Source organism: Sesamum indicum, linkage group LG5, assembly GCF_026168435.1.
Source record: "Sesamum indicum cultivar Baizhima isolate 11 linkage group LG5, ASM2616843v1, whole genome shotgun sequence".
NCBI classification, from domain to species: domain Eukaryota; kingdom Viridiplantae; phylum Streptophyta; class Magnoliopsida; order Lamiales; family Pedaliaceae; genus Sesamum; species Sesamum indicum.
Genome location: NC_142661.1, coordinates 17564256 through 17636344, shown reverse-complemented (window position 1 = coordinate 17636344; position 72089 = coordinate 17564256). Strand labels below are relative to the sequence as shown.

At 36.5% G+C, this 72089-nt stretch overlaps 4 protein-coding genes and 1 long non-coding RNA gene across 6 annotated transcripts in view; 4 read left to right on the top strand and 1 right to left on the bottom strand.

Moving 5' to 3' along the window:
- Positions 1-6681, top strand: part of LOC105161628 (L-arabinokinase) — a 12474-nt gene extending 5793 nt beyond the window's left edge. Inside the window, exons 15-30 of the mRNA XM_011079367.3 lie at positions 310-366; positions 773-945; positions 1029-1191; positions 2246-2329; positions 2431-2556; positions 3094-3224; positions 3305-3386; positions 3764-3851; positions 4285-4328; positions 4426-4521; positions 4603-4679; positions 4868-5077; positions 5216-5378; positions 5668-5739; positions 6043-6237; positions 6352-6681. Of these exons, the coding sequence (XP_011077669.1) occupies positions 310-366; positions 773-945; positions 1029-1191; positions 2246-2329; positions 2431-2556; positions 3094-3224; positions 3305-3386; positions 3764-3851; positions 4285-4328; positions 4426-4521; positions 4603-4679; positions 4868-5077; positions 5216-5378; positions 5668-5739; positions 6043-6237; positions 6352-6468 (1878 nt within the window). The 3' untranslated portion in view covers positions 6469-6681. The remainder of the gene's footprint in view (positions 1-309; positions 367-772; positions 946-1028; positions 1192-2245; positions 2330-2430; positions 2557-3093; positions 3225-3304; positions 3387-3763; positions 3852-4284; positions 4329-4425; positions 4522-4602; positions 4680-4867; positions 5078-5215; positions 5379-5667; positions 5740-6042; positions 6238-6351) is intronic.
- A 16231-nt stretch (positions 6682-22912) lies between these two features.
- Positions 22913-30748, top strand: LOC105161627 (auxin response factor 19-like). The gene is made up of 14 exons (XM_088880465.1): positions 22913-23786; positions 24022-24134; positions 25218-25316; positions 25424-25480; positions 25604-25759; positions 25845-25929; positions 26037-26127; positions 26233-26397; positions 26522-26644; positions 26870-26945; positions 27063-27204; positions 27763-29588; positions 29704-29894; positions 30042-30748. Exons 1-14 carry the CDS (start codon positions 23729-23731, stop codon positions 30175-30177), a joined length of 3318 nt encoding a protein of 1105 aa, XP_088736591.1. The 5' UTR covers positions 22913-23728; the 3' UTR covers positions 30178-30748.
- Positions 30749-30946: 198 nt separating this feature from the next.
- LOC110011972 (uncharacterized) lies at positions 30947-32671 on the bottom strand. Its single transcript, XR_002287059.2, has 2 exons — positions 31779-32671; positions 30947-31474 (listed from the first exon to the last, which is right to left on the bottom strand). It is a non-coding gene; the product is annotated as an uncharacterized LOC110011972 (long non-coding RNA).
- Positions 32672-33322: 651 nt separating this feature from the next.
- LOC105161626 (proteasome subunit beta type-6) lies at positions 33323-37719 on the top strand. The gene is made up of 8 exons (XM_011079363.3): positions 33323-33525; positions 33640-33716; positions 34463-34518; positions 35180-35252; positions 35837-35948; positions 36707-36780; positions 37084-37158; positions 37453-37719. Exons 1-8 carry the CDS (start codon positions 33420-33422, stop codon positions 37582-37584), a joined length of 705 nt encoding a protein of 234 aa, XP_011077665.1. The 5' UTR covers positions 33323-33419; the 3' UTR covers positions 37585-37719.
- A 10584-nt stretch (positions 37720-48303) lies between these two features.
- Positions 48304-70070, top strand: LOC148788198 (proteasome subunit beta type-6-like). 2 transcript variants are annotated; one of them, XM_088880662.1, is made up of 5 exons: positions 48304-49562; positions 49976-50087; positions 50849-50922; positions 51224-51298; positions 51593-51761. In XM_088880662.1, exons 2-5 carry the CDS (start codon positions 49979-49981, stop codon positions 51722-51724), a joined length of 390 nt encoding a protein of 129 aa, XP_088736788.1. In that variant the 5' UTR covers positions 48304-49562; positions 49976-49978; the 3' UTR covers positions 51725-51761. The 2 variants fall into 2 exon arrangements, 1 of the variants encoding a protein (XP_088736788.1); XR_016065510.1 differs by lacking the exons at positions 50849-50922; positions 51224-51298; positions 51593-51761 and adding an exon at positions 69933-70070 and having other exon boundaries at positions 48535-49562.
- Positions 70071-72089: the final 2019 nt, after the last annotated feature.

Genomic DNA, 72089 nt, shown 5'->3' with positions numbered 1-72089 from the left:
TTCAGAAAGCATCTTACTATCTTCATGTCTCTTTAACTTCCATCCACTTGTTCAAAACAACATTATTATGTTTACTTTTTTGTGTTAGCTATAGTAAGTTATTTCACTTGAACTTCTCCCCTTGATTTTTTTGGATGAACTTTTAGATAGTTTGTTATTTGAGTTTGATGGTAAGCTTCATTACATATGTAAGGTGATCAAGTCTACATCCATATGCGGTTAATTATAACTCTTGATTTATATATTAGAACTCTCTGTTTTGCTTGGTTCCAAACTCTAAAGTATTTTCTTTTCTCATGAATCTTATAGGTGGTTGCTCAAATACTTCATGATATAGCTTTGGGAAAAGATCCCACTCCATCTAAGGTATAATTTCGTTTACATTTCTAGTAGTCTTTCTTTCCTCTTCTCTTATGCGTGTCCGATTGCTTGAAAAGTCATCCCCTCTAATCCTGTGTTAGGTAGATTCGGGGGTTGATTAATATACAACAGAGATTAATCTGAAGAATATGAAAGTTGCGGAAAACTAGAAATCCAGTATGTTAACATGCATTTTAACAAATGATGAGTCTAAAGGATGTGATTTATTTAGTAATAAATACATAATTAGTTGATTATTTAGGAGCAAAACTGAGACAGGGTATGAACTGAAAATATGAAGACGAAAGTTATGACTATTTATTATGTGGATTTACTTCTCGCCTCTGTTTGTTGTTTCTACATTCTTGGCAAGATATCTGCCTCATCTCCGGTGCAATCTTGTCCGATGTAGCTTAGAGGATCAAGAAGGTTGAAGGATGCCATTGTCCTTGGGTATCAGCTTCAGGGAGTTTCCGGGAAAGATATAGATGTTCCTCACTGGTATACACTTGCACAAACTGAACTCAGTTCACGTACGCCATTGCCAGATGAGAACAGTATCCAAAATACCACCTCTGCTATAGGGTAAATTTTTGCTATGTGTTCTCGTCATTCTGTTATCATTTGGCAGTATTAGGATGTTTTACTTTTTTGTCAATATTGTGTAGAACTGGAGATTTCGAAATTTTACATGGAGATCATCATGGTCTTTCGGATACAATAGGTTTCTTAAAGAGCTTGAAAGATCTACATGCCTTAAGCAACAATGCGAATAGTAGTAAGCATCAGTCAAGGGAGAGTCTTGCTGCGGCTGCAATGATTAACTGGGAGGTAATTTTGGTCTGCTTTGCTTTTGTGATGCATTTGAATAAGATGTGACCTTTTGAGTGTGAAGGTGATGCAAAATTTTTAGGGGAATCTTGAGTTTGAACTTTAACTGTGTGTTAAATAGTATTGTTATAAGGATCAATGGTCATGAGATTTTGCTTTAGGCCACATTCATCATTGCTCAGACTATATTAGATATTTTCATTTATTTAAATTATAACAAATATTGTCATTTCACATCTCTCGCTGACAAGGGCTACATCATCTTCCACCTTTTTGTCTTTTCGTTTGTTTTTGTGCAGAGTGCGGAAATGATATCATTCCATTGTATAAAACTTAGATACCTCGTCGAGAATATCATTTCTTCACCCAACAAGGTTCTCAGCAGTAAGGCAGATGAGAAAAAAAACAATAGGGAATCCCGACATCAATTTGAAATATCTTATGGTTAATCAGCAATTAGCCATCAGGAGATATTGTCGCCTAGTACAATAAGTGATTTAGGAATGTGTAATTACCATATCTCAAATAGACATTTGGAGAGTTGGCTAGTGGATGAATTTAACAGTACAAGGTAATTTGACTATGTAAATGAAATGGAACTGGCTATGGAGGAAGTTATTAGTTCTTCATTTTCATTTATGCAAATATTATATCATTTTACCAGTTTGGAGAATTTAATTATTATTTGTAAAACACTTTTAAGTTTCCTCAATTATCACATGATGAATTGTTCAAGATAGGCTGTACCATTCACTGATAATAGCACTCCATGCAAGGAAATTTTTCTTCCAATAATTGAATTTCTTGTGCTTAGCTGAAATTCTTTTTCTGTGAGAACTTAGCTGAAAATTTGAAGAGGAAACCACTTTATTATTCCCTGAGAAATGGTATGTAATCATTAAGAAATAACTGCTGACTTCTATGTGTTCCCTCTCTTACTCTTCTTTTGCATGAGCAATTTCTGATTGTTTCTCCTTGGATTCTCTTATATTTTAAGGTTTTTAAGCTGCAATATTCATGATCTCTTGTTCCTTTTCCATTTCTCATATTTCAGGAAGAAATTGTCGTAACTAGAGCTCCTGGGAGGTTAGATGTGATGGGCGGAATTGCAGATTATTCGGGAAGCTTAGTCCTGCAGGTGCTTTTGTTTCCACGGCATACTTCCTTCTTCCCAACCATGAGCACTTTTTTGTGCTTATCACTTACTTCTTAGTAATTTGTCATGATTTTTATCAATAGATGCCTGTTAGAGAAGCATGCCATGTTGCCATTCAGAGGTGTCGTCCAGAGAAACAGAAGTTATGGAAACATGCTCAGGCCAGGCAGCAAAAAAAAGGAGACGGCACTACCCCTGTACTCCAAATTGTATGTAGGCATGGATTTTTTCTAATAGTTGATTAAGTAAATACATAGAAGTTTTAGTTTTCTACAAATAGTTAGCATTATATAACGGGCTAGATCCATCTGTTTCTGCGCCCGTGAAATCCCTGATTGAACTTAGCTTATTAATGGCTAATATACTCATGGATAATCTCATCCTCCTCTTGCGACAATGTGGATGTACCTGTTCAGTCTACAATTTTCAGCTGGTGGGTTGGAAATGTGTCATTCAACTGTTCAATGGATCTCTTTTGTGTAAAAAAGGCAGGATTTTACTTGTTCGAAGCTTCTTCTGCTCAAACAGATTACTTTATGAGTGAATGCTGAATTTGATACTTCACTATGCCATTTACTCCAGTCCTGTGTAATTTATATATTCATGATTATGCTTGTTACTCTTTGTAGACATATATGTCGCGAATGTGTTATGAATTTGGTATTAATATTGAATGCACAAACATAGCTTCTTCTAGGAACTTAATTAGAGTTCCATTGATGTATAAATGTTGACATGTTATGCAGGTATCATTTGGTTCAGAACTGAGTAACCGAGCACCTACGTTTGATATGGACTTGTTTGATTTTCTGGAAGATGGAAAACCTATTTCATACGAGAAAGCACGCCTGTACTTTGCTCAAGACCCATCGCAGAAGTAAAATTCCTTTTCTACGTTTCTGTTGCTTAACTTTTATTATGAAAACTAGTTGGTTACTCTCCTGGGCTCCTTCCTAGGTGGGCTGCATATGTTGCTGGTACGATTCTAGTTTTGATGACTGAACTGGGCATTCAGTTTCAGGATGGTATTAGTATATTGGTAAGATATTCTCTTTCTAACAGTTGCCTTAATCTTTCAAGAATGCTGCATGTTTCAAACCTGCTAATTAATGGCTTTTGATAAACTTATCCTAGTCCACCTTTCCTTACATTTTACTAGAATTTACGGTAATTGAGCAATAGGATTACAATTTACATCAACTTATGCTTTTGAACTGTATCGGTTGTGAATGAAACATTCTTTAGACAAGCATAAAATTTACTGCATATAGTTGCTGGTGATGCACTGGTCTTCTCTTAGTTAACTGATCGTAAATTAGAAGAATAGACGATTGCTTTTAGTTTATTTTATTCATTTATTTATCCCCCATTAAATTGCACGATGATAATAATAGCTGAATCCATATGGTATTCTAGGTTTCTTCTGGTGTTCCAGAGGGCAAAGGCGTATCATCCTCGGCTGCAATAGAAGTTGCAACCATGTCTGCAGTGGCTGCTTCTCATGGTACAATCATATGCTATTATTTCTTCTGACCTTAGTGAAGAAAATATTCCTTCGAAACTTCTGCACTTATTATTACTGCATGTCAATCAAAATAGCAACCATTACTGGCTTTAGCATTAATTTATGTCAAGGCTCAGCTCATGCATCTGTCATGACAACGAGGGTGGTTTTTCAATATAGTATGCGACGATGAAAGTTTTATTTGACTTTGTAAAACCTTTTACACAATCAGAAAATTTTGTACTGAAACACGTGATACAAATCTATAAAAATTTCCATCGCTACAGAAAGAAACAAAGATGTGCAGTCCTGGATGAAATTTACTATTTTACCCTGCATGCAAACCAACGAGCTAATTACTTTTGATTCTCTGATTATAATTGCTGTTAGCCTTGTGAACAATATGCTTGATGGGCTTTCTTCAATTTTACAGGTCTAAACATTGCACCAAGAGATCTTGCTTTGCTTTGCCAAAAGGCATGCTGCCTTCTTCATCCTTTGCCTTTGTTTTCCTTTACACCTTAATATTTCCAATTTATTTCCTTTAATATTACTCGACCCTGACATGTAATAGGTTGAGAATCACATTGTTGGTGCTCCTTGTGGCGTGATGGATCAGATGGCTTCTGCATGTGGTGAAGAAAATAAACTCCTAGCCATGCTATGTCAGGTGAGAAACTAGTAAACCATGTCTACCAGAAAATGTGAGAAAATCAGCGTACGACTGAACTATTTGTCCTTGTCCCACTAGCCGGCTGAAGTATTAGGTCACGTGGAAATCCCTTCTCATATACGATTTTGGGGGATTGACTCAGGAATACGACACAGGTAGGTAACTTCAATTCATCTACTCTTCTCTTTCTTTCTTCCTAGTTGATATTTGGATCATTTGTTATTGTTAGAAATACCATTACTAACCATTGTCAGATCGCGTTTCGGTTTAGACATGCATGCATGTCGGCTACTAGTTGCATCACTTTAGCCTACTCCCCCTTATTAACTGGAGTATGCTGCAGTGTTGGTGGTGCAGATTATGGGTCAGTGAGGATCGGCACCTTTATGGGCCGGAAAATGATTAAGTCCATGGCGTCCAAGCAGTTGTCCTCACCAAATCACAATTCACCGAAAGTCGAAGGGATGAACAACGATGAAACAGATGAACATGGCAAGGATTTGCTTCAAGCTGAAGCTGCACTGGATTACCTATGCAACTTGTCCCCTCACCGGTTATATTTGATTTCTGTTTCTGATACCTATATTATTGTTTTTCTTTTGAAGATATTAACGTGATCGCCTTTATTCATTTCATCTTGTAATGTTTTTCTTCTGGAAATATTGATCTGCGGCCCTTCTTTCAATTTCAGCTATGAGTCTTATGTGCATAGGCTTCCGGAGTTTCTACCCGGAAATGAATTCATCGAGAATTACAACCATCATGATGATTCAATTACAATAATTGATAAAAAATGCAGCTATGCAGTAAGAGCACCAACACGGCATCCAATCTATGAGAACTTTCGAGTCAAGGTCAGCTTTTTTATATAACTTCTTTAAGCTTATGCAGGAAAGTGAAACAATATTTTCTTAGTGTCGTGGATTGCGCTCCATCTTCTGTACAATTTTTGCTTGCATTATAATCATATACCGTGATTTGACTTAATTCTACTAACATCCAGTTAAAGGGATACGCTATTGTTTTTCCATCTTATAAAACGACATGGTATATAAGGTTGTTCTCATTCTAAGATGATATCGAACATCCTGAATATTGTTATAACTTGCCGTGTATTTCTGATTTTATTTTATTGCTATCTAGGCCTTCAAAGCATTATTATCGGCTGCTCCTTCAGACGATCAACTCTCCACCCTCGGGGAACTCATGTATCAGGTATCTAGAACTACGTTACATACACTTGTGTGATTACACCGGTTTCCGTAATTTGACCCAACTCTAGGGGATGTTATTTAATTGTCCCATAAATAAATCCTCTCTTGAAACTGAAAGTAAACACACAAAAAGTATAAGGGATAATTAGATAGACACCTCGGAGTTTGAAAATATTGCAAAACAGATCCCCGTGTCATGGAAACCATAACTGCAGAAAGTGCAATCTAAATTTTTCAAGACCAATGATTTTATCGGAAAGTATAAAGACAACTTCTCCGGTTACTAACATACAAACTACTGTAGTGTCACTATAGCTACAGTGCTTGTGGACTCGGCTCAGATGGGACCGATAAGCTGGTAGAGTTAGTACAACAAAAGCAGCACAGCAAATCAACTGGTGGGACTTTATTCGGGGCAAAGATCACCGGTGGAGGTTCCGGTGGAACGGTTTGTGTCATTGGGAAAAACCTCTTCAGAAGCAGCGAACAAATTTTCAAGGTAATCTCCAAATTGTCATCTGTTATTGATTACAGCGCTAGCATGAAGAAAAACATTACTATACACTTCCTCTTCAAGGAGGTCGGAAGTGTTAAAAAGGTTTTGCATGTGCAGATTCAGCAGAAGTACAAAGCCATCACTGGCTTCCTGCCCTTTGTCTTCGAGGGTTCTTCGCCCGGTGCTGGCAAGTTCGGCTACCTGAAACTACGCATGAGATCACGTTCATCTTAAACGATCAAGTACTCCCATTTGAGTGAAAAACGGGCATATCAGAACCGTGCAGGTATCCGGACAAAATGTCAGTGGATTTTCAGTGTATTGGAATTTTATTATTGAGATTTTTATGAGTTGCATTTTAGGAAGTGATGAATATTTATCTGGCAAATTGTAATTTTTGTACTGTTATTTAAAAATGGCATTTATCATCGTTTCTTTTTTTTTTAACCCTACAGCTGCAAAGTCATTCAGGTTTCTTTTTTTTTTCTTTTAAAAATGAATTAAGTTCGTACTGTATTCAATGCTTCGTGTACTGGATGCATAAATGATTGTCACATACTCGTAATTTTTTAAAAAATGAAGAACATGGCAATCATTAACTAATCAATGTATAGTCATATTATTACACTTAAAATTTTTGTTTCCTAATAATAATTCATCCAAACACACACTTAGGTGGTGTTTGCAAGTCGTTAATAAACAGTTGCATACCAACTTCTGCAACCCATTGATAAAATTATAAATATTAACAAACCATTTCTTCGAGTACTCTAATTTTAACTTTTTTTTTTCATTTTTGTGTTCAACACTTATAATTTTTGTTTCTGCTTAACTTATAATTTTGTTTGTAATTTATTTCTTCCATTAAAATAGAAGTTATTGCAAACATTGAAAATTATTTATTTATTTATTTAATTTTAGAGGGAATATCCATTTAATAACAGCCCACAACACCATAAAAATGGAAGCCCATATCAAGAATTCCTGACAAGATGAGGTGTGAATTGACTCCACCACCAAACCTGCAATAGCCATTAAAATTAGTCAAAGTCATATCTGGTTAATTAATAATCGTCATGATTAATCAAATTAAAAAAAATATCAATACCTGTTGAGTTCTTTAAATTTTAATTTAGAATACAAGAGTCATACATATGATACAATGTACGATAATATGATTGATGTCCCGTAAAATTTATATGATATTAAAATAAATAATATTTCAAGCAACAGAACACATCGTAAATTTGCACAAACACATCTAAATATTTCAGACATGGTAAGTTTGCATGAATACTGTGAGAATATCACCTGCATTTGCTTCTTAGGTGCAAGAAATGTAGTTAGTATAAATGAGAAGGGTAGTGGAATTAAGTTGGATTTTAGGAGCTAAGTGAATGTTGCTTAGCATAAAGACAGAGTTGTCGTTTTCAGGGCATAATTGGAGTTTTGTCCTTATGAATGATGGACATAACCCCTCAACACCCCCTTAATCCTAAGATGCCCTACTTAGGGCTGGCTGTCCACCAATTATTGCTCTTTGTGGGATCCCATCTACCAAAAACAAACGCATTTGCATTTAATGACATTTGTCTCATCTCTTTGAAAATTTTGCATCACCATTCCAAACACTACTACAACCTTGAAAAAAAAACATGTATGAGTTTTTTTTTTTTATTTTTTTAGTTTATTAATATTATTAAAAATAAAAAATTAAAAATTATTTTTACAAGCAAGGCCAAAACATCAATACAACTAAAAATTATGATAAATATTTCAACCATAACTAAAATTATAATGAATATTGATTAACTGTAATTAAAATTTAAGTTTCATGACCAATTGTCATGATTTTAAAATTACAGTCATTTCTAGTGTACTTGAAATTATAACAAACTTTAGGAACCTACAAATTTTTCGACAACTCTATCATAAGTTTTATACAGTCGACGATTTGACTTACAAAATCCATTCGAGCCCCGATTTTCCTTTTTTCAAAAAAAAATAATTTTTAAATTCGCCCCGTGATTATCCCAACTAAAAGAATATATAAACAGTATTATATTTGTGTGTGGCTATCTTTGTCAGTCAAGTCAAGCATAAAATAAAAAAAAAATAAAATAAAGTGGAAGACAGAATTGCAGTAGATTAGACATGTAATGTTGAAACTCAAAGATTAGGGGATAAATTCAAAGTGATGATGGAATTTGATTTTTGGGTAGCCACTATTTTCTTAAAGCCTAAACACTTCCTCCTCCTCCTCCTTTGATGCCTAGTCTTCACAAAATTCGATGCTCTCCACTTCCCCCTCATAATTCACATAAATCTATGCCTATTATTTTTGGTGCATTCAAGACTCTTGAATTAAGCATATAAATGCTTAGAAGAAACCCTTATTCTATATAATTTTTTAGATTAATTATACTTAAATCTCTTCTATGAAAATGCAAAATTATATTTTTTTTTAAAAAAAAAATTAAAATTATACTTACACCCTGTCTAAAAATTTATTATTTATACCTACCCTCTATCATTAGGGTTTGGATGAAAAATGCAGACGTCAATAAAATTTCTTGTATAAATTTTTAATTTTACCCCTCATTTATCGTTCTAGTTACAAAAAATATAATATTAGTATATTGTTCCTCTTATATGTACAAAAATATATTTGGGAATGTTCTGATAAACTTGAAGCTTGACGCGAGACAAAAATTGTAGCATAATCAAGTTTGATCGTATCCGGTTAGTCACATTATGAAAACATTGCTGCACATGTTATATCATTTTCTTGAAATTGTATAGCACTTATATGATAAGTGTGATACACTCGTCATCATTTCAATCTGAGTTAGATTTTCCAAAAAAAAAAAAAAAAAACTTTAGTTTTGGTACATAATTGTCTTTCTGTAGAAATTCTATCATATAAAAAAATAAATTATTTCCTACATTATAAATTACTGCAACTTGAAAAATTATTGCAAATCAATACTATCTATCCACAATCACGCAAAACTAATGCGAGAATTGTTTTTATCATGGTTAATCAATATTTTTCATGATTTTTAGTTATAACTAATACTTTCACATCGCTTGTGGAAAAATCAATTAATAATAGTTACACAATTATTATTATTTAGTATTCATTATAATTTTTTTTTTAATCATGATAATTTATGTAGGCAAACGTTCCTGCAGACAAGGAATTTGAGCAGCCTATAAGCTCTGAGGCCTCCTTTTCTTAGCAAAACATCTTTTCAGAACAAAATCGTGAGTTTTATATAAAATCAAATTGTATATAAAGTCAGAGCGGGTCATACCACACACAATGGGATACCATTTAAGTCACAAACTACATCATTTGTCGTCATTTGTGGGATCAATATCATGTATCCGTTCCAAGTCCTTGTCTGGGGGGCTCATATAGTAGGCAAACGTCCTACATTAGTTACAGACAAAAAGTTTGAGCGGTTCATAAACCCCGACAAATTTTCTCTATGCCTATAATTTTTTTCAAAGTAGATAATATTTTGCATAATAAAATACCGATCGAATCGAGAGTGACGTGAGTAATTAATTATAGCCAAAAGGCGTATATCTTCTATAGGTAATGGAGAAATATTTTGTAGACAATGAGTAAACATGTTCTTGCATGCTATAACTTATACGTTGGGGCGAAAATCAGAAGCAAGCAGGTGGTGATTTGAAAAAAGCTGCTCTACTTCGTTTTCTGCTTTTGAATTGGGATTCAGAAAGAATCTCCGTGGGCTACCCCAAGATCGTGATGTCGGCCTGAATTTTGGACACGTGTCTTGCTAATTCTATTTTTAAACAATAAATTAATCTAACTTTTTATCTAATTAAATTTCATAAATATTGATATATGTTATTTTTGTACTATATTTATGCCCTGTGTATTTATTTAATTTAAAAAAATATACATAAAATTGTACGTAGCACGAGTTTTATGTTAATGAATTTGGAATTACGATTTCAAATTACTAGTAACAAATTATTGGATTTTATTTGGTTTTTATTCTAAATTCAAATGATTTAATACCTCGATTCTAGTTTTAAAATTTTTTTGAATATCAAGTCAATTTGAAATTTTTTATCTAAATCCATTAAACTAAATGTAGCAAAAATATACAATAATTTAATTAATAACTCTCGAAATTCACTAAAAAAATTATATTATTTAATAAATTAATTATACTCCCGATTTAAATGAGAAGCCCACATGATTGAACCATGTCATGTCATGTGTAACATCCTTTCATTAGGCATGCATGCATGCATGTGATTGTGTTTCTTTGTTTAGGCCTTATGATTTTGTATTGGGACAATTATATTTACAGTTTGATATATGATATATTTACACAAATTATTTATATTTTTTTATATAATTATAGAAATTATTTTGACAGCGAAAAGTATTGATAATTTGTATAATGTTATTGATATTTTTGAGGGTGTATATATAAATATTTAAAAAAAATATAAATAATTTATGTAATGATGTGGATATTCTGGTGAGTATATATATAATTTTTTGAAAATTATAGATAATTTATGTAAATAAATCATAAATATGATGATTATAGGTGATGTGATATGTTTTTTAATGAAATGCATTTGCAATTTTTTTTTTCGATCGAACGTGAGATAAACAAATTATTTTTTCGATTGAAATTATCATTAATTTGATCGAGACATATCTTACAAGTAAGCACAGGTGCAAATCTCGAATTGAATTTTCTATTGTAATTATTGTTATATTTTTTATTTTATTATATATATATATGAAGATGGTGTCATAAATTTTATTTAAAAAAGTATTTATATATATAACATACATAGGTTAATTGAATTAAAAAATAAAACAAAAATTACGATAGAAAATCCAATACTGCAAATTCTAACGTGAAAACCCCGCTCGAAACGCCATGCAAACTCGTGGTCGTGGTCAAGACGAAATTCCTATAAAGGAGGCATCCATATTCCCATCGCAATCACGAACGACACAGCACATGGACGTAACCCTACAGCTCCCCACGTGCCACATTCCTATAGGACAAAACCCCCACATGCACTTTTAGCACACATCTGGGGAGACACATAGACCCACTCTGGTGGAGACATGTCACTGAAAAACGGGACCACAGATGCTCTCAACACATCCACACACACACACCCGGGTACACTACACCTTACCCCGTGCAATCTTTTCCTTCCCCTCCATGATACATCAAGACAATTATATTTTAAAAATACATATCACAGTGTTTGGATTCATTTTTTATTGTGTTTTGTAGAGATAGAGAGATAAAAATAAGGATAAATAAATGTGTTGGAAATATATTTGGATTTATTTTTAAAGATAATTTAAAATAAGTATTGTATGTTTGATGTTGTGTTTCGGAAAACAAAAGTCATTATTTATTGTTAAATCATGTCTTTTTTATGTATACTTATATATAGAGTGTAAATATATATGTATGTATTTATGCCAAAGAGAGAAAAACACCAAGATATAGTATTTCTAAATGAGGAAATATTTGGTATATTTTGATCTATTTCGAAAATAAGTTGAAAGTGAATCCAAACAAAGCCATATTTATACTTTCGTCTCACCTCATTTTCACGACAAGATGCAATAAGTTTGTCTTAAATGAGTTTTTTTGTCTTTTTAATTACGTGATCAAATGTAAGATAAAAAATATAATAACAATAGTTAATATGATGTGTAAAAGGTATTACGTAAGAAAAAAAATATAATAATCGATATAAGTAACGTGACGCATTTTTTTCAAGAACAATTAAATGTGTTCGAGATAATGTTTTTGAATAAAAAAATTATTTGACAGCAAAACACCACTTCGGACTTGGTAAGAGGGAACGAGATGAGATTTAATTCACAAGTAAGCGCAACAGATGCTACTTAATTTTGTTGTGGATGGCTTCACAAACGGAAACATTCAAGCACAGTGTTGTTGTTCTGGGAAAACAATGTGGTAATGAAAGCAAATGCGAGTATATCCATTACAAAAACTAAAGACAAGTTGGAGTTTGGTCCCTATGAACTTCACTCCCATGTGGTCCTATTTAATCTAATTGTGCTAGTCAAGAATTAACTTTACGGGGCGAAAAGTACTTTTATGTTAAAGACACAACGCATACTTTTGAAAAATATGATTTAATTTTATTTTATATTTCTATCTCGTGTAAAAATAACAACAGATCGAATTCGAAACACGAATGAAATTTCATGACATAAACTGTCAATATTTTTATATAATAATATAAGATACATAATAAATATTAAAATATCATAATATTTGAATAAATTCGAATTTATCAAAAAAATATCATATGCAGTACACATATGAAAAATATCACACCACATTATTTTTAAATATACATATGCATTGCATGTGATGTTATGTGGCAGAAAACTCAACTGAAAAACCAGCCATATATGACAAAGTGCAAATCTAGCAAAATTGAGGTGGTATGTTGACATAAAAAAATATATATAAAAATGGGCATAATTTGAATGGAAAAATGTAATACACTCAAACAATTGAATAAATTCAGTATTCGATTCGTTTCATTAATCTGTAACCGAATCAAATATCGAATTTCAAAAATATTGTACTGTATACGTAATTGAAAAATTAATTTCTATATAATTCAATCAATTTATCAAACTGTATCCACACCTGACCGTAACATTTCACCAACATAATGTGTCCCCCCTTTTCAACTATAGACAACCATACATTTTAATAGATTTGTCTCTCATTGTACATATGATTGAAGCAAGAATCTAAACATCTGAAGAAAAACTATGGTCAGAATCAAAGTTCATGAATTTGGCATGATCACATGGGGTGGGAACAATTGTTTAAGACAAACCCATGTTTTTGTCATTAGATCTAAGGTCTAATTGGCTCCCACCACAGAATTGGCATCTCTTGCAATGTGTGGGCTAAATTTTGGACAATGCACATTCATCAACATTATTGTCATGAATGGATGATTAGAATGTGAGAAGACCTTCTCCAATGTTAGAAATGCAGAAAAGGCTATGTATGTTTGCATGTTTATATAGTTATCCTAGGAAGGAAGAAGATGACAACTAATGTAGAGTGTTTTGTCATATTTGACTTGAATGGTACATGAAAAATAAGGTGGATGTGATTTCACATAAATTACATTCTAATCGAAACATTCGTAAATAATTTTTGACATTGTTAATTGATAAACTGCATTGAATATTATCTCAAGACGACAAATGATAATTTGTAAAAGTAATTATTACAAAAGACAACGTACAATAACGTAAATTGTATTTTGCCCTAAAAAATTTTAATAGGTCATTTTTGTAGACCCGATCATTGCCATCCCTAAGTCCGGAGTTATATTCTCAACAAGAATCCTCTTTTCTTAACTCCAATTATTGATACCCAATAGTCAAATTTTTGTCCTAGTACAATAGTCAAAAAATTTAATTCATGATGTAAAAGAAGAACATTATGATAATTAGTTGTCCAATTAAGGAACCAAATTAATTCACCTGTTGCAATGCCATGCGACAAATTGACAACATCGGATTATCTAATTATCGGGTCTGCACAAATTTTGTAAATTATTTCTAACAATTATTTTATTTTATTTTTTTCTTTAGTCCCCTAATTTTAGTCTATTTTTATAGCAGTGTATTATTTGTTCGTTTACTTTGACTATGTTTGTTGATTTATAAATATCGAATATATTAAATTTAGTTTTGAATTTAAATGTATTGAATATGTAAGTACCTACGTTTATAAAACTTAAACTCACAACTTTTTAGTCGTGGGACCTCTCAATTTCACCGCTCGGACAAGAAATCATTGATAGATCTATTTAAAATTGATAATAATTATCAATTTAATAAGAAGTCATAAAACCTACTGAAAATGGCATAAGCGCACAAATCTATTTTCATAGTTAATTAGCAACAACCGAATATTAATGAGAAATAATGTATGTACATGTGTAGATTGATTGAGTAAAGTGAATAGGAATCATCCATGCCCCAAAAATGAATATATAAACATGCATCCTTGGCTGCTTTTGGGTTCGCAATTAATAGCAAATTTATAATTTCAAAACTCCAACTTGATTTATTTAACTATATATATATATATATGGAAAAATAAATTATAATATAATTATTTAATTTTGAGATTCCGAACGTGGTGACTAATAAACAAATACTTTTCCTTTCTATTTTTGCTTTTTATTTTAAAAAAATTTTCGTTGTTAGGGGTGGGTACGAGACGATGATTTTATGTAATTATTTTTGCAAATTAGTGCTATATTTGGTTTTATTTTTAATCTATTTATTCAAAAAATAAAAATCATAAATTTGTGTTCCTTAATATAATCATATAATTACTATTTATTTAAAAAAATAAAAATCAACACAAATATAATGTCAAAAAACACCTCCGCTCCTCATTCTGGCAATATAAACTAAATAATTGACAAATTATAATTGAGCTTAAATTCAGTCGAATTTAAATTAATCATAAATAGATATATATACACATCGAATAAATGAGAATTTTCATGTTATTAATATAAATTTAGAAAGGGGTCCTAATTTTTTTTTTAAAAGAATATTATAGGCCTTGACATGATTAATTAAATTAAATAATGTGGACAATAATAGTTGGGTAGGGTACAAGGCGACAACAACATACCGACCAGATACTTTGGATTCTGAAAGCCAGCTAAATTCAGTTATTAGCATAAGATCCCTATCATTTTTGGGGCACCCTCCTAATAATTAGGTAATTATAACTTCATATATACCCCTAACTCAACATTATTATTATTATTAATAGAAATTCAGGTCTTATATTATGATTAATTATTGATTAGCCAGCATGGTTATAATTATTTGTATTCTCATGCATTCTCAATTTTAATACATTTATAATTCAAGCTGATTGATTTATAATTATGGTTCATGTCGAAGTCGCACACACTTCCAGAATAGTCAAATTCCGAACAGGTGTTGGAATATGAGAAAATGAGCAAACTTTAGGTTTATCGGGGATTCTCAACTAATATTTTGCGATAGTTATGTTGGTTCGGGTGCAAGATTGAAGTAGAATTTAGATACATTCTCCAAATAATATGACGTGTCCTTACCCTAGGTAGTTTTAGAGTATTTATATGGGTCAGATGTTCGTACTTGTACCGATCCACGTGTTAGAATCTCCACCTACCAAGTGTTCTGGAATCGACAATAGAGGTGATGGATTTGTGCCTGGGTTCGATCCAACCTAATGAAGAAGTGCGCAAATCTTGATAATGTTTGGGAATTTAGGTCTGTTGTGTTTTCATTTTCAGTGAAAATATGTCTATAATTTTGTATAGATTTTCATGTGGAATGAGAATGTGTTTGGATTAGCTACTAAGATTGTGGTACATATTGTATTGTAGTGTTAAATCAATATATTTTCTATAAGAATACATATAAATGAACATGTTCTCACTTTAATTACTTACTTAATGTGATGTTGGGGTTATTTTTGTCTTTTAAACAGCTTTCTTATTTTACCCCCATCAAATTGAAACTACAGTATTCGAAGATGTCTTAGCCTAATTTTTAGAATTGAGGTTACAAAATTAAATTTAAGGTCATGGGTTGAGTCCAACCAAACGTGGAATTTAAGGCAAGTGAAGTGTACCAGAGTCTAGTAACACCATAACGATTGAAGAATTTTTAAGAAAATGCTAAAATCACCTAAGAACTAACCTGCAAAATAGAGATTAACACTCCAAAACTTGTAATAACGTAAGATAATGGTAAAATAATGTAAATTGAGTGTGTGAATATGGAAAAGAAGGCTAAAGTAAGCTTGTGGAGCGCACAAAATAAGCAAGAAACGGATACCCTTGTTGTTTGCCGAGAGTGGAAGTGTAGTGAGTGTGAATAACTTAAGACTGACTTACTGTAAATCAAATATATATATATATTAAGAGGATATATAAAAATTGGTATATATATATATATTTGACCACACTAGCCTTGCACATCGTTACACGCTAATGAATGTGAGGAGGTACATAATAAGGGTTGTTTGGTCAGAATAATTTTATTTGACATGCAATAAGTTAATAATAAATCAACCGATGATAAGTATAAAATCTTATTTGAATTTATTTTGTTAATATCGACAAATTCAGTGAATATTGATTAATAAGTGGATTTATTTATTAGACGAACATAAATATCAATAATATTAAATATAATTTTTTGAAATATATAAAATCTACATATAATTATACCAAATTTCAATAAAAGACTACATAATTTTCTTTTAACAAAATTTTACTCAAAAATAGAATCGAATAATTTCAAAGATTCGAATTAAAATTATACAAATATTTGCAATAGTCTCTCTCTCTCTCTCTCTCTTATATATATATATATATATCATTAAATTCGAAAAAATAATAATATATTAATGTTGATAATTGGTAATTGAGGTGGTTGCATGTGGTGGCTAGTTGAGCCTGAGCCCGGAGCCGCATTGACAGTAGAAACGGACAAAAGAGAAAAGTGAAGAAGTAGACGAAAAAGAAAAGCAACTCCATTAAACCAGCCGGGTTTTCGGCTGCAAAACACCACGCCTCCCTCACCAACTCCACCTTCGTACTTCCCTTTTCTCTACTCTTTTTTATTTTTTTTTAAATCATTAAAGTGTACATTTCTCTTTTTTTAAAAAAATAAATTATATTTTGTCATTCAAATTATAATATTTTTTTATTATATATGCAATAGGCAAATGCAGAAATTGATTTTTTTGGCCTTAAAAAATAAAATGCACCATGTATATAATCAATTTTCAATGAAAATTTTACCGAAAAATAATTTAAAATAACAAAATACAAATCTCGTGTATTTTTTATGACAAAGTGTAACAAAAAATAATTTGTATTAAAAAATATTTAAAAAAAATACTATAGTTCGAGAATGAAATATAATTTACTCTTTAAAAGAATATAGGAACTTTTTATTCCTATCATCATCGTTTGTCGGAATAAATTGTTTCAATACTATAAGTCACTTATAAAGTTTAAACGAAATATTCATTAATATGGTCTCTTATAGGACTAAATCATCCGTTCTTAATGATTGAGTCAATATGCGTCAACATGTATCTTATTTTTTAAAAAACTCAATATATATATATATATATATAATACATTGAGACTAAAAGATACAAGTTATTAAGTATTAAAATACTCGCTTTAAACCATCCTAAGGGCAATAATGTATATTTTTTTAATAATACATCGATTCAATCAATATTTAATGTACTACGAAACAGTAAATAACAAATTATAGTAATTTACGATTCGACCAATACATCAAGATATTTGTAAACAAATTATAATAACTTACATAAAGTGAGATACACAAACACTCATATAAAATGAAATAAATACTAATGCATTCGATAAAACTCGAACCTATAACTTCAAACTTATTCATAAAATTTAAATTTTAGCATCGAGCTTTCAAGTAAAATATCATTAATGATGGCAGTGACGTAATTGAGCACATAAAAAAGGCCGTACCATAAAATTATAATATGGATGGTACGTAGTCGATCTTTATCTCTGACTCGGGCGTCAATAGCCGATCCTGCACGCAAAGAGTCGCGCGCCGACCAGCCAGTGCCACCGCAACGCAACGGCTAGAGTTAAAAAGTCGTGAACCGCCGGCTGAAATTTTGACGGCCCTAGATTCGGTTTCTCTGCTAGGACGAACCGACAATCAGGGCCCTCTATTGGTCGGCGTAAGCAGAATTTCCCTACGCTGTAAAAGAGACGTCCACATTCGGTCAGATATCAGTGGGCCCTACCATGATGATTCCTGGAGACAGTGCATGTGGGCCTTTGATGTCTGGCCAATAGGAAATGAGATATCAGAATAAATGTGAAATTCTAAAGGGAATGATGTCAACCATGATACTCCCTCAACTCTACACGAAATATCACATTCAATACTTTGATGTAATTTAATTCAATTAAATGAAAAAAAGTCAAATTTTATTTATAATTTTATCTAAAATGGTGGTTGAAAGTTAATTATGATATTCAAGAGGACAAAAAATTAAAATCTTACTTTATATATAACAATTAAACATCAAAATTTTCATTACCTGATCAAGATATAATAAAAAATTAGTATTTTATGTGGTCAAAATATGATTAAAAATCAATATTCACTTAAAGTAAGATAGCAAATCCTAAACTTTGCATGTAGTGTTAGCACACTTCGCTCATGCATAATTTGACGTTCATTGGAGCCATAATTATGACATATATATTGTCGTTGTAAAGGACTAAATTTTTATTAGAGAATGAATCGATGTAGGAAATGAATGAAAAAAAATCACATAAACAAAAATGAGAGTTGTTGTTTGAAAAAACGGCTCGTACATAAGCCTAAATAAAGTAAAAGAGTTTAGGGCATATGAAACGTTGTAGTGGGAATAGATCATAAAGAAAATTGTAAGTCGATCAACAACGAAGATTATATGTTTGAAAATAAAGGTAAAAATATTATTGATATTTGATTGTTTTGGAGAAAAAAAAAAGGAATTTGATATTTACAATTTTACTATAAAGTTGTAGAAATGTATAGGATATTACTTACAATTTTTACTAGAATCAATTTAATTTTAAACAATTTACATAAAAATTGTAGATCAAAAATAATATTTTAAGTGTATTTAACCCCACAAATCTCCCTCTAAATAACCAGAATAAGGTAAAACTTGAAGATAAGTTTTGAATACACTAATTTCACAATTCCCATAGTTGGTTGGACATCTGCTGGTCTCTCAAGCATATCCCCCTAAAAATCGTACATGTGGCTCATGCCATTCGAGGTGGCCCAACCCGGCATTCATTCGCAAATCCTGTAGTGACATTGAGAATGCTCAATCTCAAAAGTTAATTCACGTGTAGGCTATGTTGTATGTTGTAACTATCTATCAATTGAAATTGCTTTATTGCATTTATTTATTTATTTATATATATATGTGCTCACTGACTTTGTTTCCCTAAGAATTTATACACTTCCCTTCACTCCAAAAGGCATTCTCGAATGGGAGAAAACCTTCCATTTCCGTCAAATGACCTACCCTCCCCTAGCTCTTCTACCATTCAGGCTCTCGCTATGCTCTCTCGATGCAAGTTTACTGTGCTTCGTGCCTAAGGCGTTTTCACTAGAAGGTCCCCGTTGTTTACATTGGGGGAATAGGGGGGAGGGGGGGCGTGTTATCCTTCATTGCTGCGTTCTATTATGTTATGAATTACAAGAATAAATATAATTGAATGAAAAAGCAGATAAATTATACATTCCTATGTGTTGAGATGTGAGGTGCAGATGGTGATAATCACCCTAACTCAGGGAATGCACTAACGCCCTTCACAAGCACTTTAAAAACCGCCAATGCTTGTGAAATTTCAACAATAAGACAATAACAACCCAATTTGTTGTTTGTTAAGAAAGTAAGGGTAGTAATAGTGCAGGATGACAAAATTTTGAGGTGAAAAATCAGATAACCGAAAGTACAGGGGCTAATCTGGAAATATATAAGTTTCGCAGAAAGGGAAATAAAATACATAATACGAAACGATACGTAAAGTAGAGCCGTCAACGTCCAGGGGCGAGCCGCCGGCGCGGTCTGCCACGTCACCAAGCAGGCATTAGTAGCCCGTGCATTTGAAGCAAAAGGTAATTAAGCTTACGTAACTCTCACTTTCACGACATCCACACGATTAGCGTTAATTAACCCTTGATTAATTCCAAAGGTTGATCCCTTTCCTGAAATGACGAGATTACCCTCACAAAGGTTTTGTTAGGTCAAGAACATCTGATGATTGAGTGATTGTCAGAAGAAAACATCATGAGTGGTTTGATAATTGGTTTTGTCCACATTTCTCCCAATTTTAAGGTTTAAATATTCTGCAAATATATATTTTTTTGCAATGCCATTAAATAAAAATAAGGACTTTAGTATATTACAAGAATATTTATATTTCGCTAAAAGAAAATTGATCATTCCATATTTATTATTATTTAAAAATTATTGTAAATCAATACTATTCATTGTAGTTAGACTAAGTAGATGAGAAAACTTAAGTTTTGACCATGGCGAATCGACATTCGCTATGTTTTACCTATGACAAAAATATTTTCACGATTTTTAGATGTAACAAATGCATTGATTTTGCTTGCAGAAACAAACAGTTAATAACCATTGTGCGACCGTTATTAATGTGTGGAAGTCAAACCAACATTCAACTTTACCACTCGAACAAGGCCTCACTGGCTTTTAATGCACATTTGAAACCAACCAATGACAAAAATATTTAAAAGCATTTATAAGATTTGACATAATTACGAATATCTCTTTTTTATTTAAAAAATTACATATACCCCCTGATATTTGATGAAATTATGTAATCCTTGTATGGCGAAATAAAATTATCAACTTTGCCCTTACTGTATTTTTTATTTTTTAAAAAAATTAAAATTTATTAAAAAATCAAACGGGATGAATGAGAAAATTTTAAATTATAAAAAAATTATCCACTTAGTACATAAAAAATAAAAAAAAATAAAAAAAAATAAAATTATATTTTTTTTATCCCCAATGACATATTGGTGAGTTCATAATAAAAAATAGATGGAAACCTAATGGATTGAGCTAATTACTAAACGACAGTTAAAATCAAAAGGGTGTTAATGATTTTTCAAACAACAAGTGGGTATTCGTAATTATATCAAATCTCAAAGGAGATTGTTGTAATTTACCCTAAATAAAAACGATCCAAAATATGCTCTCTGAAATTCAAAATATTTTTCAAACGAAACGTTGACGCTATTTTTGTCTAGATATGATCCAACCTCCAATTTAGGTTTGCTCTGTAAATTGGACTCCTGAAAAAGGAAAAACTTATAATTTATATAAAATCTGATCAGATCTGAATTGATCATATGATAAATTTTTATATATGTCAAATAATGATACGTGAATCTGTAAATTCCCTAGCATTCATTATAAACACCCTCAAATTCTTATTCATTAAATATCTATTCATTACTATCAACAATCAAATTTTTGTGCCGGTAATTCTAAGTCAAAATCTTTCAAATAAATAAATAAAAAGTCTAACTCAAAACCCATTTTAAATCAAATATCGGAGAGTTATAACTAAAAATATTTTAAATCAGAGATTTGAATTCAAACCCACTGCAACCTCACTCAACTGGATTGAATACAAGCTTTCGAGTCATACAATGATATACATGCACGTTTTATATGAATTCGAACAGACAAAATACAATTGGCATGTGTCGGGCCATTCTCTTTGTATTATATACTAATTACATTGTAAGTGTATTAAATTTATTGTGTAATTGATTTAAATGTATCTCAATTTTATTAATCTAGAATTAAAAAGAAAAATGATGGGGAAAGAAAATCAAAGGGAATACTACATTTACACCTCCTAACTTATAATCAATTTATATAAATCACCCATATTTTTTACATAATTACAAAAACTATCACTGACAACTAAAAAATAGAGATAGTTTGTATAATAATGATGATGCTTTGGGGGTATATATATAATTTTTTAAGAATAAGAATATTTTATGAAAATAATATTGATTTTTTTAATAAATATATAATTATCTAAAAAATAAAAATAATTCGTATAAATATATTATAAATCAGGGATATAAATATAATTTTCTCTAAAAAGTAAAGAGAAGAGGGGAATGCTGCTGTGAAATTGTTCTCCAAATTACTACACCTCTTTTTATGATGTCCGATGACATGACATTATTGCACGTCCAAAAATCACACCAAAAAGATATTTATTAGTTATCAACTGTTCCAACTATCACCTTACAAACCGGACCCCCCCACCCCCCAATATATATATATATATGTGTATATATAAACCAATCCACAAAATTAAAATTGACAGGCTATATGTTTATACTCTTCTAGTCATTGTCAAAATTAATGAGGGCAATATAGTCACAAAATAGGATGATGATCGTGATGTATCGATTAATCCACGACCCAATTAAGGAAAAAAATATACTTCAAGTTGAGTCAGACTGAATTTAAATTTATTATATAATATATTTATTATATAATTGATATAAATTATAAATTAAGGGATTAACTACAATAATTATATTTATATTATAATCAGTGGAGGGTCTATCAAATTTAAATTTAATTTTTTAGAAAATTAATTAAATAATATTAAGAGCGAGAGAGAAATTATAAATTAAGCGATTAACTACAATAATTATATTTATTATATAATCAGTGTAGGGTCGATCAAATTTAAATTTAATTTTTTGGAAAATTAATTAAATAATATTAAGAGCGAGAGAGGTAGACCCGGTGAAAAAAACAAAAAACACTTAATCGAGTAAGCATATGTTGTTACTCCTGGTCTGTAATAATGGCGATTGGTGAAAAGTTTTTGTTTTCTTGAACGTCAGTGGTCAACTTTGTGAGGCCACAGTCAGACTCTTTCCCACATCCCATGATGAGCGTAGAGAGAGAAAGAGAGAAAGAGAGAGTGGAAATAGTTTTTCATGTAGAGAGAGAAAACAAGGCAAAGAAAAGCAAGAAAGAAAGAGAGAGAAAGATGCATAAATTAAGGAGCTCTCATTATTAATAGCTCAGTGGCAGTAAAATAAAAGGAAAGGTGTGAACTCTGAGGAGAGAGAGAGAGAGAGAGAGTAAGACGAGGTTGAAAGCGGTGCCTGCAAAAGGGCTTTGAGAAGAACAATATTTACAAGAAGAGAAAGAAAGCAGTATATGTATGTATATGTGTGTATATATATAGAGAAGAGAGAGAGAAGAGATAGAGAGAGTGTGTGTGTGTGTCTGGGAGGTGTAGTGTGGCTAAGGGGGCAATTAAAAGTGAAACTGCAGCATTTGGTCTCTGCTATACTCAACATCCCTTCCTTTTCCAAAGCTCCTCTTGTCTCCCCCCTTTCCCCAATACCAAAACCCACTTTCTCTCTCTACCTCGCCGGAAAATATTCTCTCCGGCGCCGGCCAACTGCCCTGTAAAGCTCATCCCACCCTTTTCCTCTTTTGCCCACTAGCTAAAAAGACTTTGCCTTTCTCCATTTTCACTTTTTCAAAAACTCTTCTCTTTAGCTAGCTGAGGAAAAAGAGGAACAAGAAAGGTCGTCATCTGTTCAATCCACTTCCAAGAGTCTCACAATATTATTTTGTCTTGATTTTTTGTATTGATTCCCAGCCATTCTTCGCCTGATTATTCTCCGGCGAGATGATACTCCGGTGACGAACTCCTGCCGTTTATTTCAGCTCCAAAAACTAGACTTCCTAGAGGGGGAGATAAACAAGACAAAATGAAGACGCCAACCTCCGGCACCGGAACTCTGCCGGGAAACGCCTCCGCCGCTGAAGGTCGTTCTCTTTCACTACTTTTTAGCCTAATATGTCGGAAAAGATTCTACATTTGGAAAAATCGCCACTGAAAACAATTAATCCAAGATTTTTCCTTTTATTTCTGGGTTTTCTAGTTCTCAACCAAGATTCTTACTAAAACATTTTTCTGGGATTTTGATTTGATTTCTGTTTATATCTATATGGGAACAAGAAAGAAATTTCCGACACGTGTGAAATGAATGGGAAATGGCAGGTGTAAAGAAGAGCATAAATGGTGAGCTATGGCAAGCGTGCGCCGGTCCACTGGTAAACCTGCCGGCGGCGGGGACCCACGTCGTCTACTTTCCTCAAGGCCACAGTGAACAGGTTATTTCCTCTTTACTGCTGCTCGGATCCATCTCCCATGGGCTGTGGTGAAAGCTGCTAACTTGCGCAGCTATGGTTTCATTTGCTTGACGTTCACCCCCCTTTCTGTCAGTGGCTGACTTGCAGCAGCATAATCTGGTCACATGCAGGGATTCCGTAATTGTCATTATGATTTGAACCCTTATTTTTTTTATATATTCGTGGAGCAATCCTTGCTATTGTGAGCTGGTGGTGGGTAGAATAATTAATTGGAGTATGAGATGTGAGTGGGGTTAGTTTGCAGAAATGGGCTAACGTCTAAGGTTAAAAGGTAGTGAAAGGGAGTTGGGGAGCTTAAAAAAGACAAGAGTAAAAGAGACAATCAATACTCTGTGATCCATGCTAACGTGCGCCGTTATGCCGACGGATGAGGACTTTTCCTTTTTTCTTTTATTTTTTTTTTCCGAAGGGGCGGGGGGGGGGGGGTGTTTCGAGGAAAATCCTTGTAATACCAAACAATGTGAATTAGATTGTATTAGCAGTGGGACCTATGTTACACTGATATTATGTTGTGTAGATGATATTTTCACACTCGGGTCATATAAAATTTTCTGGTCATCCCGTATCACGTTAGCTATCGTATATTTACCGATGGCATTACAATTTTTACCTCCATACGACACAACCGTAAATTTGGTTTGGTTAATCTTTAATAGTGTGCGTATCCAATGAGGAAAGTGCCTCTTAAGCTTAGGATGACTGATGACATTAGTTGGACGTAACATGGAGTTGTTGATTAATTTGGTTTATCATCGTTCGCCCTCCGCATGCAAATCTGATCTGTTAATTGGATACAATAGGTTAAATATATTAACGGAGTCACGATTTACTGATAATTTTTTTTCCTGTTTTAGTTGTTACTGTTGTCCTGCTAAAGTATACTCTAAATGTTAAAACTCTTAGACTTGCGTTTGTGGACAAGACTGCATAATCTTATCATAAGCTAAGTTTCACCTGTAAATATGTAGTTCTTGTGCACGTAAGCTAATTCTTGATGTAAACTGCTATTTCTTCTGCTGATGCGTTCAAGCTTTGAATTTTCAGGTTGCTGCATCCATGAAAAAGGATGTCGACGCACAAATCCCAAACTATCCAAATCTTCCAGCAAAACTGCTATGCCTCCTTCACAATGTCACTCTGCATGTATGCTTGGTTCAACTAACGCTTCCTTCCGAGCATTACAATTTCATTTCTCATTTTCTTGTTTTTGGTATCAGTAATAACTTTTATCAATTTTTGGTGTCTATTAGGCTGATCTTGAAACAGATGAAGTATATGCCCAGATGACGCTGCAACCAGTGCCTTCGGTAGGTTTCTGCCTTGGCTGAGAAATATTTCGATAAATGTTGTGTCGTATGGAGGCGACAAGTGGTCGTGAAATGATAGAAAACACGGCATTTTAACCTACTCTGTGTCCATTTGATCTGCAGTTTGACAAGGAGGCTCTATTGAGATCAGATCTATCGATGAAAGCGAATAAACCCCAGACGGAGTTTTTCTGTAAAACCTTGACCGCAAGTGATACAAGCACTCATGGGGGTTTCTCTGTGCCTCGTCGTGCTGCAGAAAAGATTTTCCCTCCTCTGGTTAGTAAGAAGAGTTGTTATCTCCTTTATATTCCTTAATAATTTTTGAAGTATCTTATGTTTGAGATTGCTCATCCCGTTCTAGGACTTCACAATGCAACCGCCTGCACAAGAGCTCGTGGCCAGGGATTTGCATGATAATGTGTGGACGTTTCGCCATATTTACCGGGGTAAGTCCTCCTGGTGTTTTCATTCTTTAAAAACTACAGATTAAGGTTCACCTCCGTAGTCAAGCATTTCAGTATATTAATTCTCCGAATTGGTGGTTTTAACTTAGGACAACCAAAGCGTCACTTGCTTACAACTGGATGGAGCCTTTTTGTTAGCGGAAAGAGGCTGGTTGCTGGTGACTCGGTCTTATTTATCAGGTAAAGAAGCAAGTTACTGAAAGACTTCTTTTCTTGAATTTTATCCAAAATTCTAAAATGACAGAAAGTGACAAATAATTATCAACATTTCACCTATGCCAACAGAGACGAAAAGCAGCAGCTTCTCTTGGGCATAAGACGAGCCAACAGACAACCACCTAATTTGTCATCATCTGTTTTATCAAGTGATAGCATGCATATCGGGATCCTAGCTGCAGCTGCCCATGCTGCTGCAAATAATAGCCCTTTCACCGTCTTTTACAATCCAAGGTTATTGGCTGATATTTCATATCATGCTATTGTTGAAGTTGGTTGATGTATGGGCATGTAGCATCTTTTGCCTATCCCGAGGTTTCTTTCCTAGCGTTCTAATTTAATTCTGAATATTGAGCAGGGCAAGTCCATCGGAGTTTGTCATCCCTTTAGCCAAGTACTATAAAGCCGTTTGCAGTAACCAAATATCTCTTGGCATGCGCTTCCGCATGATGTTTGAGACGGAAGAATCAGGGACAAGAAGGTAATGATGACCTTTTTATGCTCATACAGTCTACTGTCTGTCCTGCAAAAAACACAGAAAATTTAACTTAATTAGAATTTCTAGCTTATGAAACATCATGCTATGTGGCATTGTTAAATATGACTTCCATAGCTCACTTGATGAACTCTATACTATGTTCAGCATAAAATAAGACTCCAGAGATAGTACGTTGTTGAATATTTGTATGATCCCGACATTCTGCAGATATATGGGTACAATAACTGGAATAAGTGACCTGGATCCAGTCCGATGGAAGAATTCCCAGTGGCGCAACTTACAGGTAAGATGGTTCAAGTGCACTCCCTTTGCCAAAGAAGTCCCCGTTTCATTTGAAAAATGCTGCGCCTGGTTATAATAGATATATATGTCAGATGCTCACTTAATATTCTATGAGCAGGTCGGCTGGGATGAGTCGACTGCTGGTGAGAGGCGTAATCGCGTTTCCATTTGGGAGATCGAACCTGTAACTGCTCCATTTTTCATCTGTCCTACGCCCCCTTTCTTCCGTTCAAAGCGCTCCAGGCAACCAGGAATGCCAGGTAAAAGAGGGTTGGCAACTATTCTGCAACATAACATCTAAAATCTACAGTAGTTTTGTTCCCGTTCCGTTCTTATTTTCTTTTGTTTTTCTTTGTGGTGCGTTTAGTGGGATTGGTCATTGAATACTACCCCTTCGTTTGGCATTCACTTTCCAAGGAATCTCTTCATGACTTCTAATCATATTAGTTGGACCTTTTCTATTGCTCCTGAGTAGTTATCCTGACAAAAGTAGGCTGTGCAAAAAATTAGAAGTAAATGTGGAAGATGGTGGGGGAAGTTGATTAAATATTTCTATCCATTCAAAAAAAGTTGTGTGGTGAGTGACATAGGACAGGCTTTATGGGTTAATATGCTCCTCTCTTTTTATTGTCCTTCCCTTGGTCAATGTTTGACCTGCAAAGGTATCTTTGTTTTGGGCCTAGAAAACTGCATTCTTTTTCATGTTTAATGATTAAAGCATAGAACTTCATCCTGCAAAAATCAAATCGAGATTCAGCCTCACAATGATTTAAGAATAGAAGACTTCTAACATATATCTGCTATGTTTCTCCATGCAGATGATGACTCTTCTGATCTGGACAGCCTATTTAGGAGGACAATGCCGTGGCTCGGAGACGAATTCGGCTTAAGAGATCCCCAAGCTCTCCCTGGCCTGAGCTTAGTCCAGTGGATGAACATGCAGCAAAATTCTTCCCTGTCCAACTCAATGCAACCGAACTATGTTAACCCTTTACCTAGTTCTCTTCTGCAAAACGCTGCTGGTACAGATATTTCCCGTCAATTAGGCCTGCCGGGGACTCAAATTTCTCAGCATAACAACTTACAGTTCAATGCACAGAGACCTAACCAACCAGTTCAGCAACTAGATCAGCTCCAAAAGCTACCATCGTCCACTTTAAGCCCTTTAAGCTCAATTACTCAGCCGCAACAGCAGTTGACTGATGTTGCTCAACCACCAAGACAAAGTTTGGTTGGTCAAAATTTACCTGCAAGCCAAGTTCCGTCCCAGATTTTGCAGTCACAGAGTCCCATCCAAGCCCAGAATGTTCTGCAGCAGCAACAATCTCTTGTAAACCATCAGCTTCAGAGAAATCTCTCCCAAAATCTGCCCCAGCAGCAGGTTCTGAGTCACAGTCATCAGCAAAATCTGATGCCTTCTCAGACCCCTGATCATCTAAGCCAACAGTTGCAAATGCCAGATAACCAAATTCAGCTTCAGCTTTTACAGAAGCTCCATCAGCAACAGCAATTACTATTACATCAGCAGCCTGGTATGCAGCAATCTTCTCAACTGACACAACTTCAAGATCAGCAGAAGCAGCTTTTAGATATTCCACCAAACTTCCCGAGGTCTACAGCGATGAGCCAATTGATGGATTCCTCTCAAGCGACATCCAGTATGCATCCTCAGTCGCATGTTACTGGCCGGGAGATGACGGGGAATAATAGCCAAACAAATCTTCGGTTTGCCCAACCACCTAAGCAACAAAAGCTCCAGCAGTCTGGAATACTATCAGAATTGCCAGGACATGTCGGAAGTACCTTAAACTCAATAACGAATCAGCTTTCAGCAGGAAGCAACAGTATATTGACTGGAGCTGCTGGTGGAGGCCCATCTGCAGTTACAGATGATGTCCCGTCTTGTTCGACTTCACCATCCACGAACAACTGTCCAAATGTTGGTCAGTCCATAACGAATGGCAGAAACCACCGTGCAACAACAATGGTGGATGAGATTGCTCAGTCTTCTGTCGCTCGACTAAATTCAGGTGGTCTTGAGCCAATGTCTTCTAACAGTAACTTAGTGCAAGATTTGCAGCAAAATTCTGATGTTAAGCCTTCATTGAATATATCCAAAAGTCAGAATCAAGGATTTTTTGCAACACAAACATACCTCAATGGTGTTGGAACCCATATAGACTATTTGGATAGTTCATCTTCAGCAACATCAGTTCTTTCTCAGAATGATGGCCATATACCGCAAAACAACAACTCCATGTCTTTCAATTCTCAGTCAATGTTGTTTAGAGATGCAAGCCAAGATGGGGAAGCCCACGGTGACCCCAGGAATACCGTTGCATTCGGGGCTAACATTGACAATCAATTAGGGATGCCCATGATGCCTGAACCATTGATCACGAAAAACATGGTCGGATCAGGTAAAGACTTCTCAAGTAATATCTCGTCTGGAGGAGGACTGCTTTCCACCTACGAGAACCCCAAGGAATCTCAAGCTGAACTCTCACCATCAATGGTTTCCCAGTCATTTGGAGTTCCAGATATGGCGTTTAATTCTATTGATTCCACAATACATGATGGTAGCTTCATGAATACGGGTGCTTGGGCCCCGCCACAGATTCCTAGGATGCGGACATATACAAAGGTTGGTTGTTTATGAAATTACATAAATGTTGCAGAGGCATGTATCCAAATTACTGCTTTGTTCAATTTATTGTTCACGTTCTGCTTACCTAATCTGTTAAGTATCTTCTTGTTAGGTGTACAAGCGTGGAGCTGTTGGAAGATCAATTGATATTACACGTTACTCAGGCTATGATGAGCTCAAACAAGATCTGGCTCGTAGGTTTGGTATCGAGGGACAACTAGAGGACCGACAGAGAGTTGGTTGGAAACTTGTCTATGTGGATCATGAGAATGATGTCTTGCTAGTTGGTGATGATCCTTGGGAGTAAGTTTTGAACTCCCATTTCTTATTATGAATAGCAACATTCTCCAACACTGGAAATTTTCATTTTCTTCATTTCAAGCTTCTGTTGCATAAGTATAAATTGTTGCCGTGTCCCGGTATATTAATGTAATCATATGATGCATTCAGGGAGTTTGTAACCTGTGTACGTTGCATCAAGATCCTTTCCCCTCAGGAGGTCCAACAAATGAGCTTGGATGGAGATTTTGGAAACAGTGTCCTCCCAAATCAAGCTTGCAGCAGCTCTGATAACGGTGTCAATTAGTGGGACAATGGTTTTAATCTCATCTTCCACACTGAAAGCTCAATGATGGGACATTAGTAGGACTTCAGTTGCCCTATGCATTTACTACGGCAAAATTTCTGCCTGCCATAAGTTCAAAGTTGCGATCAACTCTTGGATGAGCAGCCATTATGGGTCAATGTGCACATAAAATGATTCCTTGGCAGGCAGGTCATCCTTCTTGATCTTTGGACCAAAAGACATTAGTTTGTGAGGAGTAGAGCACAGGGTAAGGCATCTTTACCTAGTCTTCTTTAAAGCTGATGAGCTGATTGTAGGACAAGTGGAGTAACCCTAGCATTAGATTTCTAGCTTTCAGGATATTGCTTGTTAGTCACCAGCAGGTCATTCCATAGTTCTCTCGCTTTGTTTCATGTGTAAAAACTTGCTTCCAGCTAAGTTGTATTGTAGAAAGAGCTTGAAATCTGTATGCATGGTATAGTTGCCAATTGTATATATGATGTTTCCTATAGCCTCTCAGTGAAATTGACAAGACTAATTGCTTGTATTAACAACAACTCATTCAATATTGATGATTCTTAGATATTTAGTACGGTTCTTGTATCTTAATTTGGTGATGACATAGTAAAAGATCATACCTTCATCAAAGTAACCAGTTTCCGTTGAAGCGATGTAACTTACAAAACAGATGCTTTATCTCAAAGCTAAGAGAAATGATTTGAATAGCAATCAACAAGTAAAATAATTTTAAACTCAATAAAATTTCAAAGTATTACTGCAATATTTCAACTAACAAGATCAATCACATGTCGGAATCACACATAGCATACTCAGTAAATATCAGAATTCTTACAATCAGAAGAACAAAGCAATGAAAATGATACATTACATCAAACTGAAAAACAACAAATGCACCAAACTAATGCATTGTCCACTAAACTAAAGTGGTTTTCGTTAAGAAGCTCATCAACCACCAGATTAAAAATTGAATAGGGCACACTTAGCAGCAATTTAGAGGAACTTTAAAAGTACAAGACATATCACCTACTGTAGAAGCTAGTCTTTTTCATGGCGATGTTTCCTGCTCTTCTTTTCAGACCGCTTCTTATCCCTACCCACTCGCGAATCATCTGAATCACTGATGTCGGAATCAGAGTCTGAATATGCTTTCCTACTCCTCATTTTATGCCACAGATCAGCAACAATCATTAGAAGAATCATCATCTGAATGATGGTGACTCCTCCTCCTCTTCACCTTCCTACTCTTCCTCTTTCTTTGCCTGCACTTCAATTCTTGCAATTTATACCTGCAATTTACCTAATTCAGAAAAGTGCATTCAATTCCTTAAAAAGAAAAACAAAAAAGAAATAGAAAAGCGTAATCCAATTACCCATACAGCTCAAAAGGAACATGAGATAAAAAAGTAAACCAAAATCCAAAATGCTATGAATACATGGGGTGGTTAACAGAAAGCAATGAACACTGGGTTAGATTTGTATTTACTAAGGTATTTTAGCAAAAGCCTAAGAGACAAGAAACATAAATCACACAAGACGCCTCAACCTTTAACAAAGTTAGCATAAAAACTTGTAATGGATTTTGATTACTTCATTAAACTTACTTCTCTTCCAAAAAGTTAAAGCTAGTGTCTCCTTCCAGTAAAGGAATCGTTCACTTTCTAAAGAAGAGCCACAGGAACAGCTGTGCCATTTATCAAGCAACACCACAGATTCAACAACTAATAGGCCTAATATCCTGGAGACTGCAATACCAAAACCACATTACTAGGACACTGTTACCACTCAAATTCCACATTCTTTTTGCACGTCGATGTTATTTGTCATCGAGCACAAGCCCATCTCATCCTCCCACATATCACTGTATTGTTGCACCACTTTGTTGGTGAAAAACGGAACGGTCATGATATGGCGCATCTTGCGCCAATGCTCGCCGTAGATTGTGAAGACCATGTCCTAGTCGTTGGCCGTGAATATGTCGAACACGATGTTCCTTAGGCGGGAGCCAAACTCTACCCCTTGTGTGTGTAGGACTTGGTTTGCAAGCTCAGGGTTGGATACCACTACAAGGTTTTTTGAGCCGAGTTTGAGCAAGAACACGGGGCCGTATGTCTTGGACATAGCGGCGAGGAGGTGGTGGTTCAAGTCGTTGCCGACTTGGAGCCAGTTGCCGAATAAGGGGAGGGGCGTTGACCCTGGTGGAAGGTTGATGGTGGTGGTGGAGTTGAGAAAGTGAATGATGAGGGGAAATAAAGGGAGAAGGAGCGTGCAAAGTTGTAGAGAGAAAGGGATGTGTATGTTTTTGGTGCATGAGATGAAGGCAATTGTGGCTAATGTGCGAAGGGAGGTTTTCTTGAGAAGGCCCATGTTCTTTTCTAGTGTGTTTTGTGTGTGTGTCTGTCTTGGGCGAGTGGACCATATATATAAGGGAATACATATTGCATGGTGGGAAGTTGGTGAGGGATTCTAATGGTTTTGGGGAAATCTATGGGCTTTCTTCTTGCAATCTAGGTAGGAATAGAGCCATTCTTGAAGTCAATTGTGGTTGGTGGCTGAAATCCCAACTGCAGCAGCTATCTTAGCTAATGCTTACATTTGTTCACTTGGCTTCCAATTGTTGACAAATTGAAATTTTTGTTTTTGTTTTGAATTCTATTACATCTTCAACACCTTTCGATCAATTCATAGTTGCTAAAACATAGATGAGTGTGATTGTTGAGGAGTAAGTATGAATTAAAGGCTGTTGTCTATAACTTAACATGCCTAGCTTCCATGAAGGGGACTCTAATTAATTTATCCATAATTTTTTGTTTATATGCATTTAAAATTAATTTTTCTTCAATCAATTATTTTATACATAAACTTTTATTTAATTATTAAAAATTTAAATTATACACACAATAGAGCGTACTTCGATTACGAATTTATATTTTTTAAGATAACACATAGCCCACAGAAAATTTATTTTATAGGTTTTCTTTTTTTCTTTTTTTTTTGGTTTATAATCTAACTCTTTGTGTGAGGATATGATAAAAGCCTTAATTAAAACTCCCCTAAGAAGGGCCAGTCAACAATTAATAAAAGTTGAGGGGTCAATATGTAATTAAAAACTGGTACATCAGTGCTGCTTCCGCTGCACGAAACTCGCCTTATATACTTTCCGCTTTTCCAATTTTTCCCTCAATTTGTTTGGGAGAATCATCTGTTACTATTCCAGTTTTGAGCTCAATCGATCCGTCTCCACCATGGATTCAGGCGATGTCAACGCGCCACACTCAATGGGTACGACCATAATCGGCGTCACCTACGACGGCGGTGTTGTTCTCGGTGCAGACTCTCGCACCAGCACCGGTAACCCCGCGCCCAAAAAATTTCTTCTGGATATGTGGATCGTTTTCTTTTTTCCTTCGTATAATGCTAGGGTTTCTTGTTATTGCGAAGTTTGAAGTATATATGTTTTTGTAGGAATGTATGTGGCGAATAGGGCATCCGATAAGATCACGCAGTTGACAGATAATGTCTATGTCTGCCGCTCTGGCTCAGTAAGAATTTACTTTGCTAACCTTTCTATTCGTTTTTTTATGGAAAAGATAGTTAATTATTCACTGATTGCTATCTTCTGTTTGCATTGCTCCTTTGATTTCCCTTGTTTATGGTTCTAGTGTATAACTTTGTCGACTGTTTAGGCCTTAAAATTGCTGGAATGAAAATCTTTGCTGCTTTTGAAAAATGGTTTTCTGAATTGAGTTTATGCTCTTTGGTGAGAAATTTATATGATGAAAGGACGAGCTTGGCAAAGAAAAGAAACTGAAAAATGTTAGGACATTGCTGATGGTGAACAATATTCAGTTAGGATTGGCTTGAGATATTTTTTTTTCTCTTATAGCTTCATTTAATATATTTTGTGTGCATAATGACTCATGGAGGGAGATTTGCAGCATATTTTTGCTTGTTAGTAACATCATCACAAGTTAGTTCTGATTGTAGATTTTTCTTGATTGGAGTTAGTGGAGTGAGGCTGGATATGCCTGCATTATGTTATTATAGTGACATGGCTTTTGCACCTTACAAAAGCTAGTCCTTAGTTTTTTTTTCCAACTGGTGAGAAAAAGAATTGATATTCGTGTTACTGTTTCAGTTGAAATGATTCTAAGATGCATTCGTCCAGGAAGTTAAAGATTTGCTGGATGACATGAAGAAAATTAATTGATCATATCTTTTTCCCCCCCATTGCAAAACGTTACTTTCTTGCTCCTAATTGACGCCTTTTGCAATATTCTTTGATCAGGCAGCAGATTCACAAATTGTTTCAGATTATGTACGTTACTTTCTCCACCAACACACGTAAGTCTGCTTAATATTCACTCTATGAAGTAGCATGATCCTTCATTGTTAGTTGCCTTACTGTTCTCATGCGACCTTACAGTGTGATGGATCTATTGAAATTCCAGACTTGTCTGTTTTCTCATGTATCTGACATTTATGACTTCCTATTCCCTGTAGCATTGTGCCTTTCAGGGTTATACAAATGGTTAGGTAGCTAAACTTCGTTGTCTTTATCCATAGAGGATAAAGAGACTTGAAGGAAACTGCAACCGAGATTTATACTCATCTGACCATAAGCTGAATTAGAAATGAAATAAATGTGACTTTGTTCCTTTTTAATTGAGAATGTTGGATTCTATGTTACTAATTCTATTACAACTTATCCATTGGCATAACATGCTATGTCGTCATGACCTCTACACTACTTTATATGAACTAACTAACGCACCTCGTATGGGAGAAGTTCTTCCAGGACTGCAAAGGAGAATCTGTAGCGCTACATGCATGACCAACAAAACAAATTTTAAGCTTTCACTTGTCACTTTGTTCTCTGACTGATGGTTGCAGCTGTTGGACTCATTTTTGGCCTTTTGTGGGTCTATGACTATTAGCTCCTCTTGTTGGAATTGATACTTATCTCAAAAATATTAATGAAGTTAAAGTCTTATCTTTAATGCAGGATACAACTTGGGCAGCCTTCCACTGTAAAAGTTGCTGCAAACCTTGTCAGATTATTATCTTACAACAACAAGGTTTATTAATAATTTCTTGTCTCCAAGTTGTTATTCCATATAACTTTACAAGTTGAGAAGTATATCTAGCAACGAAAATGGTTCTTTCTATTCATAACATCTGGAAGTTAACAATTTCTGTTAATATAAAAGATATTGGTCGGTTTATTTGGAAAAGGGGTATGAAATCAGAATTTGTCAGCATATTTCTCTTAGAGAAAGTTGAATCGGTTGCTTCCATGCGAACAAGATCCACTTAAAAGAATTAGTATGTTTATTCTTTTTTATGGAACCAATGAAATGGTAATCGATTTATTTCTGCCACATTGATTCCTCTTAAGACAATAGCAACACGCAACATCAAAGAGGATGCTCCTTAGCTTCTTGCCATGGTAATGAATATTTCAGAACTGTTTTTTCCTTGGCTGTGCTGAATTTTATAATTTTGGTAAGAATTATACAGCCTATTCTTAAACATATCAATCATATACAAATATCTCCCTTTTAGCTTTATGAGATCTGCTATGCCTCTTAGCTATTTGTTCTAGTTGGCTGCATATGTTGTTTTCCTGTCTTGAATAAATGTTATTCTATTGATTGTGCAGAATATGCTGCAAACTGGCTTGATTGTTGGTGGATGGGATAAGTATGAAGGGGGTAAAATTTATGGAATACCTTTGGGAGGAACAGTTTTAGAACTGCCTTTCACTATTGGAGGTGCGCTCTTATCACTCTTTCCTTTATGCTTGTCTTGTGTCTGGTTTTTCAGCTCTTGCCACCACGGAGTTCCCATTAAGTATATATTCCTTAAACTACAAGCTAAGCTGTTTTATCTGATTGTTTCTAAAATTACCGGAATAACAAATTTTTACTGGGCATGAGTACCAGTATGGTTATGGAAAATAAGTTGGCTATCTTAACCCATACCTAAAATAAGATACTGGTTTGAGTATACTTTTTACTGGGCATGAGTCCCAGTATGGTTATACCCAACATAAGTTGGCTGTTGCACATCCCAATTTAACTCATGAATGATATCAGTAAGTCTCTTGGTAGTGAATGATCTGAACTTTTTTACGCAATCCCATGTTGATTTATACACTGAATCAAGGATAAGCAATCTCTAATTCTTAATTAGATAGATGTTATGGGACTTAGATGCCTGAAAGGTGCAGCCTAGTTATTTTAATACTAGATCAATAATTTATTTGTACCCCAACTTTGGAGTTGTCTCAGATTTCAGTGGGCCCCAAATTTTTTAGATGGCCAAGTGGACCCTTATCTTCTACTTTAAGTTATTCTGGAGATCCGTCAAGCTATATGCCCTACTGTTTTATAGCATTTAAAGAAACCTTAGCTGAATTATCCTTGGGTAAAGCCTTGGACTTGTTGCCACTGTTTTATGGTTGACTTGGTGAAATATTTCTAACCCATTTGTAGAAGCAAGTATATTTGACAAGCCTTTTATATTTCAGGATCTGGCTCGTCCTATCTGTATGGTTTCTTTGATCAAGCATGGAAGGAAGGGATGACGCGAGAAGAAGCTGAGGTTTGTATATTACGTATCATTGTCAATGAAGTTACACAATTCAGCTTTCATCAGAGTTTCCTAACACGATGATATACATAAGCACATTATACTGGGTGCTAGAGCAGTTTTGTAGACCCCCGCCTGTTTCTCTTTTCTTCTTCCTTCGTGGGAAGGGATGTGAAATACATCGTCAAAAGTTGGGTCCTGCAGTATTGTCAGAACAAGAGCGAACACCCTCCACTGTTGGTTTTCTGCATTATGATCAAGCTATATGAATATAAGACATTGCTTAATTTTGTGTTTACTTTGATGTTTCTCCAGCAATTAGTTGTGAAGGCAGTCTCACTTGCCATTGCTCGGGATGGTGCCAGTGGTGGTGTTGTTCGGACAGTGACTGTGAGTTGCTTCTCATTATGAACTACTTCTTGTATTAGTGATCCAACCTCGTCTTAAATTGGGAACTACTCGTAGCATGCTTATGAATATCATATCCTTACCTTCAGTATTTTGTTACTAAGATTTTCACCAACTCTATGTCAAGGTTGTAACATACTGTTAATTCATATACTAGCCAATATCATGAGAAGTAATTAATTGGCTCAAACCATCAAATGGTATTGGTGCAGCATTTAAGGAAAATTCTGTACCTAGTCTTGCATAAACCTGATTGTTGTGAATCCTCGTTTGCAGATCAACAAAGATGGCGTTACTAGAAAGTTCTATCCTGGGGACACCCTCCCTCTATGGCATGAAGAAATGGAACCACAGAATTCACTGTTGGATACTTTATCAGCTGCAAGTCCTGAACCAATGGTCAGTTAAATGGAAGCCATTTCAGACAGCTGCAGTTTTCTGGCAGTATGTGCTCATCAGCCAATTGCATATGCCGGACTTCATCTATCTGTTGCGTCTCGGTGTACTCTCCTAGAATTAAATTAATTTGTTGGTGGTTCATGATTTTCCAGCAAAACTGTGTTGTACTGAGATTTACATTTGTACCTAACTACTGCTGCTTTGTTACTTTGTTACTGCATGCTGAAATTAAGTATTGCTATTGGGAGACATTTTTTCAAGATTAAAAAATTTACTTTATGCTATTCAATGCTCACAGATTTGTTACTCAGTTTACCTATTTTACACGGTCTATTTCAATGCATCTTTGCTATTTTTGGATAATAGAAATTTGGGCAGGTGAATGATTAGTTCTTTATCTGATAAACAATAAGCAAAATGTAAGCACAAGCATGTGTCAAGTATCAGCTATAACATATATAACTGATTAATTGTTCCTGAGCAAAAAGGACCATTCTTCCTCTTCCATGCGAGTACCCAAAAGTCAATGTGATACTACAGAAACTACCATTTGATTCAAGAGTGAAAATTATAGAGACCACTATTAGTAGGAAGGAAATCAAAATGGCTAAACACACCAAAGCCAGGGTTCAAAACTATAACATTTTGTAGTGGTCGCTGGCGACCAATTCAAGAATTGATTAGCAGATCATAACAACCAAGGCATTTATCAGATTTTATCAATCCTCCACTCAAATTATCTCAATATGTCCCCTCTAGTAAAGTAAATCAATCCAAGACCACTCTTGCTAACAAAATATATTGAAAGGACAAAAGAAGAGGGACAAAAGGAGAGAGCGCATTGTCCCTCTTCTTTTGTCCTTTCAATATATCTCGTTAGCAAGAGTGGTCTTGGATTGATTTACTTTACTAGAGGGGATATAGTGAGATAATTTGAGTGGAGGATTGATAAAATCTGATAGATGCCTTGGGTGGTTATGATCTGCTAACCAATTCTTGAATTGTTCGCCAGCGACCACTACAAAATGTTATAATTTTTAACCGTGACTTTGGTGTGTTTAGCTATTTTGATTTCCTTCCTGCTAATAGCGGTCTCTATAATTTTCCCCCTTGAATCAAATGGTAGTTTCTGTAGCATAACCTTGATTTTTGGGTACTTGCATGGAAGAGGGAGAATGGTCCTTTTGCTCAGCAACCATTAATCAGTTATATGTGCTTTAGCTGATGCTTGACTCATGCTTGTGCTTAAATGTGGCTTACTGTTTATCAGGTAAAGAACTAATCATTCACCTGCCCAAGTTTCTGTTATTTTTCTACCTTCAGGTGCTTATGGACAGTTTCATACATATTGAGTGGTAAGAGTGTCCTAGTAATGTGGTTTTGGTATTGTAAAACCAGGATATTAGGCCTATAAGTTGTTGAATCTGTGGTGTTGCTTGATAAATGGCACAACTGTTCCTGTGGCTCTTCTTTAGAAAGTGAATAATTCCTTTATTGGAAGGAAACACTGGCTTTAACTTTTTAGAAGAAAGGTAAGTTTCATGAAGTAAACAAAATCCATTACAAGTTTTTATGCTAACTTTGTTAAAGGTTGAGGCGTCTTGTGTGATTTATGTTTCTTGTTGCTTGGGCTTTTGCCGAAATGCCTTAGTAAATACAAAGCTAACCCAGTGCTTATTGCTTTCTGTTAACCATCCCATGTATTTATAGCTTTTTTGGATTTTAGTTTACTTTCTGATCTCATGTTCCTTTTAAAGCAGTGTGGGTACTTGGATTACCTTGAAGATACTTTTATATTTTTTTTTGTTTTTCTTTTTAAGGAATTGAATGCACTTTTTTGAATTACGTAAATTACAGGAATTGAAGTGTAGGCGAAGAAAGAGGAAGAGTAGGAAGGAGAAGAGGAGGAGGAGGAGTCACCATCATTCAGATGATGATTCTGCTGATCTGCGGCATAAAAGATGGAGCAGGAAAGGATATTCAGACTCTAATTCCGACGTCAGTGCTTCAGATGATTCGCGAGTGGGTAGGGGCAAGAAGCGGTCTAAGAAGAAAAGCAAGAAACATCGCCATGAAGAGGACTAGCTTCTACAGTGGGTGATATGTCTTGTGCTTTTAAGGTTCTTCTAAATTGCTGCTAAGTGTGCCCTATTCAATCTTTAATCTGGTGGTTGATGAGCTTCTTGATGAAAACCACTTTAGCTTATTGGACAATGCATTAGTTTGGTGCATTGCTGTTTTTCAGTTTGATGTAATGTATCATTTTAATTGCTTTGTTCTTCTGGTTGTAAGAATTCTGATATTTACTGAGTATGCTATGTGTGATTCCGATATGTGATCGGTCCTGTTAGTTGAAATATTGCAGTAATGCTTTGGAATTTTATTGAGTTTAAAGTTGTTTTACTTGTTGTTTGCTATTCGATGCTTTGGGGGAAGCCTACCTGTGGGCATCAAGAAGAGCTTAACTATTGTTTCTCTTTTGAACTCAGTGCTATTATTGGAGCGAAGAAGGTTGCAGCATGTCCCAGTGTGTTTTATATATGTAATTGTATTAGGGCAATGAGTTTGTGATTAATATTATTTAGTTTCTGAATCAACCTCTCTGAAAATCATGATGTAGTGTAGCCGGTTTCTGTTGAGATCATGATGTCAAGGAATATGTTTTTATATGTTCTAATCAGTTACTGCATTTCTTTTTCAATTTTACTGACCACAAACTTGAAAAGTTTTTCTGAATGATGCCCCCTCCTTGTTCCGACTTTTCCATTTTTCTTGTCTGTGCATCTTTTTTTTTGTGTGTGTGAGTGTGTGTGTGTGTGGGGTGTGTGTGTGTGTGTGGGGTGTGTGTGTGGTGTGTGTGTGCATGTGTGGGGTGTGTGTGTGTATGCGTGTGGGGTGTGTGTCTGTGTGGGTGGGGGGGTGTGTGGGGGGGGGGGGGGGAGGGGTGTGGGTGGGTGGGGGGGTTTGTGTGTGTGTGTCATGATAGAACATATTTTAGTTCCATTATGAACATAGAAGAAGTGAGGTGTTGCTTTTATCTTCTGCGCCAATGAATGTCATCTGCGTTTTGTTACATTTGCCATTCTCCTTCAATTTCTAAGTCTTCATTTCTATATTCATAACCCTTTTTCTCGTGTAGTATGCCACCATATTTTCGCAACATTTTGTGCACATTGCGAGTATTGTTTGTCTTTGTGGTCTATTTATGTCTTTTGCAACATTTGCGTGCTTGCATAGATGTGTATTCTCATTTTTGTTTACCTGATGTGAAAGAGTATTTATTGAAATGAAGAGAAATAACAGGATAGTAGAGAGTGCATTGTTCCTCTTCTTTTGTCATTTCAATATATATCTCGTTAGCAAGAGTGGTCTTGGATTGATTTACTTTACTAGAGGGAATATAGTGAGATAATTTGAGTGGAGGATTGATAAAATCTGATAGATGCCTTGGGTGGTTATTATCTGCTAACTAATTTTTGAATTGGTCGCCAACGACCACTACAAAATGTTATAGTTTTGAACCCTGATTTTGGTGTGTTTAGCCATTTTGATTTACTTACTGCTAATAGCGGTCTCTATAATTTTCACCCTTGAATCACATGGTAGTTTCTGTAGCATAACCTTGATTTTTGGGTACTCAAATGGAAGAGGGAGAATGGTCCTTTTGCTCGGCAACCATTAATCAGTTATATGTACTTTAGTTGATACTTGACTCATGCTTGTGCTTACATGTGGCTTACTGTTATCAGGTAAAGAACTAATCATTCACCTGCCCAAGTTTCTGTTATTTTTCTACCTTCAGGTGCTTATGGTACAAATATCAAAAAAAGAAAATAATAATGGGACAAAGTGCAATTGGAGGTGTCTTCATTTTACTCAAAAAAAAAAAAAAGTTAAAAGAAAAGAAAGGGGCAACGCACTCAATATTTCCCCTTTTTCACGTATAGTCCACCATTTACTTCGCGTTTTGAAACGATAATTTTCGAAACACTTGACTATTTATAATCATTTTCTAGTAAACAAGAAAGCTTTTCAAGAAATAGAAAAATCTGCTGAAAGAATCGGAGTTTATTTGGGGATGCCTTCCCCTGATGATGAAGATGTTGGGTCGGACGATGATGAAGATGTTTGCAAAATAAGCTTGAATTAAAAACAGTTATATCTATTTTTACAATAACCAGAATTGCTTTAGAGCCACCATGAAGGCAAATAGAGTAGAATTCTTAACTCCACATATTGCAGCGACTATCAACTCTAATAAATTTGGGCAAATTAGGGGATGAAATTATGTAAAAGGTTTTAAAAAATTTGGCGTGTATTTCAAATCATCAAAAAATACATTAATTTCCCCTTTTTCTCGCATAAGTCCACCATTCACTGTGCGTTTTGCAATGGTAATTTTCGAAACTCGTGTGACTATTTATCAGATAAGTTGAAATTAAAAGCAAACATAGTTTTATAATCATTTCCAAGAAAATAAGAAAGTTCTAAAAATCGAAAACAAGAAAGCCCATCATAGTTTATAGGAAAATGTTAATTTAAAGTTAAATGGAATACTGATTTAGCCAGTGTATAAGTTACAGACTATTAGGTTGCATTTTATCTAAGCATTTGAAAGTAAGGCGCTGTGACATGAGATTTGGGAAATCTAAGTGACGAATAATCTGATTTTCAGCTTGTTTATTCAATGTTTAATTTCTTTTATGTCACAAATTTATGAAGAGAAAATGTTCTCAATCTCTTCTCTCCATAGTGCATTCCCTCTAGTCTCAGTTTTCCTCTTAATCTTTTTGGCCATCATGTGGAGATGTCTAGGAGGATGTGGTGTGTGATATAATCTTTGTTAGAGGCCATATTCTTATTACAATAATATTCTCAGTGACTCATGCTATAACTGGAATCACGCTTTAATGTTTTTTGTAGGAGGATCCAGCGCTCTTCCATCCTGAGAATAAGAATCAGAAGCCTTATGTGGCCAGAATTATGGTAAACTCTTCTTTATGCTCGAGATGCTCTAAGGAACATGGTGGTATATGCCAGAATTTGCTTTGCTGAATTATGTTGTATTGATACTTAAAGTTGCATTGGTGACCTTCTGGTAAGGGTTTTCACAAAGTTCTCCTAAAGGAAGTACAGTTGTCACCTTAAGTCATCCCCAGAACTTCCTTTCATCTAATTTTGTGAAGATTAAGTGCATATTCTTCAAATGATTGGTTATCTATATTCATGATAATGGTAGTCCCAACTCCCAACACCGCTCGGGGTTTAAAAATGATCTTTGTTGGCTTCTTTGAGGTGTGATGTCCGCCACATTCATTAAGATGTGTTATTTTACTTTCATTTTCCACTTCAGCATACAAAATGGCAAAATCTTGGCAGCGCATTAACGACCTTACACATCTATGGAAGCTCTAGGATAAAACTCATTTAATTAATGGATAAAGCAATGTAGAGTATTTCAAGCTCTCATATCAAATTTTGATGTTAACAGGCTATTGTGTATTTCTGGGAGCTACTCCAATTTCATGGAAGACCAAAAAGCAGACTGCAGTTGCTAGATCGTCAGCGGAGGCTGAGTATAGAAGTATGGCAGCTGCAGTCTGTAAGTTAACTTGGATCATGTACTTGTTAAATGACTTTGGAGTTTCAGTAGACACACCTGTACCATTCTTCTGCGATAATCAAGCTGCTTTGCATATAATGGCCATTCCTGTGTTCCATGAGAGAACTAAACACCTGGAGATCGACTACCACATTGTAAGGAACAAATACAAAGAAGGGATCATTCAACCTAATTATGTGATGTCTAAACAGCAAATTGCTGATATCTTCACTAAGCGGGAGGTGCTACTTTCCTTCATCTACGTTCCAAATTGGCTTGGTTTCTGATAAAATCAGAGATAAACTCCATGAATCACACAAACTAAAACTGAAGAGAATAAGAATTCACTCTCATTCATTCTGGAAAATGATACAGCAGACTTTAAATATGGATACAGAGGTCGGTGGAGGGAAAAATATCTGTTCAACTAACTACAACTGAATAACAGACTGGCTGCCACGTCAACAGCCACCTAAGCTACTAATTACAGCTAATAAAAGTGTGAATTATAATGATAGAAACGTTAGCAAGGGAAAACACATCTTCAGGGGAGTTCTTATTCTTCTGCAGAAACAGAGTCTGGAACTGGAGTTGCTTCTGTTGTTGTAATGGAGGATGAAGCTGACTTCAACATCCCCCCCTCAAGTTGGGCGTGGGTGAAGGAGCAAAGACCCAACTTGGACACAAAGGCAGCGAAGGACGGACCAGGAAGAGACTTAGTAAACATGTCGGCAATCTGCAACTTGCCTGAAATGTGTGAAGGAAGGATGAAGCCTGACTTGAACTTGTCACGAACCAAGTGACAATCAATCTCCAAATGCTTCGTGCGCTCATGGAAGACTGGGTTCGCGACGATGTGCAATGCAGCGTGGTTGTCGCAATACAAAGAAATTGGAGTCTGAACAGAAATTTGGAAATCTTTTAGGATATAAGAAAGCCATTGAAGCTCGCATACAGTGGCACCCAAACTTCGATATTCCGCCTCCGCTGTGGATCTAGAAACGGTGGATTGCTTCTTCGTCTTCCATGAAACAAGAGCATCACTCAAGAAGATACAATATCCGCTGAGAGATCTACGAGTATCCACACAACTTCCCCAATCCGCATCGCAGTATGCTGTGATCGTGGAAGAAACAGAAGCAGGGAGAAAGAGGCCCAAGTCTGGGCAGTCTGCTAGGTAACGTACAAGATGCATTGCAGCTTCCAAGTGGTCTTGGCACGGCTCGTGAAGAAATTGGTTCAGTTGTTGAGCCCCATAAGATATATCCGGACGAGTGAATCCCAAATAAAGGAGGCGACCGACTAATCTGCAAAAAGGTTCAGGATCTATCAATTTAGGAGAAGAGGAAGAGGAGAGTTTCAAACCAAGTGGAAGCGGAGTGGAAGCCGGTCTGCATTGATCAAGCCCTGTGTGAGCAATAAGGTCGCGAATGTATTTGTGTTGAGTGACCCAAGTCCCAGCAGGGGAGCGAGCAATTTCTAGGCCAAGAAAGTACTTGGCGTATCCCAAATCTTTAATACTAAAAACATCATCCAAAAACTGCTTAACCTCAGTGATGAGTTCCTCGGATGGACCTGTAATCAACAAATCATCAACATAGACAAGTACAATAACAAGGGAATCACCAGAACCTTTAACGAACAAGCAATAGTCATTCAAAGATTGTATGAAACCAAATTCAACAAGCTTGGAAGTAAGCTCTTGATTCCACTACCTCGATGCTTGCTTTAAACCATACAACGACCGTTTTAATTTACAAATTTTGCCTGAGGGAACATCATAGCCGGCTGGAGCTTCCATGAAGATGTCCTCGTCAATGAACCCATGAAGAAACGCGTTATTAATATCGCATTGATGTATAGGCCATTTCAAACCAGTAGCTACTATTAAAAACACCCTTACTGTAACAACCTTGGCAACGGGAGAAAACCGATCAAAGTAGTCGACTCCTTCAAACTTGATTATACCCTTTCGCAACGAGCCTCGTTTTGTAGCGTTCAACACTCCCGTCAGGGTTCAATTTAACTTTGTAAACCCATTTAGACCCAATCGATTTCTTACCAGGTGGTAAATCCGTAAGCTCCCAAGTGTGATTCTGTTCCAAGGCACGAAGTTCGTGTTGCATTGCTTGTCGCCACTCCTCATGTTCTTTGGCTTGACTGTAACAGCTTGGCTCTCGTATTGTGGACAGAGCAGCCTGAAATGCATAGTGAGAGGAGGTGAATTATAAGGAGGAAAATGAGAAGTATGACAAACGAAATCCCGAAGCCAAGAAGGTGGTTGTGTGATCCTCTGTGATCGCCTGAGATGAGTGTTGGAAGGAGGATTAGCTGATTGGTGGAAGGAAGTGGGAGACTCAGGCGACATGGAGTCAGAAGGAAGAGGATCACAATTCTCAGGAAAATCTACTGCAGCTTCAGGTGAAAATTCAGGAAAGTTGACAAATGATGGAAGAGGCAAGGGAGTCTGCATCTCTTTTCCTGCAGTAGTCTTAAAAGGAAAAACTGATTCATGAAAAATAACATCACGGGAAACAAAGGTTCTATTATTATGTAAGTCATATACCTTGTACCCTTTTTGGTTAGGCATATAACCCAAAAAAATACACTCAAATGACGGCTATCAAACTTAGTTCTTCCAGGATAAAAGTTTGAAGCAAAACAGAGGCATCCAAATGTTTTAAGACTTTCATAGGTAGGTGGTGATTTGTATAGGACCTCAAATGGGGATTTCCAATTTAAGGTAGAAGTAGGAAGTTTATTTATAATGTGAGTGGCAGTCAAGATGGAATCACCCCAAAATTGGTTAGGAAGATAGGATTGAAACATGAGTGCTCGAGCCACCTGTAGAAGGTGCCTATGTTTGCGTTCGACCACTCCGTTTTGTTGGGGTGTGTGGGTGCAGGACCTTTGATGACATACACCAGCATTTTGAAAGAAAAAAACACAACTAGAATTCACAAATTCGGAACTGTTGTCTGTCCTAACAGTTTTGATTTTGCAGCCAAACTGAGTAAGGATTTGAGCAAAAAAAACGGTCAAGGTATGAAGTGTTTGAGACTTATGATTTAGTAAAAAAGTCTATGTAGCTCTATAAAAATCATCTACGATTGTGAGGACATAACGAGCTCCTGAGAGTGTGGCCTGTCTGTAAGGCCCCCATATATCGATGTGTATGAGTTCAAAGCAAGAATCAGTGCTAGATTGACTACAACCAAAAGGAAGACGAGTTTGTTTAGCCAAAGGACAAACACTACAAACATGATTCTTGTCTGGTTCAGGAATATGTAAGGATTCAATATGTTTCATTACATCAGGGGACGTATGTCCCATCCTTTGGTGCCAAAGAGAGAAGTTATCAACATGTGAAGAAGAAAGTAAAGCATGTGCAGTATGTTCACTAGAACAATCAGAAGTAGGAATGAATGATTTGCTTCCCAAATAGTAAAGCTGCCTATGCTGCTTCCCTAGGGCCAAAATTTGCTTAGATCTCAGGTCCTGCACCACACAAAAGGAACCATAAAATGAGAATGCGACATGATGCGAACTGCAGAGTTGTGATACAGAAAGCAAGTTGTGAGCAAAGTTAGGAACAAAAAGCGCGTTAGTTAGAGTAAGGCTGGGACAAAGTTGAATGGCACCACTCTTTGTGGCTAGAGTAATGCTATTATCGGGTAGGCGTATTTGTTTAGGAGCATTGAGGGTGGTAAGGGATTGAAATAGCTTCACATTCCCACACATGTGGCAAGTAGCTCCTGTATCCACAATCCAAGAGTTAGCACTGAAATCAGTCGAAATACGACGGTCCATAGCCATACCTGCCATCTCCGTTACTTGGGCGAAATGTACATTAATAGGATCTTGAGGCACCTTGTTCTGGACCAAGCGTAAAGCCTCTAACAATTCAGACATCAGTTGGTTATTGCTGCAGTCTGAACTTCCCAACTTATCCTGTCCATTATCATCTGCACTAGTTACAGCATATGCTCTTCCCACATTACTCTGTTTTCTTCGTGAATCATGTAGTTCCTTGTACCATTCCGGAAACCCGTGAAGCCTGAAGCAATTTTCTTTGTTGTGTCCACTCTTATGACAATGTTCACAAAGAAGGCTGCGTTTGTCCATAGGTCCTTTGCGTCTCATGAATTGTCTAGGACCAGTATTAGGTGCAGCATACCTTTGTTCATAGGCTTTCATGGCAGAAGCCTCCCCTGCGTCCGAATACTCAGAATTAACCATCCGTTGCCTTTCTACCCATAACACCATAGAATAAGCCTTATTGACTAGCGGAAGCGGCTCTAGCACTAGAATTTGGCTTCGTATATTATCGTAGGAATCATTTAAACCCATGAGGAATTGGACAAGTTGACTAGCATCATTCTGTTCTGCCTTGAGTCTGTTACATCCACAAACACAAAGTCCGCACGAACAAACAGCTGGTGACATGAGACATAGTAACTCATCCCAAAGTTGTTTCAGTTTGGTGTAATAAGCTGTCACACTCATATTTCCTTGAGAAATTGAGCTAATCTCACGTTGAATTTTGTAAAGTAGAGTTCCATCACACTCGCCGTATCGAGCTTCGAGCTCCATCCAGAGGTCTCTTGATGTGCTCGCATACAGGTATGCGTTCACCAAATCTTTGGAGATGGTGCTTAAGATCCACGTTCGCACCACACAATCCGTAATCCTCCACTGTTTGTGTTGTGGAGTTCCAATTGCAGGTCTTATGTTTGAGCCGTCAATATAGGTCAGTTTATCCTTACTCTCAAGCGCCATTCAAACCGACCGACTCCAAGATAACCAATTGCTTCCATTGAATGGAGCAGAAACCATCACCATACCTTGAGTTTCCAGGTTTTGAACACGCAACGTCATAGGGTCAATTCCAGTTCCTAATGCTGTAAGAGGACCTCAGGCATATCACTTGAAGAGCTCGCCATTCTCTTCACATACAGAAGTCAAGTGTGATAATCTGTTGATTGAGATTTGGTTATACGTTTGTATACAGAGACCATCAAGATGATGGCTCTGATACCATGATAAAATCAGAGATAAACTCCATGAATCACACAAACTAAAACTGAAGAGAATAAGAATTCACTCTCATTCATTCTGGAAAATGATACAGCAGACTTTAAATATGGATACAGAGGTGGGTGGAGGGAAAAATATCTGTTCAACTAACTACAACTGAAAAACAGACTGGCTGCCACGTCAACAGCCACCTAAGCTACTAATTACAGCTAATAAAAGTGTGAATTATAATGATAGAAACGTTAGCAAGGGAAAACACGTCTTCAGGGGAGTTCTTATTCTTCTGCAGAAACAGAGTCTGGAACTGGAGTTGCTTCTGTTGTTGTAACGGAGGATGAAGCTGACTTCAACAGTTTCCTTGCCACCAAGTCCAGCTTGCAAGGGGGTGTTAAATTGCAGAACACTAATTAAATATTGCAGATGAAACTTGAACAGAAGCAGGGGCCCTTCAGGCGTGTACCAGAGGAAGAAAGAGCCTGACTTTAGAATTGTTTTTTTCACTTATAAAGTCGTTTGTTTAGGCTTCCACGATTTTTATTAGCCGTTTAGATATTCAGTTTAGTGGTTAGAATTAGTGAGTTGGTTCATTCCCTCTTCTTTATTAATACGTTCTCTGTATATTTTTTTTCTTTAGTCTTTCTTGAACAGTTTTCTTCCACTGAGTTCTCTGTAACTTTCACTACGCTTCAATGGAATTTCTTTGTTCATTGCTGCCAATTTACAAAGGGGATTGCCTTCCCAAATAAATTTTCCGATGCCCCCACCTCTTTCAGCATATTTTTCGACTTCTCGTCAATTTCTTGCACGGGTTTCTTGAATTCTTGAAAATTATTGTAGAAATAAAAGTCTTTTTGGGAGGGTATGATACGCGAGGAGGCCGAGAGCTTCGCCATGGAAGTGGGTAACCGGCCCTTGGTTGAGAGATTTCGCAACGCATCAGACTTTCTTTAGTCTTTCTTGAACAGTTTTCTTCCACTGAGTTCTTGTTGTAACTTTCACTACGCTTCAATGGAATTTCTTTGTTCATTGCTGCCAATTTACAAAGGGGATTGCCTTCCCAAATAAATTTTCCGATGCCCCCACCTCTTTCAGCATATTTTTCGACTTCTCGTCAATTTCTTGCACGGGTTTCTTGAATTCTTGAAAATTATTGTAGAAATAAAAGTCTTTTTGGGAGGGTATGATACGCGAGGAGGCCGAGAGCTTCGCCATGGAAGTGGGTAACCGGCCCTTGGTTGAGAGATTCCGCAACGCATCAGACTTTCTTGCATTGTCTTCTTCAGATTGATCAATTTCCGTGATATGTCTTCTTCAGATTGATTAATGTTGAGCGGCTGCGGTTGTTTGCGTAAGTTACATGTCCGGTACTATGTTTGTTTCTTGCACATTTTTCTGTGATCTTCCTTTTGTCCTGTTCCTTTTTGTTGTTACCTCCTTGAGGTGGTAGAATAGGTCATGCATAGTTTCCACCTTATAATGAATAGAGGTTTTCAAAACAGTTGTGCACACTGTAACATCAAAGAGGATGCTCCTTAGCTTCTTGCCATGGTAATGAATATTTCAGAACTGTTTTTTCCTTGGCTGTGCTGAATTTTATAATTTTGGTAAGAATTATACAGCCTATTCTTAAACATATCAATCATATACAAATAACTCCCTTTTAGCTTTATGAGATCTGCTATGCCTCTTAGCTATTTGTTCTAGTTGGCTGCATATGTTGTTTTCCTGTCTTGAATAAATGTTATTCTATTGATTGTGCAGAATATGCTGCAAACTGGCTTGATTGTTGGTGGATGGGATAAGTATGAAGGGGGTAAAATTTATGGAATACCTTTGGGAGGAACAGTTTTAGAACTGCCTTTCACTATTGGAGGTGCGCTCTTATCACTCTTTCCTTTATGCTTGTCTTGTGTCTGGTTTTTCAGCTCTTGCCACCACGGAGTTCCCATTAAGTATATATTCCTTAAACTACAAGCTAAGATGTTTTATCTGATTGTTTCTAAAATTACCTGAATAACAAATTTTTACTGGGCATGAGTACCAGTATGGTTATGGAAAATAAGTTGGCTATCTTAACCCATACCTAAAATAAGTTACTTGTTTGAGTATACTTTTTACTGGGCATGAGTCCCATTATGGTTATACCCAACATAAGTTGGCTGTTGCACATCCCAATTTAACTCATGAATGATATCAGTAAGTCTCTTGGTAGTGAATGATCTGAACTTTTTTACACAATCCCATGTTGATTTATACACTGAATCAAGGTAAGCAAACTCTAATTCTTAATTAGATAGATGTTATGGGACTTAGATGCCTGAAAGGTGCAGCCTAGTTATTTTAATACTAGATCAATAATTTATTCATACCTCAACTTTGGAGTTGTCTCAAATATCAGTGGGCCCCAAATTTTTTAGATGGCCAAGCGGACCCTTATCTTCTACTTTAAGTTATTCTGGAGATCCGTCAAGCTATATGCCCTACTGTTTTATAGCATTTAAAGAAACCTTATTGAGCTGAATTATCCTTGGGTAAAGCCTTGGACTTGCTGCCACTGTTTTATGGTTGACTTGGTGAAATATTTCTAACCCAGTAGTAGAAGCAAGTACATTTGACAAGTCTTTTATATTTCAGGATCTGGCTCGTCCTATCTGTATGGTTTCTTTGATCAAGCATGGAAGGAAGGGATGACGCGAGAAGAAGCAGAGGTTTGTATATTACGTATCAATATCAATGAAGTTACACAATTCAGCTTTCATCAGAGTTTCCTAACACGTTGATATACATAAGCACATTATACTGGGTGATACAGCAGTTTTGTAGACCCGCCTGTTTCTCTTTTCTTCTTCCTTCGTGGGAAGGGATGTGAAATACGTTGTCAAAAGTTGGGTCCTGCATTATTATCGGAACAGGAGCGAACACCCTCCACTGTTGGTTTTCTGCATTATGATCAAGCTATATGAATATAAGACATTGCTTAATTTTGTGTTTACTTTGATGTTTCTCCAGCAATTAGTTGTGAAGGCAGTCTCTCTTGCCATTGCTCGGGATGGTGCCAGTGGTGGTGTTGTTCGTACAGTGACTGTGAGTTGCTTCTCAGTATGAACTACTTCTTGTATTAGTGATCCAACCCCGTCTTAAATTGGGAACTAATCATAGCATGCTTATGAATATTATATCCTTACCTTCAGTATTTTGTTACCAAGATTTTCACCAACTCTATGTCAAGGTTGTAACATACAGTTAATTCATATACTAGCCAATATCATTAGAAGTAATTAATTGGCTCAAACCATCAAATGGTATTGAAGCAGCAGTTAAGGAAAATTCTGTACCTAGTCTTGCATAAACCTGATTGTTGTGAATCCTTGTTTGCAGATCAACAAAGATGGCGTTACTAGAAAATTCTATCCCGTGGACACCCTCCCTCTATGGCATGAAGAAATGGAACCCCAGAATTCACTGTTGGATACTTTATCAGCTGCAAGTCCTGAACCAATGGTCAGTTAAATGGATACTTTAAGCTCCCCACTCTCTTTTTCTCCCAATGACCTACATGTTTTTAGCTTTCGTTTTCCTAACAAGAAAAATTAATCTCCTTTCTTGAATCTTCTTTTGTATGGTTGAATGAGTCAAAACATTGTCTCTTTAGCAATTCCGGTTATGTTATCTTTCTTGTCTTAGCTCAAGAAACCTTATTGAGCTGAATTATCCTTGGGTAAAGCCTTGGACTTGCTGCCAATGTTTTATGGTTAACTTGGTGAAATATTTCTAACCCATTCGTAGAAGCAAGTACATTTGACAAGTCCTTTATATTTCAGGATCTGGCTCGTCCTATCTGTATGGTTTCTTTGATCAAGCATGGAAGGAAGGGATGACTCGAGACGAAGCTGAGGTTTGTATATTACGTATCAATGTCAATGAAGTTAGACAATTCAGCTTTCATCAGAGTTTCTAACACGATGATATACATAAGCACATTATACTGGGTGATAGAGCAGTTTTGTAGACCCGCCTGTTTCTCTTTTCTTCTTCCTTCGTGGGAAGGGATGTGAAATACATTGTCAAAAGTTGGGTCCTGCATTATTATCGGAACAGGAGCGAACACCCTCCACCGTTGGTTTTCTGCATTATGATCAAGCTATATGAATATAAGACATTGCTTAATTTTGTGTTTACTTTGATGTTTCTCCAGCAATTAGTTGTGAAGGCAGTCTCTCTTGCCATTGCTCGGGATGGTGCCAATGGTGGTGTTGTTCGGACAGTGACTGTGAGTTGCTTCTCATTATGAACGACTTCTTGTATTAGTGATCCAACCCCGTCTTAAATTGGGAACTAATCATAGCATGCTTATGAATATCATATCCTTACCTTCAGTATTTTGTTACCAAGATTTTCACCAACTCTATGTCAAGGTTGTAACATACAGTTAATTCATATACTAGCCAATATCATGAGAAGTAATTAATTGGCTCAAACCATCAAATGGTATTGGTGCAGCAGTTAAGGAAAATTCTGTACCTAGTCTTGCATAAACCTGATTGTTGTGAATCCTCGTTTTCAGATCAACAAAGATGGCGTTACTAGAAAGTTCTATCCCGGGGACACCCTCCCTCTATGGCATGAAGAAATGGAACCCCAGAATTCACTGTTGGATACTTTATCAGCTGCAAGTCCTGAACCAATGGTCAGTTAAATGGATACTTTAAGCTCCCCACTCTCTTTTTCTCCCAATGACCTACATGTTTTTAGCTTTCGTTTTCCTAACAAGAAAAATTAATCTCCTTTCTTGAATCTTCCTTTGTATGGTTGAATGAGTCAAAACATTGTCTCTTTAGCAATTCCGGTTATGTTATCTTTCTTGTCTTAGCTCTTCTTTTCGAGAACTTTCTATTCTAAATACTCTTCCATGTAAATTTTTTATAGCAAAACTAATCCTCATCTAAACTTGTCTTTTTTGTAAATTGTTTCTTTAAGCATTCCCCGCTTTTCCATGGCGATTGATAGCTCAAGTTACCGTTTGGAGCCCTTCTTTATATAGATAGGCTTTTTTCTTGATGATGATGTTCCATGGAGGAAAGTAATGTGGTTGTGGTATTGAGCTCACCTTGAAGATTTTGGACAAATAAGAATTTAAGATAGTGTAACTTATAGGTTAATAATTTTTTGTTTCTAGTTAAGTTATTTTTTGGCTCAATATATTCAGATTTTGTTGTTAATTGGATTTTGGATGAAAATTCCATTGTACATTTCATCTCAGTCGAAGAAAAATCCAATTAGTATCTTATATTGAGCCAAAAATTTAGCATGGATTTAGATGCCCAAAAACCTTTTCCATGGATTTTTACTTGTCCAAGACGTCTTCAAGGATACCGCAAATATAATGCATTTTCTCCGTTAGAACACCATCACTCCGAGAAGCCCAATTTATATTACAAGTCTTCGAATGAGTAGATCGAGCTATTTGTCCTTGATCAGATATACCATCTTTCTTTGTGGTTTATAGTGATGGCTAGGTATGGACCTTATAATGCATACCTTCTACTGTTTCTCAATTTGGTATGTGTACTTCTTGTTGTTCCGCTATGCTGTGCTGCTTCTTTTAAATGGCAATACAGGTTAGGGTGCCGATCTCAATGCTGAGCGGCTGCGATTGTTTGCGTAAGTTACATATGCGGTAATACGTTTGTTTCTTGCCCATTTTTCTGTGATCTTCTTTTTGTCCTCTTCCTTTCCCCCCCCCCCCACTGCAAAACGTTACTTTCTTGCTCCTAATTGACGCCTTTTGCAATATTCTTTGATCAGGTAGCAGATTCACAATTTGTTTCAGATTATGTACGTTACTTTCTCCACCAACACACGTAAGTCTGCTTAATATTCACTCTATGAAGTAGCATGATCCTTCATTGTTAGTTGCCTTACTGTTCTCATGCGACCTTACAGTGACTGCATTATTATCGGAACAGGAGCGAACACCCTCCACTGTTGGTTTTCTGCATTATGATCACGCTATATGATTATAAGACATTGCTTAATTTTGTGTTTACTTTGATGTTTCTCCAGCAATTAGTTGTGAAGGCAGTCTCTCTTTCCATTGCTCGGGATGGTGCCAGTGGTGGTGCTGTTCGGACAGTGACTGTGAGTTGCTTCTCATTATGAACTACTTCTTGTATTAGTGATCCAACCCCGTCTTAAATTGGGAACTAATCATAGCATGCTTATGAATATCATATCCTTACCTTCAGTATTTTGTTACCAAGATTTTCACCAACTCTATGTCAAGGTTGTAACATACAGTTAATTCATATACTAGCCAATATCATGAGAAGTAATTAATTGGCTCAAACCATCAAATGGTATTGGTGCAGCAGTTAAGGAAAATTCTGTACCTAGTCTTGCATAAACCTGATTGTTGTGAATCCTCGTTTGCAGATCAACAAAGACGGCGTTACTAGAAAATTCTATCCCGTGGACAGCCTCCCTCTATGGCATGAAGAAATGGAACCCCAGAATTCACTGTTGGATACTTTATCAGCTGCAAGTGCTGAACCAATGGTCAGTTAAATGGATACTTTAAGCTCCCCACTCTCTTTTTCTCCCAATGACCTACATGTTTTTAGCTTTCGTTTTCCTAACAAGAAAAATTAATCTCCTTTCTTGAAACATCTTTTGTATGGTTGAATGAGTCAAAACATTGTCTCTTTAGCAATTTCGGTTATGTTATCTTTCTTGTCTTAGCTCAAGAAACATTATTGAGCTGAATTATCCTTGGGTAAAGCCTTGGACTTGCTGCCACTGTTTTATGGTTAACATGGTGAAATATTTCTAACCCATTCGTAGAAGCAAGTACATTTGACAAGTCTTTTATATTTCAGGATCTGGCTCGTCCTATCTGTATGGTTTCTTTGATCAAGCATGGAAGGAAGGGATGACGCGAGAAGAAGCTGAGGTTTGTATATTACGTATCAATGTCAATGAAGTTACACAATTCAGCTTTCATTAGAGTTTCCTAACACGATGATATACATAAGCACATTATACTGGGTGATAGAGCAGTTTTATAGACCCGCCTGTTTCTCTTTTCTTCTTCCTTCGTGGGAAGGGATGTGAAATACATTGTCAAAAGTTGGGTCCTGCATTATTATCGGAACAGGAGGGAACACCCTCCACTGTTGGTTTTCTGCATTATGATCAAGCGATATGAACATAAGACATTGCTTAATTTTGTGTTTACTTTGATGTTTCTCCAGCAATTAGTTGTGAAGGCAGTCTCTCTTGCCATTGCTCGGGATGGTGCCAGTAGTGGTGTTGTTCGGACAGTGACTGTGAGTTGCTTCTCATTATGAACTACTTCTTGTATTAGTGATCCAACCCCGTCTTAAATTGGGAACTAATCATAGCATGCTTATGAATATCATATCCTTACCTTCAGTATTTTGTTACCAAGATTTTCACCAACTCTATGTCAAGGTTGTAACATACAGTTAATTCATATACTAGCCAATATCATGAGAAGTAATTAATTGGCTCAAACCATCAAATGGTATTGGTGCAGCAGTTAAGGAAAATTCTGTACCTAGTCTTGCATAAACCTGATTGTTGTGAATCCTCGTTTGCAGATCAACAAAGATGGCGTTACTAGAAAGTTCTATCCCGGGGACACCCTCCCTCTATGGCATGAAGAAATGGAACCCCAGAATTCACTGTTGGATACTTTATCAGCTGCAAGTCCTGAACCAATGGTCAGTTAAATGGATACTTTAAGCTCCCCACTCTCTTTTTCTCCCAATGACCTACATGTTTTTAGCTTTCGTTTTCCTAACAAGAAAAATTAATCTCCTTTCTTGAAACATCTTTTGTATGGTTGAATGAGTCAAAACATTGTCTCTTTAGCAATTCCGGTTATGTTATCTTTCTTGTCTTAGCTCAAGAAACCTTATTGAGCTGAATTATCTTTGGGTAAAGCCTTGGACTTGCTGCCACTGTTTTATGGTTAACATGGTGAAATATTTCTAACCCATTCGTAGAAGCAAGTACATTTGACAAGTCTTTTATATTTCAGGATCTGGCTCGTCCTATCCGTATGGTTTCTTTGATCAAGCATGGAAGGAAGGGATGACGCGAGAAGAAGCTGAGGTTTGTATATTACGTATCAATGTCAATGAAGTTTCACAATTCAGCTTTCATCAGAGTTTCCTAACACGATGATATACATAAGCACATTATACTGGGTGATAGAGCAGTTTTGTAGACCCGCCTGTTTCTCTTTTCTTCTTCCTTCGTGGGAAGGGATGTGAAATACATTGTCAAAAGTTGGGTCCTGCATTATTATCGGAACAGGTGCGAACACCCTCCACTGTTGGTTTTCTGCATTATGATCAAGCTATATGAACATAAGACATTGCTTAATTTTGTGTTTACTTTGATGTTTCTCCAGCAATTAGTTGTGAAGGCAGTCTCTCTTGCCATTGCTCGGGATGGTGCCAGTGGTGGTGTTGTTCGGACAGTGACTGTGAGTTGCTTCTCATTATGAACTACTTCTTGTATTAGTGATCCAACCCCGTCTTAAATTGGGAACTAATCATAGCATGCTTATGAATATCATATCCTTACCTTCAGTATTTTGTTACCAAGATTTTCACCGACTTTATGTCAAGGTTGTAACATACAGTTAATTCATATACTAGCCAATATCATGAGAAGTAATTAATTGGCTCAAACCATCAAATGGTATTGGTGCAGCAGTTAAGGCAAATTCTGTACCTAGTCTTGCATAAACCTGATTGTTGTGAATCCTCGTTTGCAGATCAACAAAGATGGCGTTACTAGAAAGTTCTATCCCGGGGACACCCTCCCTCTATGGCATGAAGAAATGGAACCCCAGAATTCACTGTTGGATACTTTATCAGCTGCAAGTCCTGAACCAATGGTCAGTTAAATGGATACTTTAAGCTCCCCACTCTCTTTTTCTCCCAATGACCTACATGTTTTTAGCTTTCGTTTTCCTAACAAGAAAAATTAATCTCCTTCTTGAATCTTCTTTTGTATGGTTGAATGAGTCAAAACATTGTCTCTTTAGCAATTCCGGTTATGTTATCTTTCTTGTCTTAGCTCTTCTTTTCGAGGACTTTCTATTCTAAATACTCTTCTATGTAAATTTTTTATAGCAAAACTAATCCTCATCTAAACTTGTCTTTTCTGTAAATTGTTTCTTTAAGCATTCCCCCCTTTTCCATGGCAATTGATAGCTCAAGCTACCGTTTGGAGCCCTTCTTTATATAGATAGGCTTTTTTCTTGATGATGATGTTCCATGGAGGAAAGTAATGTGGTTGTGGTATTGAGCTCACCTTGAAGATTTTGGACAAATAAGAATTTAAGATAGTGTAACATATAGGTTAATTATTTTTTGTTTCTAGTTAAGTTATTTTTTGGCTCAATATATTCAGATTTTGTTGTTAATTGGATTTTGGATGAAAATTCCATTGTACATTTCATCTCAGTCGAAGAAAAATCCAATTAGTATCTTATATTGAGCCAAAAATTTAGCATGGATTTAGATGCCCAAAAACCTTTTCCATGGATTTTTACTTGTCCAAGACGTCTTCAAGGATACCGCAAATATAATGCATTTTCTCCGTTGGAACACCATCACTCCGAGAAGCCCAATTTATATTACAAGTCTTCGAATGAGTAGATCGAGCTATTTGTCCTTGATCAGATATACCATCTTTCTTTGTGGTTTATAGTGATGGCTAGGTATGGACCTTATAATGCATACCTTCTACTATTTCTCAATTTGGTATGTGTACTTCTTGTTGTTCCGCTATGCTGTGCTGCTTCTTTTAAATGGTAATACAGGTTAGGGTGCTGATCTCAATGCTGAGCGGCTGCGATTGTTTGCGTAAGTTACATATGCGGTAATACGTTTGTTTCTTGCCCATTTTTCTGTGATCTTCTTTTTGTCCTCTTCCTTTCCCCCCCCCCCACTGCAAAACGTTACTTTCTTGCTCCTAATTGACGCCTTTTGCAATATTCTTTGATCAGGTAGCAGATTCACAATTTGTTTCAGATTATGTACGTTACTTTCTCCACCAACACACGTAAGTCTGCTTAATATTCACTCTATGAAGTAGCATGATCCTTCATTGTTAGTTGCCTTACTTTTCTCATGCGACCTTACAGTGACTGCATTATTATCGGAACAGGAGCGAACACCCTCCACTGTTGGTTTTCTGCATTATGATCACGCTATATGAATATAAGACATTGCTTAATTTTTTGTTTACTTTGATGTTTCTCCAGCAATTAGTTGTGAAGGCAGTCTCTCTTGCCATTGCTCGGGATGGTGCCAGTGGTGGTGTTGTTCGGACAGTGACTGTGAGTTGCTTCTCATTATGAACTTCTTTCTTGCTCCTAATTGACGCCTTTTGCAATATTCTTTGATCAGGTAGCAGATTCCCAATTTGTTTCAGATTATGTACGTTACTTTCTCCACCAACACACGTAAGTCTGCTTAATATTCACTCTATGAAGTAGCATGATCCTTCATTGTTAGTTGCCTTACTGTTCTCATGCGACCTTACAGTGACTGCATTATTATCGGAACAGGAGCGAACACCCTCCACTGTTGGTTTTCTGCATTATGATCACGCTATATGAATATAAGACATTGCTTAATTTTGTGTTTACTTTGATGTTTCTCCAGCAATTAGTTGTGAAGGCAGTCTCTCTTGCCATTGCTCGGGATGGTGCCAGTGGTGGTGTTGTTCGGACAGTGACTGTGAGTTGCTTCTCATTATGAACTTCTTTCTTGCTCCTAATTGACGCCTTTTGCATTATTCTTTGATCAGGTAGCAGATTCACAATTTGTTTCAGATTATGTACGTTACTTTCTCCACCAACACACGTAAGTCTGCTTAATATTCACTCTATGAAGTAGCATGATCCTTCATTGTTAGTTGCCTTACTGTTCTCATGCGACCTTACAGTGACTGCATTATTATCGGAACAGGAGCGAACACCCTCCACTGTTGGTTTTCTGCATTATGATCACGCTATATGAAGATAAGACATTGCTTAATTTTGTGTTTACTTTGATGTTTCTCCAGCAATTAGTTGTGAAGGCAGTCTCTCTTGCCATTGCTCGGGATGGTGCCAGTGGTGGTGTTGTTCGGACAGTGACTGTGAGTTGCTTCTCATTATGAACTACTTCTTGTATTAGTGATCCAACCCCGTCTTAAATTGGGAACTAATCATATCATGCTTATGAATATCATATCCTTACCTTCAGTATTTTGTTACCAAGATTTTCACCAACTCTATGTCAAGGTTGTAACATACAGTTAATTCATATACTAGCCAATATCATGAGAAGTAATTAATTGGCTCAAACCATCAAATGGTATTGGTGCAGCAGTTAAGGAAAATTCTGTACCTAGTCTTGCATAAACCTGATTGTTGTGAATCCTCGTTTGCAGATCAACAAAGACGGCGTTACTAGAAAATTCTATCCCGTGGACAGCCTCCCTCTATGGCATGAAGAAATGGAACCCCAGAATTCACTGTTGGATACTTTATCAGCTGCAAGTGCTGAACCAATGGTCAGTTAAATGGATACTTTAAGCTCCCCACTCTCTTTTTCTCCCAATGACCTACATGTTTTTAGCTTTCGTTTTCCTAACAAGAAAAATTAATCTCCTTTCTTGAAACATCTTTTGTATGGTTGAATGAGTCAAAACATTGTCTCTTTAGCAATTTCGGTTATGTTATCTTTCTTGTCTTAGCTCAAGAAACATTATTGAGCTGAATTATCCTTGGGTAAAGCCTTGGACTTGCTGCCACTGTTTTATGGTTAACATGGTGAAATATTTCTAACCCATTCGTAGAAGCAAGTACATTTGACAAGTCTTTTATATTTCAGGATCTGGCTCGTCCTATCTGTATGGTTTCTTTGATCAAGCATGGAAGGAAGGGATGACGCGAGAAGAAGCTGAGGTTTGTATATTACGTATCAATGTCAATGAAGTTACACAATTCAGCTTTCATTAGAGTTTCCTAACACGATGATATACATAAGCACATTATACTGGGTGATAGAGCAGTTTTATAGACCCGCCTGTTTCTCTTTTCTTCTTCCTTCGTGGGAAGGGATGTGAAATACATTGTCAAAAGTTGGGTCCTGCATTATTATCGGAACAGGAGGGAACACCCTCCACTGTTGGTTTTCTGCATTATGATCAAGCGATATGAACATAAGACATTGCTTAATTTTGTGTTTACTTTGATGTTTCTCCAGCAATTAGTTGTGAAGGCAGTCTCTCTTGCCATTGCTCGGGATGGTGCCAGTAGTGGTGTTGTTCGGACAGTGACTGTGAGTTGCTTCTCATTATGAACTACTTCTTGTATTAGTGATCCAACCCCGTCTTAAATTGGGAACTAATCATAGCATGCTTATGAATATCATATCCTTACCTTCAGTATTTTGTTACCAAGATTTTCACCAACTCTATGTCAAGGTTGTAACATACAGTTAATTCATATACTAGCCAATATCATGAGAAGTAATTAATTGGCTCAAACCATCAAATGGTATTGGTGCAGCAGTTAAGGAAACTTCTGTACCTAGTCTTGCATAAACCTGATTGTTGTGAATCCTCGTTTGCAGATCAACAACGATGGCGTTACTAGAAAGTTCTATCCCGGGGACACCCTCCCTCTATGGCATGAAGAAATGGAACCCCAGAATTCACTGTTGGATACTTTATCAGCTGCAAGTCCTGAACCAATGGTCAGTTAAATGGATACTTTAAGCTCCCCACTCTCTTTTTCTCCCAATGACCTACATGTTTTAAGCTTTCGTTTTCCTAACAAGAAAAATTAATCTCCTTTCTTGAAACATCTTTTGTATGGTTGAATGAGTCAAAACATTGTCTCTTTAGCAATTCCGGTTATGTTATCTTTCTTGTCTTAGCTCAAGAAACCTTATTGAGCTGAATTATCTTTGGGTAAAGCCTTGGACTTGCTGCCACTGTTTTATGGTTAACATGGTGAAATATTTCTAACCCATTCGTAGAAGCAAGTACATTTGACAAGTCTTTTATATTTCAGGATCTGGCTCGTCCTATCTGTATGGTTTCTTTGATCAAGCATGGAAGGAAGGGATGACGCGAGAAGAAGCTGAGGTTTGTATATTACGTATCAATGTCAATGAAGTTTCACAATTCAGCTTTCATCAGAGTTTCCTAACACGATGATATACATAAGCACATTATACTGGGTGATAGAGCAGTTTTGTAGACCCGCCTGTTTCTCTTTTCTTCTTCCTTCGTGGGAATGGATGTGAAATACATTGTCAAAAGTTGGGTCCTGCATTATTATCGGAACAGGTGCGAACACCCTCCACTGTTGGTTTTCTGCATTATGATCAAGCTATATGAACATAAGACATTGCTTAATTTTGTGTTTACTTTGATGTTTCTCCAGCAATTAGTTGTGAAGGCAGTCTCTCTTGCCATTGCTCGGGATGGTGCCAGTGGTGGTGTTGTTCGGACAGTGACTGTGAGTTGCTTCTCATTATGAACTACTTCTTGTATTAGTGATCCAACCCCGTCTTAAATTGGGAACTAATCATAGCATGCTTATGAATATCATATCCTTACCTTCAGTATTTTGTTACCAAGATTTTCACCGACTCTATGTCAAGGTTGTAACATACAGTTAATTCATATACTAGCCAATATCATGAGAAGTAATTAATTGGCTCAAACCATCAAATGGTATTGGTGCAGCAGTTAAGGCAAATTCTGTACCTAGTCTTGCATAAACCTGATTGTTGTGAATCCTCGTTTGCAGATCAACAAAGATGGCGTTACTAGAAAGTTCTATCCCGGGGACACCCTCCCTCTGTGGCATGAAGAAATGGAACCCCAGAATTCACTGTTGGATACTTTATCAGCTGCAAGTCCTGAACCAATGGTCAGTTAAATGGATACTTTAAGCTCCCCACTCTCTTTTTCTCCCAATGACCTACATGTTTTTAGCTTTCGTTTTCCTAACAAGAAAAATTAATCTCCTTTCTTGAAACATCTTTTGTATGGTTGAATGAGTCAAAACATTGTCTCTTTAGCAATTCCGGTTATGTTATCTTTCTTGTCTTAGCTCAAGAAACCTTATTGAGCTGAATTATCTTTGGGTAAAGCCTTGGACTTGCTGCCACTGTTTTATGGTTAACATGGTGAAATATTTCTAACCCATTCGTAGAAGCAAGTACATTTGACAAGTCTTTTATATTTCAGGATCTGGCTCGTCCTATCTGTATGGTTTCTTTGATCAAGCATGGAAGGAAGGGATGACGCGAGAAGAAGCTGAGGTTTGTATATTACGTATCAATGTCAATGAAGTTTCACAATTCAGCTTTCATCAGAGTTTCCTAACACGATGATATACATAAGCACATTATACTGGGTGATAGAGCAGTTTTGTAGACCCGCCTGTTTCTCTTTTCTTCTTCCTTCGTGGGAAGGGATGTGAAATACATTGTCAAAAGTTGGGTCCTGCATTATTATCGGAACAGGTGCTAACACCCTCCACTGTTGGTTTTCTGCATTATGATCAAGCTATATGAACATAAGACATTGCTTAATTTTGTGTTTACTTTGATGTTTCTCCAGCAATTAGTTGTGAAGGCAGTCTCTCTTGCCATTGCTCGGGATGGTGCCAGTGGTGGTGTTGTTCGGACAGTGACTGTGAGTTGCTTCTCATTATGAACTACTTCTTGTATTAGTGATCCAACCCCGTCTTAAATTGGGAACTAATCATAGCATGCTTATGAATATCATATCCTTACCTTCAGTATTTTGTTACCAAGATTTTCACCGACTCTATGTCAAGGTTGTAACATACAGTTAATTCATATACTAGCCAATATCATGAGAAGTAATTAATTGGCTCAAACCATCAAATGGTATTGGTGCAGCAGTTAAGGCAAATTCTGTACCTAGTCTTGCATAAACCTGATTGTTGTGAATCCTCGTTTGCAGATCAACAAAGATGGCGTTACTAGAAAGTTCTATCCCGGGGACACCCTCCCTCTATGGCATGAAGAAATGGAACCCCAGAATTCACTGTTGGATACTTTATCAGCTGCAAGTCCTGAACCAATGGTCAGTTAAATGGATACTTTAAGCTCCCCACTCTCTTTTTCTCCCAATGACCTACATGTTTTTAGCTTTCGTTTTCCTAACAAGAAAAATTAATCTCCTTCTTGAATCTTCTTTTGTATGGTTGAATGAGTCAAAACATTGTCTCTTTAGCAATTCCGGTTATGTTATCTTTCTTGTCTTAGCTCTTCTTTTCGAGGACTTTCTATTCTAAATACTCTTCTATGTAAATTTTTTATAGCAAAACTAATCCTCATCTAAACTTGTCTTTTCTGTAAATTGTTTCTTTAAGCATTCCCCCCTTTTCCATGGCAATTGATAGCTCAAGCTACCGTTTGGAGCCCTTCTTTATATAGATAGGCTTTTTTCTTGATGATGATGTTCCATGGAGGAAAGTAATGTGGTTGTGGTATTGAGCTCACCTTGAAGATTTTGGACAAATAAGAATTTAAGATAGTGTAAGATATAGGTTAATTATTTTTTGTTTCTAGTTAAGTTATTTTTTGGCTCAATATATTCAGATTTTGTTGTTAATTGGATTTTGGATGAAAATTCCATTGTACATTTCATCTCAGTCGAAGAAAAATCCAATTAGTATCTTATATTGAGCCAAAAATTTAGCATGGATTTAGATGCCCAAAAACCTTTTCCATGGATTTTTACTTGTCCAAGACGTCTTCAAGGATACCGCAAATATAATGCATTTTCTCCGTTGGAACACCATCACTCCGAGAAGCCCAATTTATATTACAAGTCTTCGAATGAGTAGATCGAGCTATTTGTCCTTGATCAGATATACCATCTTTCTTTGTGGTTTATAGTGATGGCTAGGTATGGACCTTATAATGCATACCTTCTACTATTTCTCAATTTGGTATGTGTACTTCTTGTTGTTCCGCTATGCTGTGCTGCTTCTTTTAAATGGTAATACAGGTTAGGGTGCTGATCTCAATGCTGAGCGGCTGCGATTGTTTGCGTAAGTTACATATGCGGTAATACGTTTGTTTCTTGCCCATTTTTCTGTGATCTTCTTTTTGTCCTCTTCCTTTCCCCCCCCCCCCCCCACTGCAAAACGTTACTTTCTTGCTCCTAATTGACGCCTTTTGCAATATTCTTTGATCAGGTAGCAGATTCACAATTTGTTTCAGATTATGTACGTTACTTTCTCCACCAACACACGTAAGTCTGCTTAATATTCACTCTATGAAGTAGCATGATCCTTCATTGTTAGTTGCCTTACTGTTCTCATGCGACCTTACAGTGACTGCATTATTATCGGAACAGTAGCGAACACCCTCCACTGTTGGTTTTCTGCATTATGATCACGCTATATGAATATAAGACATTGCTTAATTTTGTGTTTACTTTGATGTTTCTCCAGCAATTAGTTGTGAAGGCAGTCTCTCTTGCCATTGCTCGGGATGGTGCCAGTGGTGGTGTTGTTCGGACAGTGACTGTGAGTTGCTTCTCATTATGAACTTCTTTCTTGCTCCTAATTGACGCCTTTTGCAATATTCTTTGATCAGGTAGCAGATTCCCAATTTGTTTCAGATTATGTACGTTACTTTCTCCACCAACACACGTAAGTCTGCTTAATATTCACTCTATGAAGTAGCATGATCCTTCATTGTTAGTTGCCTTACTGTTCTCATGCGACCTTACAGTGACTGCATTATTATCGGAACAGGAGCGAACACCCTCCACTGTTGGTTTTCTGCATTATGATCACGCTATATGAATATAAGACATTGCTTAATTTTGTGTTTACTTTGATGTTTCTCCAGCAATTAGTTGTGAAGGCAGTCTCTCTTGCCATTGCTCGGGATGGTGCCAGTGGTGGTGTTGTTCGGACAGTGACTGTGAGTTGCTTCTCATTATGAACTTCTTTCTTGCTCCTAATTGACGCCTTTTGCATTATTCTTTGATCAGGTAGCAGATTCACAATTTGTTTCAGATTATGTACGTTACTTTCTCCACCAACACACGTAAGTCTGCTTAATATTCACTCTATGAAGTAGCATGATCCTTCATTGTTAGTTGCCTTACTGTTCTCATGCGACCTTACAGTGACTGCATTATTATCGGAACAGGAGCGAACACCCTCCACTGTTGGTTTTCTGCATTATGATCACGCTATATGAAGATAAGACATTGCTTAATTTTGTGTTTACTTTGATGTTTCTCCAGCAATTAGTTGTGAAGGCAGTCTCTCTTGCCATTGCTCGGGATGGTGCCAGTGGTGGTGTTGTTCGGACAGTGACTGTGAGTTGCTTCTCATTATGAACTACTTCTTGTATTAGTGATCCAACCCCGTCTTAAATTGGGAACTAATCATATCATGCTTATGAATATCATATCCTTACCTTCAGTATTTTGTTACCAAGATTTTCACCAACTCTATGTCAAGGTTGTAACATACAGTTAATTCATATACTAGCCAATATCATGAGAAGTAATTAATTGGCTCAAACCATCAAATGGTATTGGTGCAGCAGTTAAGGAAAATTCTGTACCTAGTCTTGCATAAACCTGATTGTTGTGAATCCTCGTTTGCAGATCAACAAAGACGGCGTTACTAGAAAATTCTATCCCGTGGACAGCCTCCCTCTATGGCATGAAGAAATGGAACCCCAGAATTCACTGTTGGATACTTTATCAGCTGCAAGTGCTGAACCAATGGTCAGTTAAATGGATACTTTAAGCTCCCCACTCTCTTTTTCTTCCAATGACCTACATGTTTTTAGCTTTCGTTTTCCTAACAAGAAAAATTAATCTCCTTTCTTGAAACATCTTTTGTATGGTTGAATGAGTCAAAACATTGTCTCTTTAGCAATTTCGGTTATGTTATCTTTCTTGTCTTAGCTCAAGAAACATTATTGAGCTGAATTATCCTTGGGTAAAGCCTTGGACTTGCTGCCACTGTTTTATGGTTAACATGGTGAAATATTTCTAACCCATTCGTAGAAGCAAGTACATTTGACAAGTCTTTTATATTTCAGGATCTGGCTCGTCCTATCTGTATGGTTTCTTTGATCAAGCATGGAAGGAAGGGATGACGCGAGAAGAAGCTGAGGTTTGTATATTACGTATCAATGTCAATGAAGTTACACAATTCAGCTTTCATTAGAGTTTCCTAACACGATGATATACATAAGCACATTATACTGGGTGATAGAGCAGTTTTATAGACCCGCCTGTTTCTCTTTTCTTCTTCCTTCGTGGGAAGGGATGTGAAATACATTGTCAAAAGTTGGGTCCTGCATTATTATCGGAACAGGAGGGAACACCCTCCACTGTTGGTTTTCTGCATTATGATCAAGCGATATGAACATAAGACATTGCTTAATTTTGTGTTTACTTTGATGTTTCTCCAGCAATTAGTTGTGAAGGCAGTCTCTCTTGCCATTGCTCGGGATGGTGCCAGTAGTGGTGTTGTTCGGACAGTGACTGTGAGTTGCTTCTCATTATGAACTACTTCTTGTATTAGTGATCCAACCCCGTCTTAAATTGGGAACTAATCATAGCATGCTTATGAATATCATATCCTTACCTTCAGTATTTTGTTACCAAGATTTTCACCAACTCTATGTCAAGGTTGTAACATACAGTTAATTCATATACTAGCCAATATCATGAGAAGTAATTAATTGGCTCAAACCATCAAATGGTATTGGTGCAGCAGTTAAGGAAAATTCTGTACCTTGTCTTGCATAAACCTGATTGTTGTGAATCCTCGTTTGCAGATCAACAACGATGGCGTTACTAGAAAGTTCTATCCCGGGGACACCCTCCCTCTATGGCATGAAGAAATGGAACCCCAGAATTCACTGTTGGATACTTTATCAGCTGCAAGTCCTGAACCAATGGTCAGTTAAATGGATACTTTAAGCTCCCCACTCTCTTTTTCTCCCAATGACCTACATGTTTTTAGCTTTCGTTTTCCTAACAAGAAAAATTAATCTCCTTTCTTGAAACATCTTTTGTATGGTTGAATGAGTCAAAACATTGTCTCTTTAGCAATTTCGGTTATGTTATCTTTCTTGTCTTAGCTCAAGAAACATTATTGAGCTGAATTATCCTTGGGTAAAGCCTTGGACTTGCTGCCACTGTTTTATGGTTAACATGGTGAAATATTTCTAACCCATTCGTAGAAGCAAGTACATTTGACAAGTCTTTTATATTTCAGGATCTGGCTCGTCCTATCTGTATGGTTTCTTTGATCAAGCATGGAAGGAAGGGATGACGCGAGAAGAAGCTGAGGTTTGTATATTACGTATCAATGTCAATGAAGTTACACAATTCAGCTTTCATTAGAGTTTCCTAACACGATGATATACATAAGCACATTATACTGGGTGATAGAGCAGTTTTATAGACCCGCCTGTTTCTCTTTTCTTCTTCCTTCGTGGGAAGGGATGTGAAATACATTGTCAAAAGTTGGGTCCTGCATTATTATCGGAACAGGAGGGAACACCCTCCACTGTTGGTTTTCTGCATTATGATCAAGCGATATGAACATAAGACATTGCTTAATTTTGTGTTTACTTTGATGTTTCTCCAGTAATTAGTTGTGAAGGCAGTCTCTCTTGCCATTGCTCGGGATGGTGCCAGTAGTGGTGTTGTTCGGACAGTGACTGTGAGTTGCTTCTCATTATGAACTACTTCTTGTATTAGTGATCCAACCCCGTCTTAAATTGGGAACTAATCATAGCATGCTTATGAATATCATATCCTTACCTTCAGTATTTTGTTACCAAGATTTTCACCAACTCTATGTCAAGGTTGTAACATACAGTTAATTCATATACTAGCCAATATCATGAGAAGTAATTAATTGGCTCAAACCATCAAATGGTATTGGTGCAGCAGTTAAGGAAACTTCTGTACCTAGTCTTGCATAAACCTGATTGTTGTGAATCCTCGTTTGCAGATCAACAACGATGGCGTTACTAGAAAGTTCTATCCCGGGGACACCCTCCCTCTATGGCATGAAGAAATGGAACCCCAGAATTCACTGTTGGATACTTTATCAGCTGCAAGTCCTGAACCAATGGTCAGTTAAATGGATACTTTAAGCTCCCCACTCTCTTTTTCTCCCAATGACCTACATGTTTTTAGCTTTCGTTTTCCTAACAAGAAAAATTAATCTCCTTTCTTGAAACATCTTTTGTATGGTTGAATGAGTCAAAACATTGTCTCTTTAGCAATTTCGGTTATGTTATCTTTCTTGTCTTAGCTCAAGAAACATTATTGAGCTGAATTATCCTTGGGTAAAGCCTTGGACTTGCTGCCACTGTTTTATGGTTAACATGGTGAAATATTTCTAACCCATTCGTAGAAGCAAGTACATTTGACAAGTCTTTTATATTTCAGGATCTGGCTCGTCCTATCTGTATGGTTTCTTTGATCAAGCATGGAAGGAAGGGATGACGCGAGAAGAAGCTGAGGTTTGTATATTACGTATCAATGTCAATGAAGTTACACAATTCAGCTTTCATTAGAGTTTCCTAACACGATGATATACATAAGCACATTATAATGGGTGATAGAGCAGTTTTATAGACCCGCCTGTTTCTCTTTTCTTCTTCCTTCGTGGGAAGGGATGTGAAATACATTGTCAAAAGTTGGGTCCTGCATTATATCGGAACAGGAGGGAACACCCTCCACTGTTGGTTTTCTGCATTATGATCAAGCGATATGAACATAAGACATTGCTTAATTTTGTGTTTACTTTGATGTTTCTCCAGCAATTAGTTGTGAAGGCAGTCTCTCTTGCCATTGCTCGGGATGGTGCCAGTAGTGGTGTTGTTCGGACAGTGACTGTGAGTTGCTTCTCATTATGAACTACTTCTTGTATTAGTGATCCAACCCCGTCTTAAATTGGGAACTAATCATAGCATGCTTATGAATATCATATCCTTACCTTCAGTATTTTGTTACCAAGATTTTCACCAACTCTATGTCAAGGTTGTAACATACAGTTAATTCATATACTAGCCAATATCATGAGAAGTAATTAATTGGCTCAAACCATCAAATGGTATTGGTGCAGCAGTTAAGGAAACTTCTGTACCTAGTCTTGCACAAACCTGATTGTTGTGAATCCTCGTTTGCAGATCAACAACGATGGCATTACTAGAAAGTTCTATCCCGGGGACACCCTCCCTCTATGGCATGAAGAAATGGAACCCCAGAATTCACTGTTGGATACTTTATCAGCTGCAAGTCCTGAACCAATGGTCAGTTAAATGGATACTTTAAGCTCCCCACTCTCTTTTTCTCCCAATGACCTACATGTTTTAAGCTTTCGTTTTCCTAACAAGAAAAATTAATCTCCTTTCTTGAAACATCTTTTGTATGGTTGAATGAGTCAAAACATTGTCTCTTTAGCAATTCCGGTTATGTTATCTTTCTTGTCTTAGCTCAAGAAACCTTATTGAGCTGAATTATCTTTGGGTAAAGCCTTGGACTTGCTGCCACTGTTTTATGGTTAACATGGTGAAATATTTCTAACCCATTCGTAGAAGCAAGTACATTTGACAAGTCTTTTATATTTGAGGATCTGGCTCGTCCTATCTGTATGGTTTCTTTGATCAAGCATGGAAGGAAGGGATGACGCGAGAAGAAGCTGAGGTTTGTATATTACGTATCAATGTCAATGAAGTTTCACAATTCAGCTTTCATCAGAGTTTCCTAACACGATGATATACATAAGCACATTATACTGGGTGATAGAGCAGTTTTGTAGACCCGCCTGTTTCTCTTTTCTTCTTCCTTCGTGGGAAGGGATGTGAAATACATTGTCAAAAGTTGGGTCCTGCATTATTATCGGAACAGGTGCGAACACCCTCCACTGTTGGTTTTCTGCATTATGATCAAGCTATATGAACATAAGACATTGCTTAATTTTGTGTTTACTTTGATGTTTCTCCAGCAATTAGTTGTGAAGGCAGTCTCTCTTGCCATTGCTCGGGATGGTGCCAGTGGTGGTGTTGTTCGGACAGTGACTGTGAGTTGCTTCTCATTATGAACTACTTCTTGTATTAGTGATCCAACCCCGTCTTAAATTGGGAACTAATCATAGCATGCTTATGAATATCATATCCTTACCTTCAGTATTTTGTTACCAAGATTTTCACCGACTCTATGTCAAGGTTGTAACATACAGTTAATTCATATACTAGCCAATATCATGAGAAGTAATTAATTGGCTCAAACCATCAAATGGTATTGGTGCAGCAGTTAAGGCAAATTCTGTACCTAGTCTTGCATAAACCTGATTGTTGTGAATCCTCGTTTGCAGATCTACAAAGATGGCGTTACTAGAAAGTTCTATCCCGGGGACACCCTCCCTCTGTGGCATGAAGAAATGGAACCCCAGAATTCACTGTTGGATACTTTATCAGCTGCAAGTCCTGAACCAATGGTCAGTTAAATGGATACTTTAAGCTCCCCACTCTCTTTTTCTCCCAATGACCTACATGTTTTTAGCTTTCGTTTTCCTAACAAGAAAAATTAATCTCCTTTCCTGAAACATCTTTTGTATGGTTGAATGAGTCAAAACATTGTCTCTTTAGCAATTCCGGTTATGTTATCTTTCTTGTCTTAGCTCAAGAAACCTTATTGAGCTGAATTATCTTTGGGTAAAGCCTTGGACTTGCTGCCACTGTTTTATGGTTAACATGGTGAAATATTTCTAACCCATTCGTAGAAGCAAGTACATTTGACAAGTCTTTTATATTTCAGGATCTGGCTCGTCCTATCTGTATGGTTTCTTTGATCAAGCATGGAAGGAAGGGATGACGCGAGAAGAAGCTGAGGTTTGTATATTACGTATCAATGTCAATGAAGTTTCACAATTCAGCTTTCATCAGAGTTTCCTAACACGATGATATACATAAGCACATTATACTGGGTGATAGAGCAGTTTTGTAGACCCGCCTGTTTCTCTTTTCTTCTTCCTTCGTGGGAAGGGATGTGAAATACATTGTCAAAAGTTGGGTCCTGCATTATTATCGGAACAGGAGCGAACACCCTCCACTGTTGGTTTTCTGCATTATGATCACGCTATATGAAGATAAGACATTGCTTAATTTTGTGTTTACTTTGATGTTTCTCCAGCAATTAGTTGTGAAGGCAGTCTCTCTTGCCATTGCTCGGGATGGTGCCAGTGGTGGTGTTGTTCGGACAGTGACTGTGAATTGCTTCTCATTATGAACTACTTCTTGTATTAGTGATCCAACCCCGTCTTAAATTGGGAACTAATCATATCATGCTTATGAATATATCCTTACCTTCAGTATTTTGTTACCAAGATTTTCACCAACTCTATGTCAAGGTTGTAACATACAGTTAATTCATATACTAGCCAATATCATGAGAAGTAATTAATTGGCTCAAACCATCAAATGGTATTGGTGCAGAAGTTAAGGAAAATTCTGTACCTAGTCTTGCATAAACCTGATTGTTGTGAATCCTCGTTTGCAGATCAACAAAGACGGCGTTACTAGAAAATTCTATCCCGTGGACAGCCTCCCTCTATGGCATGAAGAAATGGAACCCCAGAATTCACTGTTGGATACTTTATCAGCTGCAAGTGCTGAACCAATGGTCAGTTAAATGGATACTTTAAGCTCCCCACTCTCTTTTTCTCCCAATGACCTACATGTTTTTAGCTTTCGTTTTCCTAACAAGAAAAATTAATCTCCTTTCTTGA

Coding starts and splice junctions, on each gene's coding strand:
- LOC105161627 (XM_088880465.1), top strand. CDS start 23,729: ATGAAGACGCCAACCTCCGGCACCGGAACTCTGCCGGGAAACGCCTCC. Junction 23,787..24,021: donor AAACGCCTCCGCCGCTGAAG/GTCGTTCTCTTT, acceptor GGGAAATGGCAG/GTGTAAAGAAGAGCATAAAT. Junction 26,128..26,232: donor GACTCGGTCTTATTTATCAG/GTAAAGAAGCAA, acceptor CTATGCCAACAG/AGACGAAAAGCAGCAGCTTC.
- LOC105161626 (XM_011079363.3), top strand. CDS start 33,420: ATGGATTCAGGCGATGTCAACGCGCCACACTCAATGGGTACGACCATA. Junction 33,526..33,639: donor AGACTCTCGCACCAGCACCG/GTAACCCCGCGC, acceptor ATGTTTTTGTAG/GAATGTATGTGGCGAATAGG. Junction 35,949..36,706: donor ACTGCCTTTCACTATTGGAG/GTGCGCTCTTAT, acceptor TTTATATTTCAG/GATCTGGCTCGTCCTATCTG.
- LOC148788198 (XM_088880662.1), top strand. CDS start 49,979: ATGCTGCAAACTGGCTTGATTGTTGGTGGATGGGATAAGTATGAAGGG. Junction 50,088..50,848: donor ACTGCCTTTCACTATTGGAG/GTGCGCTCTTAT, acceptor TTTATATTTCAG/GATCTGGCTCGTCCTATCTG. Junction 51,299..51,592: donor GTGTTGTTCGTACAGTGACT/GTGAGTTGCTTC, acceptor CCTTGTTTGCAG/ATCAACAAAGATGGCGTTAC.